Raw genomic sequence first — 70,627 nt, forward strand, 5'->3', positions numbered from 1 at the left:
CCCATGTACTCCTCTGCTCTGGGACACTCACAATCCAGTACCGATAGGTTATACCAGCCTGTCTTTATTTTAAAGGAATAAAGATTTCTGTATCAACGGGCTGTGGTGTTGGCTTGTGTTCTGCCATGGGGGGGAGGAACCTGGCTTTAGTGGAGGGGACAAGGTAGCGTCACCGGGGAGAACTTATATTGGTAAACTCTCTGTATGCCTCTCGCCTCCAAGGTGCTGGTTCGAATCCAGCCCGAGGAGAGCGTTAGCTAAGCTGCTCAACGGTAGCTCACCATTAGGGTGCCCTGCATAGAGTCCAATTCTTTGCATCCATGTGGTTGCAAACCCTCCCCCCTTCCCATGCTCCATGGGGCCAGGCACTGCTCTGTGGCTAAACACAGGCCTTTCTTCTCCATGGGCGGGAGGCTGGTTATCTTTCATGCGCTAAATTCATACCACTTGGAACACCTCAGCTAGATTCCCTGTGGCAGGCGCTCTCTGCACTTCAATGCAATTCCTTAGGCAGACTCTGTACTTTGCCGGTTGAGTTAAGGGGGTCGGCGTCCTTCTCCCTGATCCCTGGCACTGATCTACCAGGAAAACAAACCACCTGCAGCTATGCCAGTGTAATGCCCTAGGCACGTGTGATCCTGTCTCTCTAGGAGCATCCCGTGTAGGATAACAACCTACTCAGGTGCCCGTGCAAAAAACTCTGCCCTTGGTGCTGGAGCTCCTGGTTTCTCTCCCCTGCCGCCATTTCTTTTGGCAGCCCCGAAGCAGGGAGCGGGCAGCCTGCAGGACCCACAGCAGCTGAAAACATTCATCTGCTGCATGAGCAATGCTCACGTGGGAGTGCTAAGAGGGGAAACACCCCTTCATACCTACCTGTGTGTGAGATCGAGGGCCCCCCCCCATGCTGCCCCTAGATCATCACCATTTATACGCTCTGCCTTTGCTTGCCTCATGTCCTTTATTGAGGAAGGCAGCCAGGGTGCTGTCAAAGCCCTACCTAGCAGAGCAGTTTGAAAAAGGGAGTGGGGGAGTCGCTTACTCCACGCTCCTCTACCCTTGGCATGCAGGTGGGTCCTGAGAGCAGCGGGGCCTGTCGAGGTGTTAGGTGCATATGAGATGGGGGGCTGTGCCCTAGACAGGGGGAGAGCTTTATGCATATGAGATGGGGGGAGAGGGGAGTGGTTTGAGCATTGGCCTGCTAAACCTAGGGTTGTGAGTTCTTGAGGGGGCCATTTAGGGATCTGGGGCAAAAAAATTGGATGGTTTCGTTGGGGATTGGTCCTGCTTTGAGCAGGGGGTGGGACTAGATGACCTCCTGAGGTCCCTTCCAACCCTGAGATTCTATGTTCCCAAGCAGCGCTGAGGTCTGTCTTGTGATGAGCTGCTTAAATCCCCTAAGAACAGGCTGTGGCGTGTGTAACAGAGGCTGGCTGCCACTAGAGGTCGCTGCTCTCCCTTTCTTAAAGACAAGGCCCCAGGCTTTGCCTCCTGGCAGCTGCTCTGGTTTTCTCTTACCCTGGTACCTGCCTGCCCTGGTGCTGGGGGGAGACTTGAGGCTGCCTAGCTTGGCCTCACCTGCTGCAAGGGGGGAGGGCTGCGTCCTGGGGTCCTTCCCTGAGGGCTGCAGTAGTGTGGGTGGGTGGGATGAGGGGGGTAATATCCTGCCTTGAAGGAGGTGGGAGCCAGGTGTGACTCATTACCGTTGCCCTGCCCTTTCGGGGAGGGATAGCTCAGTGGTTTGAGCATTGGCCTGCTAAACCCAGGGTCGTGAGTTCAATCCTTGAGGGGGCTACTTAGGGATCTGGGGCAAAATCAGTACTTGGTCCTGCTAGTGAAGGCAGGGGGCTGGACCCGATGACCTTTCAAGGCCCCTTCCAGTTCTAGGAGATAGGATATCTCCATTAATTAATAAAAATTAAATTAAAAGCCTCTCGCTTCCCTATCGCAGCACCTCTTCCTGCTTCTCAGCCCTTGCTAACTGGCCAGCCCCTCCAGCTGAGGGACCGGCAGGTTCCCTCCCTGGTTGGGATGTGCAGGCGGCCTGGTGCTGGTGCCCAGTGCCCCAGACTCAAGCCCCTCCTTTTGTTTGCCCGCTGCCGGAATCCCACGAAATGTTTCCAAGCAGACCGCATTTTCCAGCGGAAAAATAGTTCCCCCAAAGTTTTCCACCTGCCTGACTGACCCTCTGAATCCAGCAACCAAGGCCCTGGCTGTTCGTTGCGGGCTGGGTTTCCCCTGGTGTTTTTCCCCATCCCGGTCTCCTGCAGCAATTACAGGGCCCCGGAAAGGATGCAAATGTCAAAGGGACAAATCATCTGCGGCCGCAACTGGCCCAGCGATGTGGAAAGGGGTGGGGGAAAGATTTGGGGGGTCCACACCTCCTGCTTGCCACAGAGCTATGCCATGAGGGCTCCGTGCAGGCCACTGAGTGCAAAGGGAGGTGGGTACGGGCCTGGACGGCCCCGTGACGGGGCGCTGTATGTGCTGCAGCCAGTACAACAACCCCGAGACTTTTCAACAGCCTGTGGGGGGAGGAGTCCATTGCTCCCAGCCTGGCACTGAGACTTGGGGTAGGCTCTGCCCCATGGGATGCTTTAAAAAGGCACATGGTGATTTAGGCTGCTCCATCTCTGAGGGCTCCCAGGCTTGGTCCAAATCCTGCTGCCTCCACGTCTGTTTCTTGCGACAATCCATGACCAAGCGGGCCAGAAAAATGCGTGTTGGTTGGTTCATTTCAAAGGAAAACAAATATGGAATCGTGGATGTTTTGTGTCTAAAATCTCAGGGGTAGGTGCCCAAACCCCCAGGGATTCCCCTAGAGAGGCACCAGGGCTTGTGCCCGCTGGTCCCTTGCCAAAATAACGTTAGGCGCCAGGGCTCTTGTTTTCCTTTCCAGGACCGGGCAAGTGCACAGCGTCTCCAGTTGTGGAACGCTGACCGATGCATCTCGTGGGCGAACGCGTGCGCTGTATCACGCCTGTGGGGTGGCCAGCAAAGGCTGAACGTGGGACCGCCGGTTTTTAAAGCGTATCCTCTAGTACTGCCGGAGCTAAAAGAGCCACCTCTGTTATCAACCTCAGTATGTGACCCAGCCGCCATCAGAGGGGATCTGAGCACCACCCTGAGGGGGGGTGGGGTTTACAGGTGCTGATTTACGCTGCCTTTGCCTTGAGAATTTGGCCCCACATCCGCAAAGGAGTTTGGTTTGGGGGACCCTGTTAGAGCCAATTTTCTGATTCTGCTGTGTAGGACAGTGGTGTGAATCAGAAGTAACTCCGTGGAAGGGACACTGGGGTCAAACCAGCATAAGCAGCTGGAGAATCAGGTTGGGTGAGTCTAATCCAGAATTAACCTGTGACTGTTAGAACGTCCAGCTAGTGAATTCCAGCTGCATGCTTCATTCCGCAGGCCCCCGTGCTGTTCAGTGGGGCCAGGATTTAGCTCGGCACGAGGCTCGAAGGCTGTTTGCATTCTCTGTCTCTTCCCTTTTATCCTGCAGGCCGGCAGGTCGTTCGGGGCTGGAATCTAGTAGCAGGTGTTTTGTTGCTACGGGGCAGGTTCACCAAGGGTCCCTTTGGCATAAGGCAGCCGCACAGCAGCTGAGCGGTTCAGCAAGTTCTACTCTCTCCGAACTGCCTGCCTGCCAGGTGACCTTTGGAAATAGCCGGAGAAAGACCAGCTGAAAGACTTTTGACTTTGGCCCTTTCAGAACTCAGCCACGAGGTGGCAGTGCAGAAATCGGCAAGGATTTCAGCATCTCATAATTATCCGCTGCAATTTTCCTTGTGCGCTACCATTTTTTTAATTCACGTTTTATTTGTTTTTTGACTGGGAGATGCAATGCCCAGCCCGGCTCGAACTAAACTGGTTGGAGGTACTTATAACTACCAAGGCATCTGCACCAACACCCTGATCTATCTATGATCCTTACACAGCCCTTCTAGTGTGAGAGCTGCTCAGATACTAATCTTTAGTGTATTTATCCCCATCGCCCCCCTGTGGGGTAGGGCAGTGCCCCATTGTACAGAGGGGAACTGGGGCACAGAGACCCCAAGATTTTCTTGTGATGGCTAAGACTATAACAGGGTTCAAAAAAGAACTAGATAAGTTCATGGAGGACAGGTCCATCAATGGCTATTAGCCAGGATGGGCAGGGGTGGTGTTCCTAGCCTCTGTTTGCCAGAAGCTGGGAATGGGTGACAGGGGATGGATCACTTGATGATCACCTGTTCTGTTCATTCCCTCTGAAGCACCTGGCATTGGCCACTGTCGGAAGACAGGACACTGGGCTGGATGGACCATTGGTCTGACCCATGACGGCCGTTCTTATGTTCTTGTGTCTACACTGCAATCAAGACAAGTGATTGCAGCATGTAGCCCAAAGCTAGTTTGAGTAACGGCAGCAGTGAGGCCACAGGCGAGGCTGCTGGCGTATGGAACCAGGGTCCTGAACAGACAGGGCTAACCTGGGCGGCTGCAGCATCACTGCGGTTGTTACTCCAGCTCGCTTTGATCTAGCTAGATCGGGGGTGTTCACACGTGCTGTGCTCACATCTAATTGTAGAGTAGCCGTACCCCAGAAGTCTTTGGCAGAGCAGGGAAATTAACCCAGATCTCCCAAATTCAAAGTTAGCATACTAACCCCTGGACCATTGTGTGTGTGTGTGTGTGTGTGTGTCATGAGCAAAAACGTCTGGATCCTCCTGTGGGTCGAGTGGATTTTATAAATTGCCCAGTTGTTTTCTCTTTGATCATGGGTCTCCCCCTCTCACTAAATGTTTGCCCTTGGATGGATGCTAGTTTCATCTCCCCAGTGTTTAAAATAAAAGACAAACCCCTGTTTCCATGGAGAGGGAAAACACAGAAACGTTACTATTCGTTCTTGGTTTTAAAACCACAGGGCATGATTTGCATTCAGAGCCACATGGGTCGAGTCCCATGGGGGCTGCCCTGGTGCTGGGCTCTGCCCCGGTAGGTCCAATTGCCGGAATGGGAACTTATTTTTCTTTTACAAAATCTAAATTTGGGATTTAAATTGGATAATTCTAAAGACTCCCCCACTTAAAGCGTTCCTGAAGATTGCAGATGTTTGCAGCTGCCCCTCCAAAATGATGATTTATGTCTCTGTAGCACTTGGAGGGCCCAGCTGAGATTGGGGCTCCTTATGCGAGGCGCTGTATAGACCTTCCCTGCCCCAACGAGCTTCCAATCGAAATACCCACAGGGTGGGAGTGGAAACAGAGGAACAACGGGGGCAAGTGACCAGCCTATGGTCACAGACCAGGTTGGTGGCAGAGCCAGGAAGAGAATCCAGGGACGCTGATTCTCAGTACAATGCCTGGTACGCTTCTAGGCCACGCTGCCTAAAGATTTCAGAGTGAGATCTGGTGCTCGTGCAAGGAGCCGTCCCATGCCGGCTCTGTTGTGGGATCCTGAGGCAGCTGGGTCAGGAGGGCTGAGGGAGGCTGAGTCATTGTGGCCCACGGTAGGTTGGGGAAGGTGATCCTCCCCTCTTGGGTGCTGACCTTTCAGCCCTTGTGAGATGTTGCCCAGGTCCTGACAATCCCAGCTGGGGAAGCTGTCTCTTCTGCGGGGGGGAAGGAGCGTCTGACTCCTCTCCATCTGCATAAATCAGCTCTTTGTCCGGGCCAGGCAGACTGAGCCATTCCCTGTCTTTGCCTTGCCTGGAAACCTCAAAGGACGTTGCCCTTCCCTCAAGCCAGGCCCAGCACATGCAAGAAACCCACTCACCCACCAGCTGAACAAATCAAATCCTGCCCCTTTGGCTGCCTTGTCTGTCTGCTCCCCCCTGGAGCCTGCCTTCGCTTTCACGCCACACGCTGCTCCGCTCAATAGCTGGGGTAGGGCTCAGAGGCTCAACCTGATCATCAACCAGCTGGCAGTGAGTGCCCGGCTTAGATCTCCCGAGTGAATTCTGGCCCAGGTTGGCCACCCCTGGGCTAGTTGATCCTATTTAGTAACACAGCAGTGGGCAGAGTCCCGTTTAACATGGGTTATACCATGCTGGCGTTTCCCATTCTGGTTCAGTTTGGGTTGCCACCTTTCTAATTGCTGGTAACTGGAGCCCTGAAGCCCCGCCCCTGCTCCGCCTCTTCCCCTGAGGCCCCGCCCCTGCTCCACCTGTACCCCTGAGGCCCCACCTCTGCTCCGCCTCTTCCCTTGAGGCCCCACCCCCATTGCTTGCTCCTCTCCGCCCCTCCCTCCGTCACTCGCTGGGTCATCTCCTGCAGATAGGAGGCAGCCCTGGCTGAGCTGGGGCTGGCGCGGGTTAATGACCCGACGCCTCCCCCCGCCCTGCGGTAACTGGACTTTTGGTTCGGTTGCCATTTAGGGCTGCCAGGTCCCTGACAACCAGGCACTCGGCAACCCTAAATGGCACCCGAACACAGAAGCCAAAACCCGGACTGTCCGGGTAAAAACCGGCCGGGCGGTAACCCTAGGTTCAATCCCCGGAACGCCGGGCCCCCAACAAAAGGACGGGCCTGGAGCCGGTGTGCTCTCGGCACGCAGGTGGGAGCACCGGGAGTCGGTGCTGTTTGTCCCTGTCAGCCACGTGGCTCAGCGTGACAGGAGGGCAACGAGCCAGTGATTCGATACTGGTCCAGGAGCTGGTAGGGTCAGAACAATAAGCCCTGACGGTGCCTGGATCCCCAGTCACTTGTGTCTGTCAGCACGCGGGCAGCTGCCCTGCCTCTGTTTCTTTCTCTCCTCCTGCTACTTTGTTCCTTCACTAGACGGTGCTGGCGTCTGATGTGAGCATGACTGGGGTGATAAAAGGCGACATGCCCCAAATAACTCACCCGGCGAGGGGTTTGCATAGCAGAGATTCTCCTGAATGCTGGCCAGGACGAGGGCGTGACTTACTGCCCGGGCTGGGCCGGAGCGGTGCAGTTCAGAGCAGGATCCAAAGTCGCATGTGGGGGGGTGTCCTGAACCCGCATTCTTGTTCGGGCCCGTAGCTAGTTCAAATATACAAACCTGGCCCCCCTCTTGGTAACCCCATTGCCCTTGTGGGAGGCAGAATCCCATCGGCCGTTTCACTAGCTGGGATCAAATTACCAATATTGCCATGCTTCAGGGCATGGAGTTGTCAGGGGCTGCGGGTCAGGAAGACATTTCCTCCCGGCGGTGACAGCAATCGTTGCAACTAGAAATCGGCAGTTCTCAGCCCGCGGCCGGCACGCCACCTGCAGCCCAATTAGCACACAGATGTGGTGGGCCAGCTCAGCTGTGTGCTGAAGGCTGCGGGCTCCCGGCTCCCTGCCACGCAGCGGCTTGTGGGCTCTGGGCAACCGGCTGCCGCCTGACCCCACCCAGTGGGGCAGTTGGCTGCCACCCGATGGGTCTCAGGGTCCAGGCAGCCAGCCGCTGCCCAGCCCCACATGGCGGGGTCCCGGTGGGGTTGGGGTCCTGGCTGCCCCAAGGCCTCATGTAGTGGGGTCTGGGGGCCCAGCGGGGTCTGGGGTTGGGGTCCTGGCTGCCCCTCGGCCCCCCACGGCAGGGTCTGTGGTTCTGGCTGTCCCCCATGGTGGGGTCTGAGAAGCTTAAGAAACCTGCAACCTGCTGGATGTTCCTGAGTGGGGCGCAGGAGGGCGGTTACTCCCCCATAACCCATTCTAGATGGGAAGCTCAGGTCAGTCTGCCATTCACGAACCACTGCCCCATGCTGCACCACCAAAATAGTCTTGTATGGGGGAGAGGACACCCTAGCAGATCAATTCACAGGCAGCAGCACCTGGGCTGAAATTCTGAGCCCCCTTCGAATAGACGGTGGGCGCAGCCACCTACTAATAACGCCTAGCTCTGATATAGCACTTTTCACCCCTAAATCGCTCAGTGCTTTTCAAAGGAGGCCAGTATCATTTTTTGCAGGAGGGGAAACTGAGGCACAGAGCAGGGAAAGTGACTTCTCCCAGGTCACCCAACAGGCAAATAGCAGGGCTCGGATTAGAGCCCTGGTCTCCTAAATTCCAGTCTAGTGCATTACCCACTAGGCCACCCTGCCTCCTTGAACCCCAGAAGAAGCCAAACTTTCGGTGCCCTTGCAAAGCAGACTCTGGCAGGGGAAGGGCTGGATTTGATGGACCCTGCTCCTTGCTGGGGAGGGGAGGCGGCAGTTCTGGCGGCTTTGTCACCCAGTGCTTGGCTCTCAGCCGGTGGCGTCGGTGATTGGGGCTGGTGGAAAGAACCCCCGTGAGTGAGTCGCGCTGAGCCCAGGTGAGTCAGGCCCCGTTCCCAGCTGAGTGTGCTGATGGAGGGGAAGGCCGGCTGCCAATCCCCCTCCCAAGGCAGCCAGACAGTCCCAGCTTGACTGCCAGACACCGGATCTCTTGCTTACGCGAACAGGGGGTGTCGCTTTCATCCTGACACACGGAGCACGCAGGCCTGGGGATAATTATAGCCTCCCAGGCCAGCCCCCCCCAGCTCCAGCTGCGTCTCTGAGAACCAGCCCGCCCCCAGTGCTGTGGCAACTACTGCAGCCTTGTGCATAGGTGGGCTGCCAGGAGCACCCAAGGGTGACCCCTCTGTCCTGAAGCGTGAGATTTAAAAGCCCTGGCTCTAGGGCCGCATCTTACACACAGGGTTCCCTCAGCCTGCGCCTCCTGTTGCAAACAGCCCTCACGCCCGGCTGCAGCACGTTCAACACCCGGTGCGGAATTTACAGCACGCCACACACGTGCTTGTTCCCCACGGGTGGGAGAGCTTCGCCCGCTGACGTAGCGCTGTCCACACCAGCGCGTTTGTCAGTGTAACTCACGTGGGTCGGGGGTGTGTGTTTTTTTCACACTCCCGAGCGACATACGTTTTACCGACAAAAGTGCTAGTGTTGACGTAGCCTGACTGTCCTCAGCTGAAGAGCGGAATCACCTCGTTAATGGGTTAATCGCCTGGTGCTTCATCAATTGTCTTGTCAATTTAGCACATGTGGGGACGCTGACTGTTCCCGCTCTGTCACAAGGCCCCAGCCCAGATCAGGGCCCCGCTGTGCTGGGCGCTGCACAAACCCAGGTGGGAGGCAGTCCCTGCCCCACAGAGCTGACAATGTAATTAGACAAGGAAGGGTTCTTCGCCTCAGCCCCACATCGGTAAAAGAGGGTGAGAGAAGTCACGTGACTTGCCCAAGGTCCTACAGGGAGACTGTGGCAGAGGCAGAAATTGACGCTAGTTCGCCCACAGCCCTGTCCAGCGCTTTAACCATAAGCCCCTCCTTCCTCTTTTCTCAGTGGAGCCATGTGTGTTTGACACTTGGGTGGAATCTGGCTTATTCCCTCTCAGCTCACTACGTATTTCTTTGAAGGCCTCGGGTGGCTAACCTGGGTTAACTTCCAGATGGTGGCAGCAGTGGGCTAGTGGCTAGGTGACGCAACTGGCCTCATTCTCCCAAGGGCTGGAAATGGAGATTGATGGAAATTAAAAGTGGGAAAGGCTCATGGGATCGCTTGGTCACACCTCAGAGCTGACACAATACAGAGCCCTGCAGCATATTCTCACGGGCTTCATCCAGTTTAGTTGCAGATGGCGTCTTTTAAGATGGCCTTCTGTCAACGCCCAGGAGCGCCTGCTGAGGCTGTTTTCCCCCCTTTGAGGAGCACGGCATTTAACAAAACACCGAATGCAGAGACGGTGTCAACAGGGGCAGATTGGTCGACTTCCCCGCCGTTGCACCAGGGCTGAATTTGTCTCATTCCCTCGGGCTGTAGAGCCAGCGCGTCTGCGTGGCTATTTGTCACCACAGCCAGCACAGGAGTGGATGCCTGGAAATCCTCCCGCAACGGTTGTCTCGGGCTCTGCAAGACTCACATGGTGCTAAAGCTGGCGGAATGGTTCTCTTGCCCACGGTTCTTATTCTGGGCCCTTGAGGGAAACAGGTTCTTGGAAGTTACCCGTTGATTTACTGTGTCTCCGGAGTAGTTCTTTCAGGGGGTGACCTGTTGTATTAATTTGGATGGAGTATATGGGCTAACGGTGTTAGCATAACATCCAACATTAGACAGTGTTGGACAAGGTCCAGGATTGGTCTACAGCAGAGGTCCCTAAACTGTGGGGTGCATGTGGAGGAATGTCCAGAGGGCGTGGTGGCCAGCCCCCTAGGGAGGGGTGGGAAAGGGGCCACCCAGCTCGTCCCCGCCCCCAGCTCTGCTCTGGTCCAGCCCACAGACATGTCCCCGGCCCCCACCTCGCCCCAGCCCCAGCCTCGGTGTGGCTCTGCACCTGGCCGGGTGCCCAGCGGCTGGCCCCCACCACAGCCCGGCGGTGGCTCTGCTCCTGGTCCTCCGCCAGCCCTAGGGTGACCAGATAGCAAGGGTGAAAAATCAGGACAGGGGGTGAGGGGTAATAGGCACCTATATAAGAAAAAGCTTCAAATATCGGGACTGTCCCTATAAAATCGGGACATCTGGTCACCCTAGCCAGCCCCCAGCCTTGGCCGCTGGCCGCAGCTCCATTCCTGGCCCGGAGTCGAGGCTGGGGGCAAGGCTGGGAGTGGAGCCTCATCCGGGCTGCGGGCCCGGCTTCTGGCCCCCACCGCAGCTCGGCTGCAGCTCTGGCTCCGCCCCTGCCCCCAGCCTTGGCCCCGGGCTGTGGCCCTGCTCCCAGACCCAGACCCACCCCCAGCTGTGGTCCCAGCCTCAGCCTCCTTAGCCCTGTCCACATCCCCCTCCAAAGCCGTGGCCCTGTTCCCAGACCCAGCTCCAGGGAGAGGCAGGGGCCACGGACAGGCGTAAGGGGGGGTGCAACCCTCAAAAGTTTGCGGACCACTGCTCTACAGAGACCCCAGCCTGCTTAGTACCATGGCAAACACCCCATTAAAAATCCTTTACACCTTTTATTAACCATACAGAAAAGAAGACAAAACAGGGAAAGCCTTTGAAATGTAAAGTGTTAAGTCAGGCTGTCATTCTAACAACATTCCTTGTTCTTGTCCCATTAGCCGGCGAGAGTTTTAGAAGGAAGAACCCTCCTTGTGTGACAGTCTCTTCCATGGTATCAGAGACAGTAATTGTCCTATTGGGGGAAAAGAAGTCAGTTGAGATGAGCTGGAGCTGCTACTGTTAAAGTCCTTTCACCCCGGATGGTAGCTGGGATTCAGCTGGAGCAGATAGAGCAGGATCCAGAGGATGTTGTCACCCCTCTGGCCCGCGCGGGTCAGGACATCCCTCAGCATTAGAACGAAGACGGTCCCAGGAGACAGTGGGGGTGGTAGCCATGCTGGTGAAGCTCCTCCAGTAGCCTCCGTTGTCCCTGAGGGTTCTTCCTTTTTGTCCCCCCACCCCCAAATCTTTCTTTTAAGGACCCAGAAAGGGAGGGATGGGTGGAATAGCCCATCCTCTCATTGTTTTGCCCACCAGTTAGGCCTAATATCCAACCCATCAAGTTTGGTTTATTAACTTTCGCCTCCACATCATCTGTGGGCTTGGCTACACTTGTGAGTTACAGCGCATTAAAGCAGCCCCGGGCGCCCTAGCTCACTCCCCGTCCACACTGGCAAGGCACGTAGAGCGCTTTGACTCCGCAACTACAGCGCTCCTGGTACCCCACCTCGGCGAGTGGAATAACATTTGCTGCGCCTTGGCTACAACGCACGGGCGTCAGTGTGAATGAGGTGTTGCGTTACTGTGCTCTGATCGGTCTCCGGAAATGTCCCATAATCCCCTTAAGTCAAGTGGCCACTCTTGTCATTGCTTTTGAATCACTGCAGGAAGGCGGATATGCCCTTTCAAAGCTCCGTTTCTGACAGCCGGCATGCTTATCTGCTCCGAGACAAAGCAACCATTACTGTGAAATGCTGTGTGTGTGTGGGGGGGGGGGGGGGGGGGGTGGAAGAAGATCTTCTGCTGTCTGAACTTACAAGACAGCACGCTGACATGCTCTCAGCCCCCCCCCAAACCCACTCTCTCTCCCCCCACATAAACACAACGCACTCCCTGTCACACTCCACCCCCACCCCCCCATTTGAAAAGCACGTTGCAGTCACTTGAACGCTGGGATAGCTGCCCATAATGCACCGCTCCCAATGCCCGCTGCAAGTGCCACAAACGTGGCCACAGAAGCATAATTCCTCCTATGCCTCTCTAAAGGCCCAGGCTATGCCAGTTGGAGTTATTCTCCATGTCAAGCTCTATTTCTACATTTCAGCCTCCAGGCTTAGGGTTTGCACAACTATTGTACCTTTCTACTGCCTCGCCATGACTTCACGCTGATTGTGAAAAAAATCCTGTTTCATCTTTGATTTTCCTCAAAAAGGCAAATAGAATAAAAGGAAACAAGATATAAGAACATAAGAATGGCCACACTGGGTCAGACCAAAGGTCCATCTAGCCCAGTATCCTGTCTGCCAACAGTGGCCAATGCCAGGTGCCCCAGAGGGAGTGAACCTAACAGGTAATGATCAAGTGATCTCTCTCCTGCCATCCATCTCCACCCTCTGACAAACAGAGGCTAGGGACACCATTCCTTACCCATCCTGGCTAATAGCCATTGATGGACTTAACCTCCATGAATTTATCCAGTTCTCTTTTAAACCCTGTTATAGTCCTAGCCTTCACAACCTCCTCAGGCAAGGAGTTCCACAGGTTGACTCCAGTTTTGCTGCTATTTATGGCTTGGCTTAAAAAAAAAAAGCCACAGGTGACTTGCCGTGTTCTTACAGTAAATTTTGCATTTGCGTCAGTCTTGCCAGATGAATAACTGGAAAAAAGCAAAACTCCTCGTGACATTTACAGCTCGTGAAATTGCGACTGGGGTATTCTACTCCATTTGCTAGGAAGCTTTTGCCAAGTGCACAATTTATGATGCGGGTAAAAGAGCCCCTCCAGGACACGTTAGTTTGATCACACTTCCAGCTGCTTGATTCTGAAATGGTATTGACGAGGGTTTTGTCCAGTGTATGACTGATTAGCACAGCACTTGAGCATGTCCTTAACTTTGAGCATGAGGATAGGCCTGCTGAATTCAATCAAACTGCTCACGTGCTTGAAGTAGATGTTTAAACATTTGCAGGATCAGGATCTATATTAGAACTTGAAGATGTTTCAGGACAAATACCTGAAAAACCTTTTCAGGAGTGGTTCAATTTCCCAGTTCAGATCAGTCTTGGTTTAATATCAAAGTCTGGGCCGATTCTACCCTCACTCACATCTGTGCAATCTCAGCGAAGTCACGGGCAGTGCCAAAGTGCAACGGTGGTCCCGATTCCGCCCACTGACTTTTGCACTCCATAACATGGCCGTTTCTGCTGTTGACTCAGTCCTAGTAACTGGGGAATTCAAGACTGAATCACTTTCATGCTCAGATTACAAGATGAAGAGGAGACATGAGCGGCCACTTAAAATTCTTTATCTTACAAAAGGCAGTTGACTATAGAGGGTGAAACAGACCATTGTGCCCGTGTGCTGAGAGCCAGCAGCTGACCCGGCGTTCCCGTCACTTACTAGTTCCCCCAGAGAAACCCTGATTGAGGGGAGGAAGACTTAATTATCTACTCAGACTGGAGGCTGATGAGCTAAGGGGTTAATTATCCCATCAGCTGAGATGGCAGTTCAAAAGCACAGGCCCTAGGTACAAAGGGGAGGCTAGCAGAATCCAGGGGAAGATAGGTTTCTGGCTGGCGAGAGGCCCCTTGCTTCTGCTGCTTCTTGGAGACAGGGCTGAGGATTGAAGGACGCTATAGGTAGATCTACTGCATGGAGATTGTGGTGGTAACATCAATAATCTCACAGAGGTGTTGATAATTAAGAGGCATCTGACTGTGGAGAACTCCAGGGTGGGAGAGAAACTAGCTTTGTGAAAGCCACAATATTTTAGGGTAAGTGCAAATTTGGTTCAAGCATAAAATAATATGTCGAGGTTTGGCTGACACACAGCTAACTTCCTTCCGATCAGCATGTTTTAAAAAACGTGAACTTAAAAGTGGTATCACAAGTAATAAAACAAAGGTTTAACATCGGCTCAAAAATACAGGCAGACCAGATGGTGGTTTTCTGACTGTTTCGTGTTTCGTTATAAAAATGCATCTTAAACCATTACATATTTAAACCAGCGGAATATAAAAAACTGCCTGTGGCTGAGTTGTAAATAACTTCTCCGTTTTTTTCCCCAATTATATACATAAGAGCGTTTCCAAAGGACAGTATGTGACTGGTTTACACAGAATTCTGTAGGGTTTATCTATCTTCTAATGTCTAAAGTACTATTTACATCAAATCTGGATCTTTAGCTCTCCTCAGACCCTGAAACGCAAGAAGAAAATAATACCCGAGTATGGAAGGAGTGTGCTGTTTCAGTGGGGGCAACCAATACACAGAGAAGCAGATGTATAGTTCCCTATGAACAATTGAAAAGCATGTTCTGAATCTCTTCGAAGACCTGATGGCACAGGTCATCTCTGGACTTCAATCCATCCAGATAAACTGAAAAGGGGAAAAACAATCACTGATCAGTTGCAGTCAGAATGGCATTTGTGAAGGTCAAATTTCAAAAGGCACTTGAACCATGTCATGCAGGTGGCCAGCACAAAATAACCCCCAGCCCCAAAACACCTGCATTGTCAACCAAAATAAATCTCATTCCACGGAGTCTCTCAGGTTGGTTTAGACTTCCGGGAATAACCTGTTCCTCAGGCTGCATGGTTATAAATAACACTTTGCCTTTGAATGGTGTTTTCTAATCAAAGCTGTTAGCTAATGTTAATGAGGCTGCAACCAGGCCAGTGTTCCTGGCTTCATCACAAGCAAAATAGCAGGGAATAACCTCCTGGAATGAAGTCTTGCCTGCCTTAAATCAGCAGCACCGTTTGCAGTGAGAGTAACTTACCAGCATCAACCTCCTGGGTCTCCATTTCCTTCCTGTATTTTAAATACATGGGCCACACGTGTCCATCGAAAAGACCAGGTGGGTCGGGTATAGGATAATGGCGTGTACTGTGGGTGTTAAAAGGGAAAGGAAGCTGTTAGATTACTATGTTTCATTGTGTCTGGCACCATAGGCGCCGACTCCGTGGGTGCAGCGGGGCTGGAGCACCCATGGGGAAAAATTACCGGGTGCTCCGCACCCACTGGAAGCCAAGCTCCCCCCACTCCCGCCTTGCCTCCTACCGCCCTCCCTCCCAGCGCTTCCCGTCCGCCACCTAACAGCTGTTTGGCAGCACTTAAGACTTTACGGGAGGGAGGGGGAGGAGCGGGGACGCGGTGCACTCGGGGGAGGAGGTGGAGAAGAGGTGGGGCGGGGACTTGGGGGAAGGAGGCGGAATGGGGACATAGAGGGGGCGGGGACTTTGGGGAAGGGGGTGGAATTGGAGTGGAGCGAGGGTGGTCCAGGGATGGGGCTGTGGAACGGGGGCTCGAGCACCCACGGGGCAGAGGGGAAGTCGGCGCCTATGTCTGGCACAATGCTAAAGACCAAAGGCAGGTATCTAATGGTCCTTCAATAGTATATGTGTAATGAGATTCCTTCCTAGGTGGTGTGCTGGGGAGTGGGTTAGCACTGGAGCCGTTTTATTTTTTTAATGGCGATTCTTCAGGCTGATGCCAAGACTATTTGGTGAGGGGGCCGCGTGTTGCCCGTTGAAATTTTGTTGGTTGCTTTCAGGTTTACAGAGATATCAAAGACACAACACTTCAACTCTGCCCTTAAAAATAGAAGCCCTCACATCATAACCAATTCAATCCCAGGCCTTCTCCTTCACTCTCCACCCCGCTTTGCAAAAATGGTGAAGTCTGAGGTTTCCTAAGGGAGTTAAGTGCCCAGAGACAATAAGAGTTGGACATTTCAGGAAGTAAAGCTGTCTTTGGAAATGCCCCATTAGCTGGCCTCGTCCTCTGACTGACTTGAAAGTTTGGAATTGGAACTTCAGTTGGAAAGTGATGTCAATACATATAGTATTGAATCACAACAGTCACGTGACTAATACGCGGTCTTGCCTACGTGCGCAGAACCTAGAGCAAAGCCAAATATTATTAAACGTAGCTCAAGCGACTAGCTTACCTCCTCCTCCTCTTGCATTCGTCATAGGGAACTGTCAGATAGTAGCGTTTGTTGAACAAGTCGGTCAGTGGTCTGGGGAAGCAGGGGAAAAAAGGCAACACTAGATCACTACTAGATCACTTATCTCCTCAGACGGAGAGACAAATGCTAGTGGCCACGCTGCGACAAATAGAAGCTTTCTACATTTCCTCTATGGCTTGGCGTGCCATTGCTTCAAATTCTGCAGCAGACAATGTTTCAGTCAGCCTGAAATTTCCAAATACTTGTGCGTACTACACAGAAGTAAGGTGTCTAAAGGGGCCCAAACAGCCAGATTTGGCACAAGAAAGCTAGTCAGCCCATGATCCTAGGGGGAAAAACAATGCAGGCTGTTAATTCTTTCACATTTGACTTGAATTATGTTCCTACTAGGCTGAAAAAACACTCACTGGAGAGGTCAGATCAGACCAGAGGATCACTGCAAGACCAATCAGATTTGTACAGCAGGGTTGAGCAAAGTTTGACTGACAGAATTCTGATACCTCCCATGAAGGCTCCCAGAATGCAGCATTCCATCTTGGCCTACAGATAGGCTGTTCACTTCAAGATGGAGCCTTTCATAATGGGACCCAAAGTCTCATTTGGGCAACACTGCTCCACTTCATTCAGGCACTGTACAGGCCTTGGGGGCCCTAGGCAAGTTACCGATGTAGTCTTCAAAGAGGCTCTCCTAATATGTAGTCTGTGGAGACAACCCTTTTACATTTGACGTTCAGCTTCAGAAAGCAGATTGCCTGTACCTGTGAAGCTTGATAGACTCAGCGTTTAAACATCGAGCAGGTGTCATCGTACATGCTGTCCCCGCAAAACCAGCCACCGAGGGTAAGGCCAGAAGGGACCGTTGTGATCATCTCGTCTGATCTCCTGTCTAACACAGGCCAGAGAACTTCCCCGAAATAATTCCTTGCGCAGATCTTTTAGAAGGACTTCCAAACTTGATTTAAAAATTGCCAGTGAGGGAGAACCCACGATAACTTTCAGTTAATTACTCTCACTGTTAAACATTTATGCCTTATTTCCAGTCTGAATTTGTCTAACTTCCAGCCATTGGACCGTGTTATGCCTTCTCTGCTAGACTGAAGAGCCCATTATTCAATATTTGTTCCCCATGAGGGTACTGTTAGATGGAAATCAAGTCGCCTCTTATCCAGTTGAGAGCTAAGATTCTGATGCAAGGCAACTGTAACGCTTCTTGGAAGTCTCATAGTTGTCGACTGTATTTCACTAAAGTTACATTAAGGTTATATGTGTGGACATATAAGTCATGGAGACTTCCATGTCCCTCCTTCTCCAGCCTAGTCCACTACTCCCCACCTCCAAAACTAATTTTTCACTGCAAGAAGAGTGCAGAAAAATGTTGTTTTTCTCAATGTGAAATTAATTGCTGAGTTCAGTCCAGTTCCTAATTGAGATTTACCTCACAGGAGGCTATTAGATGGCTTTCCCTTCACCCTGTCCCTGGGTTCTTGTCACGCAGACAGAAAGCAGAAGACCAGAAGTCCAAAGTGCAGGCAATGTGATGTTTATTGGGGTTAGTTTCCAGCAAGCATGTGACGCTGCCGAGCCTTGTTTCCTAGTGTCCCCTCTCCCCCTGCTCAGCAGGTAATGCACGCCCACAGTCCCACCCCTTACAATTTAAGGGTCATGTTCTGTTTTGGGCCTGGGGTCTTCATCCCACCTCTTGTACCCCTTGGGAGGGGTAAGGAGTGAGGTTGTGCTACAGTCAGGGACAGGCATTTCTTTGGTCTTTTATACCTCCACCCCCCATCCCTCTTTGCCCCGCCCGACTGGTTGCTTGACCTTGCCTTGAGATAGGGGTTGAGGCAATCTTAAAGTGTGCTCTCCAGTAACACGTTAACTGCTCTTAGCTGTTCCCATTGTACTTACAAACCCATCTGGAAGCACCATACACAGTGTCTTTTGTCCTTTGTTAGGACATATTAGTAGAAGATATAAGAGGATCAAAAAGTCAAACCCAAAATTCTATCCCAGGCTAACAAACAAACCTATGTACTAACAGAGGCCAAGGACTGAATGGGCTTGGAGAATAAAGTATCTTCTTGATCCCATCAGTGATCATTGCCGGTCTAGGCTGAGACACGCTGGCAGGAGAACATAGGAGGGAAGTTTTAATGACCACTGCAGGATCAGTGGGTAAGGAGCTCTGGTCTAAGCAGAAGTCTGGGTGCCTGTCACTCCCAAATTCAAATTCTCGCTCTTGATTAAAAACTTGCCTTGAGCAAGTCAATCTCTATGGGCTGGTCTACACTGGGGGGGAGGGGGGTGTGTGTCGACGTAAGATACGCAAACTTCAGCTACGTGAATAGCGTAGCTGAAGTCAAAGTATCCTATTCGACTTACCCCGCTGTGAGGACGGTGACAAATCGACCGCCACGGCTCCCCCATCGACGCCGCTTACTCCTCCTGACGAGGTGGAGTATGCGCGTCGATTCGGGGATCGATTTAGCGCGTCTAGATGAGACGCGATAAATCGATCCCCGAGAGATCGATTTCTACCCGCCGATCCAGGCGGGTAGTGAAGACGTGCCCTATGTGTCTGTTTCCCCATCAGTAACGTGGGGAAAATTCTTCCCTACGGCACCTCACAGCAGCACTGCAAGGATCAGTTAACTAATTGCAAGGAGGCTTCGGTGCCCAGAGCTCTAAATCTAGCCTTTTCATTGCCACACCTTTGTCTGTAAATAAAAAGACATTTTACTTGTAATTGTAAAGCAGGAAGCCTTCAATGACCAGGATGTGGATCTCCTCTGGGACGGGTTCTTTAGAGTTAGGCCTAACGTTCACCCCATGGGAGCGGGCAAACTTCCTTGGCTCCTCAATCCACGCCTGCACCGTGCTCACCATTGCATCCATATCCAACGATTCCAGCGCTAGTGAGAAGAAAGTAAGGTGGGGAAGTCAAAAGCCACAAACCACAGAGGCATGAAAGTGTGTAAATATAAACTTGTCATATAGAATTATGGAAATTTACCATTAAATCTTAATATTAGAGTGAAAAAGAAATACTTAGGAAAAATATACATTACTGCTTCCTACAGCGATCACCGCTCTTACCATCCCATTGTTTAAAGCCGTCTTCCCCGACTTCTATCTGATCTTGTGGCTGAAATATAGTGAGCAATAAAACAGGGCTGCAAAGGCAGGGTGATCAGTTAGCTAAGACAAGATCACAACCTGGGCACTGCTGCACTACACAACGGAGCAAGTGTTCATTTAACAAACCGGCTGCCGCCTCCTTCTGGGGGGGAAATTTGACGGGGCCTTTTGACAGTCCCCGCAGCCTGAGAGCTTCAGAAAGTTCGTTTGCTCTCTTGTCCCCGGGGGCTGCTTCTGACAAAGGATTCTAAGTTTAACATAGTCTAATAATGCCAGATCTGATTAGATATAGGACCATGGTTTTTACACAAAGAAATAGAATCTTCGGATGTAAAAAACACAGGTAGTACTAAGTGACAATTGCTAGATCACATGTTCAGCATAGTAGGAATGAGTGTAACGAACACGTCCAATAAAAGCTGTATGTCAGCATAGTAAATCTTGCTTCATCTTAGCTGTGCTTTCAAGAACCATTTATAAATTAGCCATGCCAGAGTGAAATTATATATTTTACAGAAAAAATTAGCAAGAACTCCACCCCCTTTACCCTAAACTCCTATTAGCATTCATCTAGCTGCATTTTGTGGATTAGGGTGAAGAAATGCTCCCAATTTAGCAATAGATACAATCTATTTAGTTCTATTCAGTAGGGTGTATATGCTTATGAAGGTCGGACAAACTGCTTATAGGTTTGTCAGCACAGGAAAATCTACGAGGCTGGGGGTATCGTGTTATTAAAATAGGATTGCTCCAACTGTATCATCATAACATGGCTTGGTCTTGCCTAGATCAGTGGGATCCAACTATGGTATAACCCTGGGGTAGGCAACCTATGGCACGGGTGCCAAAGGCGGCATACGAGCTGATTTTCAGTGGCACTCCCACTGCCCGGGTCCTGGCCACCGGTCCGGGGGGCTCTGCATTTTAATCTAATTTTAAATAAAGCTTCTTAAACATTTTAAAAACCTTATTTACTTTACATACAACAATAGTTAAGTTATATATTATAGACTTATAGAAAGAGACCTTCTAAAAACGTTAAAATGTATGACTGGCACGCGAAACCTTAAATCAGAGTGAATAAATGAAGACTCGGCACACCGCTTCTGAAAGGTTGCCGACCCCTGGTATAACCATTATGAAAATTGTTAGTGTGAAACACAATTCAAGAACATGTTCTAACGTGGCTTGGTCTTTGACATCATCTGGGCTTGATCCAACACACCCACTACCTCCAATGGGATCTTTTCCCACTGACTTCCATTGGCTTTGGCTCAGGGTCCTACAGAGGTAAAACAGAGCTAATGGTGTTAGACAGTCCCCTGACATAATACTCTTCCTGGCCCAGCTCCTGAAAGATATTTTGACTCCTAACTTCCATTGAAATCAGTGACAGTTAGGAGCCTGAATACTTTTGAGGATGTGCCTAAAGGACGATAGATTGGTTTGGCTTTGTTTTAAATTATAAATGCCGACCCGCTTGCAGCTTTGTCATAAAAGATCATTGGAAAGCACCGGAAAGAGAATGATAGCAAGAAAGGGTCAAGACAAACTAGGAAAATAATTTGAAATAAAAGCAAAAAAAAAAAAAAGTTCCTTTAAAACCGTGGGCTGATCTAAGGTTAGATGCGCTTGCTTTGAAATTAAAACTCAAGGAGATCGGCTGTGGAAATGATCATTTCCACAGCCTATGTTCCAACCTTGTTGGCCCAACACGCTGGGTTCCACATACTGTGTTGAAACTAACACACTAGCATTTAGTAAAAGGCAATGGTATTTCAGTCTGTCCAAAACAATTCCAAAGTGAAATATGTTCTTCCTAAACAACTTAACCTCACAAACGCACACCGAACGTCCCTATGGTACATACTTGACATTGTACTAAAGAGAGAAATACATTAAATATATAACTATTTCTAAATCCATTAAATAGGGAGAGTAGTTATACTTACCTTGTAAAAATCATCCTGATGGACAACACAACAGTTTGGAAGTGCTTTGATAAGCCGGTTGGTCAAAGTGGTTTTGCCACCGTTGGTCACGCTAAATAGAAAATTTGAAGCAGCATTGGGGAAGATGCATTAGTTCAATGGGCAATGACTGCCGACTAACAGCACTTCTTCAGAGGGTATTTCCATTACAACCAGGTCTATTTGCTTCTGCATTATACGAATGAAAAAGAATCTTTAATCAAGCATTCTGATCTGTGGCACGTGTTGATGGCCAGCAGGCTCCACACTGTTTGCCCTGATGGAAGGAAGGGATGTTTCTTACATTAATTCCATCACTTCCGCTTCAATATTTCTTGCCCCCGCAGGATCTGGCAAAAGAGGCTAGGGACAGCATCCCTGCCTGTCCTAATAGCCATTGATGGACCTGTCCTCCATGAATTTATCTAGTTCTGTTATAGGCTTGGCCTTCACAACATCTCCAGGGTCCTCCTCTCAAGAACCAGAGCCAAAGGGGGGGACCCCTCCAGTCAGAGGGAAAGTCCCCCGTCCTTCAGATTGTTCCCCTCAGTCTCAAATGGGGGGTGTTCTATGAAACCTCTAGTTAAATTGCTCCCCTTTTGGGGGCCCAGGATCTCTGCCATGTGTGTTTCAATGAGAGCCCTGACATCTCTCTGAGACCCATGTGGCTTCAGCCCTGAAGGGGCAAAGTTGCTCACTTAAAATATCGCCCCGTCTTTAAATCCTGGGACTCTGAACAACGAACATGAGCAGACGTCTCCCAGGGATTCGCTCGATGGGGACTGGCCCAGGCAGGCACCCTTTTGATGAACAAGCCATTTTAAAAATAGATTCCAAATGTCTTCTTCTTGGCACTGCTTTAGCCCCGTTACCCTGCTATCTGTGGGACTTAGGATACATCAGTTGATACAGCCAAGATCCTTGAGACTTTAAAAAAAATCTGCCGCAAGAGGGAAACGCTTTAAACAGCTGCCTTAAAAATAACCCCAACGCAGGGAGTCTACCTTTGCTGTCCTGTGAATGAGTCTTGGGGCAGATCTGGATTCAAACTCCCATGTTCCCCCCACAACTGCATCCCCAAGCGGCGGGATTTTCCTCCCCAGAGGAGGGCGGGAGCCATCAGGGCTGAATGTGCCAACTTCGAACATTTCATTCCAAAGCTTTCACCCTCGCATGCTTTTTCATACCCTATACATCAGATCCTCCACAGGTGTCCGTTGAATGGCCCGTGACAACCGGCCCCTGCAGAGGATCTGTCCCCTGCAGTCACCCAATTCGGGAGGTTCATGCAGATCTACTTCCCAGTCTCATTCATTTGGAGGGGGAAGGAAAAAAAGACCCTTCTTTTTGGATCCATTTTAGGAAGCTTTTCCATCAACTTCCCCGGGGTTTTGCAATGGAACACTTAAAACCTCACTCTGCCTTGAAAGGCTCTTTCGTTTTCTTAGCGGTTTAAACCTACTTAGAAATCACGGATAAAGATAAAGCTTTTCTGGCTTCAGCTCCCTCCCTTTATTACTATATAAATCCCAACCTGCGGAGCTCTCCGCGTGCAATAGAACAAGCATGATCTAGTGTTAGGAGACATTAGTGCTAGATTTTTGCCTTATTTAAATCCCCGCCTTATTACCACATAAAAGTACATATCATCTTCACGCCCCAGGGCGTGCCGCGCGCAACAACAATAAAAAGCAGGAAATAAATGCAGTGACGTACCCCCCTATACCTATGATGTATTTCATCTTCCGGGAGTTGCGTCCTCAGCGGCAATGGGGAGGGAAGAAACTTGGATTCACGAGCAGAAAGGATGCAGAGCTAATGCTTGATCCTTTCTCTCTCTAAACGAGTGCTTGTCTCCAGCCTCTCGCTCTCAGCTCTGCTTGCAAGTTGCTTGACTATTTCATTGAGGAAAAAAGACGTGGGCGCCTTTAATTTATACCCTGCTTCTGCAATGACCTCCCCCCTCCCTCAGCCTTTCCGTGCCCCACGGGGTGATGGAAAAGCACTATGACTATCATGAGATGCAATACTTTAGAAGCTGGCCTTAGCCAGTCCTGATCTCAGCAGCTGGGTCATGCGCAGAGCAGCGGCACCTGTTTTCCACTCCTCCCAGACCCCTTACTACCCCTTGCTAGCTGGGTTATAAATACCTTCTTGGCAAACCTTTCCTTTGCCTAAATTAGGAATGGGCAAGCTGAGACTGTCCCCCCTTTTTACATTTCCACGGGGACTTCTGGGGTAGGGGAGGGAGGTTGGTAATGGCACAATGAAAAGCGTTGCCTTTTCCTTGAAGTGACACACACAACTTCTTTGCCTTCCCTTCCCTTTCTCCTGTGTTTCTAAGTGCCTCACAGCGAAAGCATGAGAACTCAGGATTCCGACTAGGATTTTTAGAGGAACATTTCAAAGAAGAATGCAGGGGGAGGCGGTGAAATTATGCTGGGCTACCACCCCTTGAGGCTTTTTGGGGACGGGCACGTTGGCTTAACCGCCCACTATTTGGGCTTATTTCTTCCACGTAGACACAAACGCATGAAAAATTACATGGGCTGCCTTCCTAAGCGTCTGCTTCTGCAGAATTGACTCCTATGGAGTAGCACTGACTCATGGGAGTTGACTTGAGTTGGACTACACACTTGAATACATACTACTCAGTGTGAGCAGAGATTGGAGAACCTGCCCCCAAACCTTTATTCTTTCCCAAGGCCCTGCTTTTTGTCCTACTCAAATGCTTTTGCAGGTATAAGGAACTGGGAACCTTTTGAAGTGAAGGCTAAAAAAAAGCTGGTGTTAACCTGGAGATAATTTTTAATGATCTTTTTTTTCAGATCAATATGATGCTAACAGTGCATAAAATACACTTAAACCTCCTCTGTTTTGAACAGAGATGAAGCTTCTGGGTTTGAATTCCCCAACCAGAGTGTATCTTTTCTGTTGTGCGTTTGATAGAATCAGTGGATAGACAAAAGCTTACCGGAAGATTCCTTACTTTGCAAGCCTTTGTATGCACCATTGTAAACCTTTGTGCTGTTGATTTGTATTTAAACGACACTGTGGACAAGTCCTGTCCCTTTCTTCTTCACTCTTTTGCAGTCCCAGAGAGCCAAATTTTGCACTGTGCTCTTGGGGTTACTGTACATGTGGGTAGTGCTGAGGTGGGGGCTTAGCCAGTGGATTGTCGGGCTGAAAGCCAAGCTGAAGGAGAATGCAGGGGGTTCAGACACTCCTACAGCACTGAGGTTGCATTAATGGCCATGGAAAGGGTTCCCAGGTGCCCTGCTGTAAGGATTTTTAGGGACCCTATCTGACCAGAAGACTTCGGGGAGCCTTACAGTATACCTCCCGCTGGGTCCCCACTTAAGCCCCTCTATCTGAGCTGGAATAAAAGAAACCACCACATGGAGATGAACTCACAACACTCTATTTACTAAAGGAGAAGGAAGGAAGGGGAGGGGCATGGATTAAGGACACTAGAGATTTGGAATATAAGCAAACACACGCACTCGATAAAGCGAAGATGTTTTTCTACCTCCTTCAGGTACTGCCGGTGGTGAGGTTGCAGAATCCGGACTGGTGAGATCAGTGATGGACACCAACGGTGGATCACAGGGGGCCAAGATAGGTAAGTAACCCTATCTCAGACCCACCCTGTCCCTCTTTGCATCGTCTGTGGGTGAGTGTCAGATCTAACTAACCGGATCTAGTCCGAGAGCGCACGTCTGCTTCCCAAAAGCAAATAATTAATAAACCCCAAGATGACAACTTCGTTCAGAGAGTGGCTACTGCAGGCCAGTAACCCATGTGGGAGCTGTACCACCCCACAGAGAGAGTGAGCTTTTAGACACCCGAGCCCCAAAGATTAGACAAGAGCCCCTGGCCCCTCCCTTCGTTTGTTTATATAGAAACCGGTTACTTAGCAACAACTGATTCCCGCTCTTTTCACTTTCCCGCCTTTTGCATGGAGGTCACCTTGTTCTTATCCAGACCAAGATGGCCACCTAATAAACAGTGCCCTAAAATCCAACTGGGTGCGTGCCTTCCCCAAGAATTTGGCAGGGTTGTAATTAACACTGCATCTTGGAGAAGAGGGAAGAGAAGGATTCTTGCTGAGCTTTTACACGGCACTAATCATTGTAGCATCTGATTGCGTAGTATTTTCTGTACTGCATCTTCCAGAGAATCACCGGGCAATACAAACACCCTCAGAATTTGACCCATTAAGAATAGGAAATCTGCCCATCCCAATGATAAACGTCTATGGACGGTCGCAAAAAAAAAAGCACGGTTTGAGTGGTTTGCACATGTCACCCATAGGCCTAGATCGGTGTTTCCCAACGTATTCCCATCAGTTTAAGCACAGCACAATATTTGCAGTGGGGAGTCAAGGGGGCAGATCCTCAGCTCAATTGAATCTTCATAGCTCCATTTCAGTGGCGTCGGAGCTAGGACCCGCTGAGGATCTGGCCCAAGATTGGATCTAGGGTCATTTAGCTTTTCCCACCCTCACTGCACCTGTCCTCTGCCCTGCACGCCTGGGCTGGGAAGCTCTGCCAGAGATCAAAATACCAATGTATTGCATTAGTTTGGCCAGGTGTAATCTGGTGTTTGCATAGTCGTATTTCAAACATAACACATACAATTTTAATGAAAACATCACTAACAACATTTCTCAATGTATCATTATTGTTGGATCAACTGAAACTTCCTTTTTCTTCCCTGTGTGTAAATAGTGTCTTTACTGACACTTTATTCGTACAAATACCTCCCACCAACCCTCCTCAAACAGATTCGGAATATGTTACCTCTCTTTATATTTCTTGCGTATTAAGAATGTTTACAAATAGTTAAAAGGGTTAAAATTTTGATAGTTAAAATTTTGGAGCTGGTTTGAATTGTATGTGAAAGCAGATAATTTTACATAGAACTTAATGCTTTTTTCCAAGGACTAAAGTAGGACTAAAAGTCAAATGAACAAAATGTCTCAAATACCCCAAGAAGCTAACGATCGCACCCCAAAGTTCCTGTATGTGAAGCACCAAAAATAAACATAAAATGTTCTGTTGAAGACTTTCCCTCTCTCCATTTGCTTTGTCACTTCATTAATCTCCCCTAGTGTTGAAATTTTCTTTACTCATGGTATTAACGATGCATAATTGTAAGATTTCTGGGGCAGGGATCTTGCCTTGTTTTCAGCCTAACGCCCCATGCACATCTATCGTGACATATATCTGATAATAATGTACATCGGGGTAGGCAACCTATGGCACGTGTGCCGAAGGTGGCACACGAGCTGATTTTCAGTGGCACTCTCACTGGCTGGTCCTGGCCACCGGTCCGGGGAGCTCTGCATTTTAATTTAATTTTAAACGAAGCTTCTTAAACATTTTAAAAACCTTATTTACTTTACATACAACAATAGTTTAGTTATATATTATAGACTTATAGAAAGAGACCTTCTAAAAATGTTAAAATGTATTCCTGGCACGCGAAACCTTAAATTAGAGTGAATAAATGAAGACCCGGCACACCACTTCTGAAAGGTTGCTGACCCCTGATGTACATCATCAAACATGTTGCTTCATTCATAGGCTACCTTAATTTTAAAATAACAATATTGGCATAAAACAGGGGTGTGGGGAAGGTGAATTTTCAGTGGTGGTGGTTGGGGTGGAACTTTGCTCTTTTGTTGTGGGAATTTGGGAAGAAAGGGTTTCAAAACTCCTGGACGATTATGGGAAATGTTGAAGTGTCACTTTAAGGCTTGAGAATTGAAATGATTTCTATAGTAGTTGATTATAAGTTTTGGGGGGCAAAGCTTTGTTTTTATCATACTTCATGAATTTTCGGATGGTCTGGTGGGGTATTTTTCTTGCTTAAAGTCTGTGGACTTGCTTGCCTTTTAATGAAACTAAACTGAGCAAGATTTGCCACACAGAGTAATTTTGGGTTAAAGTGGCAGATTTGGATTTGAGCTATAACAGGATGTGCCATTCTTGTACATGTCTCATTATTGCCTCCACCAGAGAAGCCCGCTTTATATGTCCAACTAGATGCTCTCTAAACAGGCAGAAAGCAAAACCACAATAAGTGACTTTTGATTGAGAAGGAGAGGAGGGACTCAAACCTTTCATCTACCCCATGTGGTCCGGTTCATAGACTTTAGCGATAGACACAATCTTTTAGGTAAGATTGGCAGAATTTGATTTTTATTTTGTTGTAATTTTGATGGATAATATGTTTATTTTTAAGCATTTTTTTCCATTTTTATCAATTTAAATTTTCATGGTTGCATGAAATTGGGGGTAAGGGGGAGTCAACGTCACATGTCAAAATATACTAAGTAAATATCCTTAGCATTTTTCTTATCTTGCCTGTCTCTACAGTTCAGTCATCATCAATGGAAATATTTTTCATTGGTTTGTGTGTATATGGTGAAATGGACGTTTTCCGACATTTACCCATAAAAATCTAATCCATCTAAGATTACTTTTAAATCATTTAGTCTATCCCAGAGCCTGGCAGGATTGTTTCCTACAGTGCTTTGCCAAGTGCTGATTATGGCAGAGCTTAGTAGTATAAGGGGCTTACCATCAATCAAATGTTGGCCCCGTCAGGTCCCACCCACCTGTCACCCTAAGACAGCCCCTCCCCGCCCCCCCGGTGGGATATTACTTCCAGGGTCAAGATGGACACATGACCGGAAGGAGCTTAATGACTTGGACTTAATTTCCATTAGTGGCCTTCTCATTAAGATTTGGTCTTTTACTGTAACTGAGGCCACGTCTATGTTACGGGCACTACAATGACAGCGCTGAAGTTATGCTGCTGTAGTGCCATAGCATAGATGCTTCATACAGCAATGGACCGGGTTTTTCTGTTGATGCAGGTCATCCATCTTCCCAAATGATGGTAGCTAGGTTGATGGCCTAGCCATGTCTATACCGTGGGTTAGGTCAGACTAACTACGGCACTCAAGGGTATGAATTTTTCACACCTCGGAGTGCCATAGCTATGTCGACCTATGTGTAGACCCAGCCGGTGTGTGTTATCTTTTCATGTAGGAAGGGAGTGTTGTGCACCTAAGGAAAATATTAGCAAAGTCATCTGTTTCACAATCCCTTTATCTACAGAATACACATAGAGGATTTCCCAGGTTAAGTGAAATGAGCAACCTAATTGCCCCCTAAACCCCAGTACAATTCAGTATCCCCCCAGGGTTTCTAAGCTTTCCAGTGAATCTCCTCTTCTGTGTGCCAGTTTTCAGACTACGCTTTTTGTCCCAGAGATGGTTGTCTTTTTAGTTCTGGTGCAGAACTAAGCATTAAGTCAGTGCTTAATAAATACTAAATAAGAATATAAACTTGATAAAGCAGTCTGCTGCATAGAAGAAATCAGTGTCATTTATGGAAAAATACAGCAAAGACTGCGCAAACAGTGTGTGTTTTTCCGAGAAAGGACATTTTGCCTTCTGATTACAACACTTTGTTTCTTCAGTAGAGTAGCAGTCAATCCTATTTCAGTTGCACGGCGTAGTCATAATGTGGGGAGCTTTCAAACTTTATCTGTTGCGCTGGTCACATTCCTAGCTGTCAGGATGTGTGATTAGCATACCTTAGCCAGGATTCCCGGCCTCCTTTTTTGTCACCACTGACTCAAATTCTTCTGATGGCAAAGCAGTGAGGTTAATAACAATCTGGTGAAGGGCCACTTGAAATATTTTAGAAGTAATTCAGATCCTAGTAATATGTGCCCCTGCCACTGAGGCAGTGTTTTTATCTCAGACAGCATGTTACACAGCATTACTTCCATCAGCATACTGTTGGTAAGTCTCTGGAAATAGACCAAACGAGAAGTTCATACACTATTACTTCCATCTCCATCTTGCCTTAAGCTTTAAAATACCACTCTCTAAGCACAGTATTTCATCTGCTCATAACAGTTCTTTTGAGAGAAATATAATTTAAAATCAGAGATGGGATCAGACAAATTATCAGAAGAACGTTAGTTGTTATATATAGCGGTTATAGTGATAGATGCTCTGTAAATCAATATTAAAAAAATAATGGATCCAATTCTGCTCAAATTCTGCTCTCAGTTTCTGCTCTCGTGTAACCCAAATGTAACCCTAATAGTTTATACGCATATTAAATATTATGGATTTCACGGTAAATTTTTCACAACATACATCCAACAATGTTTGGTTTACGAGGATATTAATTTATATTTTATGTTCACGCAAATATCTAATTTAAAAATGTTTTTAGCATTCAAGTTAGGATCCTGACATCTTAGCTATATGTTGGTTTATAACAGAATCTCTTGTGATTGAATGGTGAAGCACGTATGTCAATTAGACTGCAAATGAATATACAAAGAAGAGGTCTTCTCAAATTTCAGTTTTCGTGGCAGAGTACGGTTCTGCACAGAGTGGGAGACACAAAGCTAATAGGACAGTTTTTCCATGAGTCTCTTCTGAAGCAAAATGTAGAGAGACACTTGTAAAAATCATATTGATATAGTAAAGGAAAGTTGCTATATTTTTAGTAAGTATCAGAGGGGTAGCCGTGTTAGTCTGGATCTGTAAAAACCGACAAAGAGTCATGTGGCACCTTATAGACTAACAGACGTATTGGAGCATAAGCTTTCATGGGTGAATACCCACTTCATCAGACGCATGTAAGAGCATTTTTAGTAAGAGCATTTTGAGAGATTCACCTTGCAGCCTCAGCATTAGAAATCTGGCACTTTGTGACTTGTTTTCTAGGAGGAAATGGTCCTTAATCCAAAGAAACTGAGATTTTCCTCCTGGTTTTTACATTTAAGGCCACTTTGCAAACAAAATATGTAACAGTGAAATTAGATGCACACAAACTGTAGGAGAGACATTTTCCTTTAAGGGTCATTCTGATTTTAATTAAATATCCAGAGATTTGTATGGCATAATACAAAGCAAAAAATAATAATAATACATAGTTAACAATCATCTAGGTCTTCTAGCATAAACCACCTAAATACAAACACTTTAGAAAAATGACAGTTCACACATTTTTACATGTAGGTATGTTTTGGAGGGCCCACTGCAAAAGAAGAAAACTGAGATTGATTATAATCCCCCTCATATGGTGGCTTCAAAATTCACTTTAACAGTAGCATGCTCTATTTTTGATTGCCAGTAAGTATGGAAATACAAAAGAAAAAGTGTCTGCATTTTTAAAGCAATCTTGCCTGTATATTTCTCCCGCTATCAAGCCAATATCGGCTTAAAGCAACCATTCTTGCATTAACTCTTCTTTTTTCCTAGCCAGGAAGGTGAAATAGAGGAGTGTTGCTTTTTAGAACGTTTAACACTTAGGAATATTGTTTTTCTCTACCAACATGTAGACACATCTGTAAGCAAAGAGTCTTTGGAAAAAGCAGATGGAAAAAATTGCCATGAGGTATGCTCTAAACGGACACTCAGATTTACACAGGACTGTAGAGAAGAAATTGAATTCATTTTCTAACTTGATTAGATCACAGACTCTGTCCATTTCGTTTCCTGTGTCTTGTGGGACCGAAACAAAAACTATTGGACAGTCCTGAATTTGGACACATTCTAACAATGCCAGCACACAGTAGTTTGATGGCATAACCCTGTTGACTGCTGCTTAACCCTGGAAAAAATATCTGCAGTTCAGAAGGATTGATCCTGTCTAGCTCAGTCTACTGATTTGGTTGGGTTGTCAGTAAAATACAGCGGAACAACAAGTAGATTGGAGAGAAATCACTGAAGCTCTTAAACGAACATACAAAAAAGTTTCCTTCACTATGGCCCATATCCAAAGTTTACTGAAGTCAAAGGGAACATTCCCATTGACTTTAATGGACTTTGGAGCAGGCCTTTAGGAAGTATGCATGAATACATTCAAAATTGAATTAGGATGTTTTAAACTCTGCCCTTTAACTATCTTGATATAAAGACCAGAATCTGATTTTTTTTTTAGTTTCTGGTTTTCTATGACCTGGATGGTAGAATTCAACCACTAGTAGCTGTGAGTGGAATACTTTGTTGTTATTCTGGGTACGTCTACACTTACATCCGGGTCCGGATGTAAGCAATCGATGTTCTGAGTTCGATTTATCGCGTCTGGTTAAGACACGATAAATCGATCCCGGATCGATCCCGGAAGTGCCCCCGATCGATCCCGGAAGTGCTCGCTGTCGACGCTGGTACTCCAGCTCGGCGAGCGGAGTACGCAGCATCGACGGGGGAGCCTTCCTGCCGCGTCTGGACTGCGGTAAGTTCGGACTAAGGTACTTCGAATTCAGCTACGTTAATAACGTAGCTGAATTTGCGTACCTTAGTCCGAAGTGGGGGGGTTAGTGTAGACCAGGCCCTTGGAGCTGGTGTCACAGATGTAAGATAAACTTTCCCTCTGTCAAAAATGTTGCTCTGGATGGACTCAATATTTGAACTAAATCACATAAGTGGTGGAGTCCAGGAGTTGCCTCACCCAGGAAAATGTTTGATAACACCTGTTATTTGATATCATACAGAGCATTCATAAGTCAAAATAACTACTCTTCAGAGGAATAAGGCAGGAATAAGACCAGGTCTACACTAGAAACTTTTCTGTTATAGTAATTGTGATATTTTTACATTTTTATACCAGCAAAAGCCCTAAAGAAGACCCAGTTATACCGCCAATTGCTGCTTCTGCTGGTCTAGCTGATTTTTGTTTGGGGAACTGATTAAAACCTGCAGCAACACTAGAGTTTTTTGCTAGTAAAACGATATCAACTTAGCTATCCCATTAAACTCTTTCTAGTATAGACAAGGCATTAAAGTCATCACTGTCAGACCTCTTTAAGTCAATGGCAAGGACATCTCGTGCCCTACCTCCAATACTCTTTCCAGTTGGTATTCTGTACAGCAGCATCACATCCAGGCGTAACCTTTTTGAACGGCAGATCCATTTTGCCTTGGAAAGTAATATTGTTATTAACATCGATGTATTGCTCCAGCATAGAGTAATAGTGGAGCTTCAGTGAGATGCGTGGAAATAAACCCACCAAAGGCTTCTAATGACATCATTAACATCAACAGTGGAGCTTGAGTGATGTCACCAGATTTCTGACATGGCATTATGTGGTACCATGTGACAATTTGTGCATTTCTAGCAGATCCCTGCACATCTTAGTTCTGCTGTGAGGCTCAGGTATGTTAAATGCCTTCAACTACCTAACAAGTAGAGCTGTCCAGTACGACGGCACTTCGTGAAGTGTTATTACTGTCATAAAGCGTATTTTGTTGTAGTTTTTAAACAACTGGTTGAGGACTCCAGGCCTATGCGGTTATACCAGATCCCTGTGCTCTCTGAAACTTTGTCCGCCATTCTGATTCTCTCTTTTGGCAGGCCAAATTCAACCCTCTTTGAAATTCACTGAGTCTTTCTATTGTCTTCATTGAGAGAATCCAGCTCATAATGCTCTTTTTAAAATGAATGCAGCCATTTTGTGTTGAGTATTTTTACAGTCTAGGGCTCTTCTATTATATTCATGTATAAAAACATTTTAAAATCGCACAAGGCAGTCAATACCAGTCTTAGATATGTGGCTGCATATCTTGTTAAAGGGATACTGCCAACTTGAATGGCACATTTCCATCTCAAACTTTTGTAGCTACTATGGTTACAAGTAATACCTAAAATCACCACAACTGAAAGAAGTGATTGATACTTTTTTGTCTCTTTTTAAAATTTACGTTGTGCATTTGACAGTACTGTGTGTATCGTCTGTTTCACTTTTTCTCCTGTATAGTCAGGTTTTTTCATATTGAAAAGATCCTTATAAAGACATCAGCTGGGAAGCAGAAAATCTCTCAACACATTTAAAAAAAAAATCTAGGATATCCTGTTTAAAGAGTGCTCTACCAGAAAGTGTAATTTTTAAAAAAATTAGCTCATTTTACGAAATTCAAGTTGACGTTCTCCATTTCAATGAATTACCTTCCCTGTATGTGCAAATGAAATAGATGATGTACATTTTAATATCCTGAAACCTCAACCCCAATTGTGAAGGACCTACCTACTAATACTTCACTCTCCAGGTCCATCCTTTCTGTGGTTTCTCTGCTAACGCTGCAAATGATGGTGTTTAAAAAAGTTCACCTATTGTGGTTACTATTCACAATCAATGTTTTAGTTCTCAAGGTCCCAAGATTGAAGATAAATCTTTTTTTTTTTTTTTTTAACCCCAGCAGCATGTGTGCCAGAACAGTGTTAGTCCACTGACTGGGATGTTGTGAACATTTTTGCTGAAGTGTTGAGTTACTACAGATGTGGTAGAGGTTTCTGGGGTTGGATTTCTTTAATGTTCTACCAAACTGCCCATGATATGACTTTACAACTCCCTTCCACCCTTCAATATCATACAGTTTATTGCATTCTTGACTTCCATTGAAATGCAGGCAAGTGTTCTCAGAATGAAAGCGAAAGTCTAGGCCCGTGAATTTCTGATGGCAATGAGGAATTCACATGTTCTGTACTACAGTAAGAGCTGTAACAATTTATTCTGAGTGTGTTCCAAAGTTCTTTGATGTCAGGGGGAGTTTTTCTATGCACTCCAATGGGTTTTGGATCAGTCTGTTTGTGGACCAGATTAACCCTCACATATTCTGACTACTGCTTCTTGCCTTGAAACTAAGTGACTGCCGAGTTTTTGGAATGTTTAGTGCAAAATGTTCTTTTTTTTGTCTTATTTAGTGTAAAACTCAAACTCCAAAAAAATTGAAGTGCTGCTTTCTTTTGCTTGTAGCACAGAAATCCTACCTCTACAGCCAGCAATTGGCTAAGAGTGAAATTTCCAGGTGGCTTCATGAATGCTTGGCAAATGAACGGTTACTTCTTTTTAACATGCCTGCAAGAGAAAGCATCAAGTTCTTCTGCTTCTGTGGTTCATGATATCACTGCAGTTCTCCTCTCCTTCCATGCATATGTCTGCTCAGTAAATAAATCCATGATTGAAGAGTCATGCATCCCACTGAAAACCTTCTGCTCACAATATAGGAGAAACGTGCAGAACATGAGAAGATAAGAACATTGGCAAGTATATGGTTAGCTAGCATACTCTCTGCTCCTCTGCCATTGTTAATGATCGGAAAGAATAAAAAGCAACGCTCTGCATTTTACAGAAAGCTGATTCCTCTGTTCAGAAAATCTTGCTTTGCCAGTATTGCCCTCCTGTGGGGTTTTACAGCAGAGTGAAGTGGTATTAATTTCAAATGGTAATGAATAGCTGGATTGTTGGGGCTCTGTACACAAGATCCACCAGGGACACCAGTTATAAAATGTCTCTTGACCACTGAGATTCTCAGATAATTCTTCAGCTGCAGAACTCATCCATAAGGGGTTTTACCTTGTGCATGTGTAAGATTGTTTGCATAGGCTGACCCTGGGCTAAGACAGGGGTTTACAAATCACGTTGCCCGATTTCTGCTTGTTCAAATTCTTCTCTCCTCTGCTGAAAAATCCTCATGAGCCCCCAAGCCACGTGTTAAAGTCCTGATACCATGTCTGCATCGCTTCAGAGCTGAGCACCTGCATGTCCATACAATTCCCCGTCTTCATATTTGCAAGATTCCCAACCTGGGTTTGTGCTGGTCACACTGCAATCCGCCCTTCACTCAGACAAGACTCTCACCACCCAGGAAGAGAATGTAGGAACATTTAGCAGCTTGTTTTTGCAATAGGAGGTATAAAGAGTGGATGATTGTCCAGTGTCATCATCTCTATAAAGAAGAGGTGTGAAAAACTTCCCAGTCCATAAGGTTCCTTCATAAGAATAGGTCTTCCTTTGTGCCATGCTGTGAGAAAATGCTTATAGAAGGATTCTGGCTAAGGTGGCATCCGAGATAGAGGATCCTTCTTTCAGAGTATAGTCTTTTATCTGTGAGAGCCTTATGAAGAGGGACAGAACAAATTAAACATCATCGCACTCACTCATAGATAAGTTTCACCATGAGCTAGCTAGCAAGCTGAACCAGCAAGGATGTAGGAGGTGCGGGAGCCAGGGATGGGGGAAATGTGTTGGCCAAAGGCTTGGTGGACACTCAACATCTACTGGAAGAAACATACACCGTCTCTGTAAGGGAGGAAAACTCGCTCTTCCCAGTTCCTGCGTTAGTTAACGTAGGGCCATCGGAATCGCTATGTGGAGGAAACTGATGTGCAATTGAAAGCAAAATTGCACGGTGCTGGCCAGCAGCAAGTTGGGGAAGGGGTTTATACATTAAAAAAAATAGACCTCTTCTTCTGGGCTGGTGGCTGTGATGGACCTTGGGGTGATGTTTACGTGCTAAGAGGAAATATCGTATACGTTTGCACTATTTATCTCTTGCCACAAGCCATCGTAGAAACAGGAGCCTGTCCTAGAAAGTGCTATTATTGGATTATTCTTTCCTTAAATAAAATGTTTCCAGAAGCTTTAAAGGACTTTGCATCTCTGAGACGGGGGAGGCAGGTTCCTTGATCTTACAGGAGTTGGAATGAGAAGATGTCTAGATCTTGTACCAGGAAGAGCATTTACAGTGGGTGGCTGCCGGGCTGCATCATTCTCCGGTTCCATTCATTCCTCGTTATTTCTATTCATGACATGCTAGGAGGGGAGAGAAAGACAGGGACATTTTTAGAGGGCAAATTGTAAGAAATCTTATGCCTTGAAAGCCAAATAGCTAAGCATCCCAAAGAATATGGATAAGTGGGAGTTTAATCCTCCATAAAATTCTGCAAGCCAAATACATGTCAGGCCACCTCATGAAGGCATTCCTTTTCCAAAACTCCTATCAGGGCCGGCTCCAGGCACCAGCCAACCAAGCACGTGCTTGGGGCGGCACCTGGTAAGGGGCGGCCAATGCTGGGGTGGCGGTTCAGCAGTGCGGCGCTTCGTGGGGGGCGGGGGTGTTCGGCAGCGCGGCGCTCGGGGATGTTCGGCGGCGCGGTGCTTGGCAGGGGTTTTGGTGGCGCGGCGCTCGGCGGGGGTGTTCGGGAGCGCGGCGCTCAGCGGGGGGTGTTCGGCGGCGCACCGTGCAGGGGGGTTCAGCAGCATGGCGCTCGGCGGGGAGCGGGGGCTGTTCGGCGGCGCGGCGCTCGGCGGGGGGGTTTCGGCGGCGCGGCAATCGGTGGGGGGGTGTTTCGGTGGGGCGGGGCTGGGGGGGGTGTTACGGCGGGGCGGCGCTATGGGCATTTTGCGGGGTCCAAAACTGCAAAGTTTTATTTGCCCAAAGTAGTGCTTATTCCTGTATGTAGCCCATTGATGTCTATGGTCTACTCACATGAGTAAGAGTGGCAGGGTCACGTTTAATGTGGCCCTTAAGAACGCTAGGTATTTCCTACGCTGTGATCTATACATTCCCTTATGTGCTGTAAATTACAGCTGTTCCACTTTTTAAACATTATGCGTGTTGTCCAGTAGACTTTTAGGGGTTGATGTTTGTTTCCTTCCACCAGTTGTATGATCCTTGATGTTAATGAGCATTTCTAACTGGTGACAGTAACTTCTGATGGCCAGGACTTAAACATAATCAATGCAGGCCACTACTTGGGGCCCGCTGACTGGCCCAGCCTCGCTCTCTGGTAGCAGGGCAGGAGACGATAAAAAGTTCCCTGGCTCATCGCTTTTTGCATCTCATAATACATACTTTCCTGCAGCGAGAGATCATTCGAAGCCCAGTGTCTCCATCCAGCAGCTCAAGGACTCGCTAACGCTAAACCCAGCCCAACCCTTCCTAATGGGCCACACGTTTCTCTGCTATTAAACTCCATCAGCGAGATGCTTGTGTCTCCAGCAGGTGTTTGTGTGCTTGAGGATAGTGGGGGCATTAAGGAATGCCAGTCAGGGCGCGTCTACACTGTAGCACTTCAGTGTAAACGCTTGTTACAGCGATGGGAGGGGTTCTCCCACCGCCGTCATGAATCCACCTGCCCCCGAGGGCGTTGCTAGGCTGACAGAAGAACTCTCCTGGTGACCTAGCAGTGTCTACACTGGGGGTTAGGTCAGCTTAACTACATCGCTCAGGGGCGTGGACTTCTCACATCCCTGGGCGACATAGCTGGGTCTACTTTTGAGTGTAGACCTGGCCCTAGTAATGCTTGATGAACCTCAGCTTAATCCCAAGAGGACAACTCTGCTAATTCCGCTAGACCCAGAGCACAGCCAAGATCTTTGTATGCCAACTAATGGCATAATTAAGGGCAACAAAAATGTTGAAAGGGATTTTAAACCTTGTCCTTCAGGGATTAAGCCAATCTCTAACCATTACAGCTCCGGGTGATTCGCCCACAGTGTCTACAGCAGGGTTCTTGCACCTTCCTGGAAAGCATTTGGCACCGGCTACTGTCAGAGACAGGCCCCTGGGCTAGATGGACCTTGGATCAGATCCAATCTGGCAATTCCTATGTCCCTATAAGTAATATCGTTGCAGCATTTGCTGGTAGGCATGTAAAGAAGTGTCATTGCATGGCAGAAAGAACGAAAACAAATTTTAAATTCTGAATTAGAAATACGTTTCATTCCAACCTGGTTTCCTGATCCTCCCTCGGCAGCACAGGCCTGCTTGGGAGACAAACATTGCAGTGAATACGCAAATCTGCACTACACACCGCTCATCCTCAACTAACAGTCCTAGAGTCTTATGTGGTTCTTTGGAGTTGACACGGGCAGCTCCAGTGGAGTCTCCCAGGTTTGATCTTACCCTGGGGAGGGAATAGCAGGAAGACCCACCTTCCCCTTCAGGAGTAGAAAGGAAAGACTCTGTGTTAAATAGAGTCGGAGCCAAAGCCGTCAAATAATCATGGCGTGAGGTCTTGACACTGCAGTCTGACATTTGTCATTGCTTTGTGATGATGCGGGAGGGTCATATTCTGCTTCTAGCTGCACCCAGGAGTTGCCCAGCTTTACCTGGCAGCAGAATTTGGCCCTTTCCTTTGCAGTGACGCAACATCAGAGACAAACATTGCTACGCAGTGTCAGGAGACCACTCCGTGTGACGTTGTGGGTCTCTGGCTCCATTCCCTGACCACAGCGTGTTTCCAGCTCTATGAAGTTGAAGAGCACTGCCAGGAGTCCATTCAGACAGATGAAAACCAATAACGGAGCAAGATCAAGCTGATCCATGTATTCTTTATACAGTCACAGTACAGAAAATATTTCAATCTCTAGAACAGGAGGTGGGCTCATCAGAGGTGGGACCCGGGGGAGGTGCTAGGCTTAGAGAATTCGCTAACTTGGACAATTCCCAAATGCCTGGGAATCACACAGCTGTGTTTTAAGATCATTCCCCAAAGGGCTGTCTGATAGTTTCAGGGGGTGGCACTTCAGAGAGCTACCCGTCAGCTGCACCCCTCTGCAAATTTCTGTTTCCAGAAGATTGTTGCCACGTTTATGTCTATAAAGATGTTGACAAACACATGTGGGTGGGGTTTTTCCTGGTGTAAATGAGAGGGAGAAACTGGCAAAGGCAAAGTCCCAGGCTGACGTAAGGAATTAAATCTTACCCCAAATGGGGGCTGAACGGCTGTGATGCAATAAAGGTTTGTAAAGTCCTCCCTTTACTCATTGCCTTTGGGCTAAGAGCAAGGTAGAATCAATTTCCCTGCAGGGACAGCATGGATTCCAAAAGTCTCTCGTTTCCTTTCTCACTAAATCTTCTTAGGATTGCCAGGTGTCCGGGTTTCAACCGGACGGTCCAATTGCAGTATCCGGTCAGATGTACTGACCAGACACCAAAAGTCTGGTTACCGCTTGGGGAGGGGGGAGGCACCAGGTCATTAACCCATGCTAGTCCCTGCTCAGCCAGGACCGCCTCCTACCTGCATCTTGTGGGCAGGCAGGATCTGTGTCAGGCGCTGCAGCTCCTGACCCAGCCCCAGAGCAGAGGGAGGCCAGCTGGTGGGGGGAGGGAGGTGGAGAGGATCGAGTGACGAGGAAGCGGGAGAGCAGTGAGAGACAGGGGAGGGGTGGAGAGGAGCGAGCAGGGGCGGGGCCTCGTGGGAAGAGGCGGAGCAGGGGGTGGGGCCTCCGGGGGATACGCGAGGCAGGGGGTGGTGGGGGAGGGGAGAGGTTCCGGCGCTCCTGCTTTAGGGTCCGGTTTTCAGAAATTAGAAAGTTGGCAACCCTAAATCTTCTCTTGGTTCCCGAGAACAACTCTCTCTGCCCCTGGTTTCACATCCCTTGATACGCGAGTCCCCGGATTATCTAGGCCAGAGCTCCCTGGCTTCAGTGACTCAGGAGGGATTTGCACTGTAACATGCTGTCTTTCCACTGTGGTCCATGAACACCCAGTTGAGCAATCCCCTGCATTGGGGTGTGGGGTTTGATGGCAGCAATTGACTTTGTGAGCTGCTACACAATAGGATTGTTGGTTATCCTAAGAGCACACTGGTCTTTAGTAGGGTTAGAATCTTCTCGAAGCATGCACCAGCCAAGTTCCATGGCCAAGGGTGTTCCCTTCCTTTTCTTTCTGGAGAGCTCGCTGATTTGCTAGCTAGATTTTCCCCGGTAGCTTTTATCACAATATTTTCAACCACTATTAGCACCATGGAACAGAACTGATAACCATGAACAAGGCAGGAGCTGAGGTGCAGAGTCATTGCATTCGGCTTGCCGCCAAGTGCAGGGTATTTACCTGTCTTTCTCTGCCATGTCTTGTTTCTCCTCTGCCCTGTAACGATAAAACGTATTTGAAATCTACCGAGTGGGAGCAGCCAACGTGAAAGGGATGCACTGGATTCTCCAGCACATGCAGCTTCTAAATCAAGACTGGACATCTTTCTGAACGAGAGGCTGTGTCTCCACCTAACATGATTTGGCCTGATGCAGAAGTTTTCCTAGAGTAAATGAATCACAGAATATCAGGGTTGGAAGGGACCTCAGGAGGTCATCTAGTCCAACCCCGTGCTCAAAGCAGGACCAATCCCCAGCCAGATTTTTACCCCAGTTCCCTAAATGGCCCCCTCAAGGATTGAGCTCACAACCCTGGGTTTAGCAGGTCAATGCTCCAACCACTAAGCTATCCCTCAATAGGAGAGGCTCTTCAACCAGTGTTACGCAGGAGGTCAAGCTAGATGATCATAATGGTTCCTTCTGGCCTTAAATCTATGATTCTATTAAAATATCGAGATCCAGACCTTTCCATTTTCTCTCGCTTATTACAGATCAATTTCGCCTTTATGGTAGGGTATAGTGTTCTGAAGATGTAAAGCGCTATGTACCTATATTGCTCATTACAGTCCTGATGTTGCAGCCATTACTCGAGTGAGTCTCCCAGGACTAGCCCTTTGAGACTGCTGGCTGCTCTAATTTTATGTTCGTGGCGGTTTTTGAGCTTTAGAGAATCTTGCAGTTTTTTTGTTTGATCAGCTCAAGCATTTTAAAGTAACTGATTACTTCTTCTTTTGACCCTCTGACCGCACTCCTGTCCCTGTTATTTCTTTAGTTGTCCCCCGAAATCAGTTGGGTTTCAGGTCCTGTTGATCCTCCCCTTAGGCTGGGGGGGGGATCCTTTAGCAGTGGGCGGGCTTCTGCCCGCCCACTTCCCGGACCCCAGTAGGTACTTCTAATAACTTGGGGCTAGAGTCTGGCAACCTTATTTCTGTGGAGTAGCCTCTTACTCATGGGTGAAACTGTGACCCCAATGGGAGTTTTGCCATTGACTTCAGTGGAGCCAGGAATCAATGCAGAGAAATGCAGGCCTGGCAGAATCTGACCTTTAGGCTTGGGTTACACACAGGTTTTGCACTGATATAACTCTTTCGATTAGGGGGTGATTATTTTTTAATCAAAATAGTTACATTTGTAGTGTGGACGCAGTTATACTGGTTATAAAGGTGCCCTGTACCTTCCTGTAGAAGCTAGACTGGTATAAGCCCCTTTCATACCTGTCTAACTGTATCCACACTAGAGGGGGGTTGTACTGATTTGAACTCTAACAGTACAGGGAAAGTGATACGATTTTGGGGGGGAGAGGCAAGTCCCGAGAGAGGTAAATAGGATTTTATTTAAGCATGTAGTCCAGTGGTCCTCAACCTTTTTAGTATGGCGGGTGCCAGACGACGAGCCACCGAGGACCATGGCCGGCGGACGAGCATCCGCCAAAATGCCACGAGAAGCGGCAACGTCAATAGGCGTCGCCGCCGAAATGCCGCCGACAAGCAGCGTCATCCAGAGGTGTCGCCACCGAAAATCGGCAGCATTTCGGCAGCAATGCCTCTGGATGACGCTGCTTGTCAGCAGCATTTTGGCAGATGCTTGTCCGCCGGCCAGTACGCGGGCGCACATAGATGCCCCGGCGGGCGCCATAGTGCCCACGGGCACCGCATTGGGGACCACTGATGTAGTCACATGCATTTTCAAATATTGGTCAGTTTTTCAATAGCTCCTTAACTGTGAAGGGTCCATGGAACTGGGTGGCTTTAACGGGTTGGAGGACTGTGAGTGGCCCCTCTTAAAAGTGTGTGTGGGGGCCCCCGGCGCCTGAACCATGGTCCTGCCCCTTGGGCCATCCCTTCTCCCCGAGCAGCAGGGTGTGGCCAACAGGGAGAGGAAGCCAGGGTTCGAGCACCAGCCAATGTATCAAGATCATTTTGAATTCTAATCCTGTCCTCCAAAGTGCTTGCAACCCCTCCCTGTTTGGTATCATCCCAAAGTTTATAAGTGTCCTCTCTGTGCGATAATCCAGATCATTTGTGAAGACATTGAATAGAACTGGACCCAGTACAGATCCGTGTGGGACCCCACTCAATATGCCCTTCCAGCTAGACTGTGAACCATTCATAACTTCTCTCTGAGTACAGGTTTCCAATCAGTTGTGCATCAACCCTATAGTAGGTTTGTCTAGGTTATATTTCTCTCGTTTGTTTATGAGAGGGTCACGTCGCAGGGCCGTCCCTAGCTATTCTGGGGCCCTACGCAGCCCCCCCGCGGGGTGTGTGTGGGGCCCCAGGCCTCCGCGGGGGGAGGGACGGGCCCCAGGCCTCCGCGGGGGAGGAGCGGGGGGGCGGGCCCCAGACCTCCACGGGGAGGGGGCTGGCTTGGGGGGCAGGGGGGAACCATCCCCCAGCACTCACCGGCGGCGCAGCTGGGGCCGGGTCCGCACTTCCCGCCGCCGCTGAGTGCAGGCCCGGCCATGCTGCAGAGGTCAGCGGAGTGGGGAAGGGGCAGGGGCAGGGGTGGAGCTGGGCAGGGGCTTAGGGGAAGGGGTGGAGTGGGGGCGGGGCTGGGGCAGAGCAGGGGCGGGGGCCCTGGGGAAGAGGCGGAGCAGGGGCTGGAGCAGCACACAGCTGTGCAAGGCACCAGGAAATGTGGTGCCCCAAACTTCCTAGTGCCCTATGCAGCTGCGTACTTTGCGTATGGATAAAGGACGGCTCCGCTCACGTGGATAAAGTTACTTGTGCGCACCAAATGGGCGTATTTGCCTGCCAAAGTTTTCTCGTGTGTAAGCGTTTGCAAGTCGGGGGCATAATTCTTACTTGGGTTGTTGTGCTTTTGATCCGGAATGGTCACCATGACCAGCGTTCCTCCTCCCAGGTTGTTAACATTTGATTGGTTCTGTCTATGGTAGGGAGTCCCAGGCATGATGAGGCATTTTGTTGTACTAAACCTCACTGGACGCATGCTAACTCGGCTAGCTTTGCTTCCTTCCCTTATCTCCCTCTGCCTTTAGTATAGGGACTGTCAAGATAATGGATGCTATTGTCACTAGTTGCGGCAATATATCCTAATTCCGTATGATTGTTTTTATCGGCTGGGATGGCTTAAGACATGGAAATAAAACAAACTAGGATACAATGGGCCCAATTCTCATTTATAGTAAGGTCCCTTTACACCTCTCTGGCCTTAATGAGAGCATAAATTACATTTCCTGCCACGTTACACCACCGTGGTGAGGTAAAACAGCCTTAAAGAGGTTTTAGGGCTTGTGTGGACAGGAAGTGGTTCCTGATTAACTCCATGTGTGGTATTCCAGAATAAGAGCGTCCACACACGAAATTAGTCAGGGACAGTTAAGCAGGAATAACTTCTTGTGTAGACCAGCCCTTTGCCTAACTGAGAACTGGGCTCCGTAGTTCCACTGCAGGTTTATTCTGGGGGCCTGTTTTTGTGCAGCGTTGAAGTATTAGTGGGGGGACAGGTTCTTCCTAGGAATGGAAGGTGAGGGTTGAAATTACCACAGGGGGCATCTTCACTAGGAAAAACGGTACATTGTTAACTCAAGTTCGCTAACCAGAGGTAAAGTCCTAGTGGGGACAAGGCAGTTGGCAGGTTTCACCCAAGTTAGCAGGTTGAGTTCAAACCTATGGGGAAGCCTGGGGTTTGCAGCGTGGGTCTGTTCTGAATGAATATCTGGAAAAGTCAAATACAGACCAAACAGGTTGCCTGGGTTATGAGGAACACAGAATTTACTGGCTGTAACTCCCATAGGAGAAATCTTTAGGACAATAGGAGCCCCATTCCCCCAAAAGCTGATTTTTACCTTTCTTTCCTGGCTTTGGTTCTCTCTTCTTCGTACCTGCAACGAACAAGAGAGATTTCCTTAAATGTCCCCGCAGCATTCACTCTAAAGGCGGAAGAGCCTGGGGCAAGCAATGGCTCCAGAATACAAAGAGTTAATGTCTTCTCTCTCTTGCATTTCCTGCCTGTAGGAATGGGGAAGCTTGAGGCACAGAGAGGGTAGGACTTGCCCAAGGCCAAGCAATGTCGTCTAATCCCAAACTGGGATTAGATGACAGCCAGGCCTCCTGAATGCCAAGCCTTGATCACAGGTCCATCCTTCCTCTCTGAAGCACGGGGAAAAGCCGGTGCACATGGTGAGGAACTAATGGACGGTGGCCCCCAGAGTTGCCAAGTTTTCAAGTAAGAGGTCCCTGTGATACTTACTGTAGGAGGCAGTCAGGAATCTGGACGTGCTCCATGGGGATAGTCTGCTCCAGTTCTTCCAGACTGTGAACGTACTGGATCTTATTGATAAACTTCACACTGACCGAGGAAGAGAACATGCACCCTTTAAGAGCTTATTCTGACTTTCCCCCTTCATAGAACGGTGGCTAGGTGGGACATACATCCAGATCCGATTGAAGTCTATGGGCGTTTTGCTGTTGATTTCAATGCAACTGGGATGTGACCCAAAACGAAGGCTTCTCTTTAGCCAGAGGCTGCAAACAGTTCAGACAGCTAGAGCGGGGTTCTCCTGCTCCCAACTTTATTCCACCCTTTTGATGGTAACTTTTGCTGGGAGAGGATGGCTGGGGGGGTGAGCTGTGAGTGCCTCTCCTAGGAGTTTTTACACCAGTCTCTATAGTGACCCCTGCTGGGAGAGGCTGGAGCTAAGGCATCTGGGACTTCTCAAAGAACCAGAGCTCTTGCACCGGGTCTTACACTAACTCCTGGGGGGAGAGAATTTGGCCTAGAGTCCTCCATGCTAGAGCACCCACCCGGCCCACGTCAGGAGCTGGCCCAGCCGTTCCTTTAGTTGTTATAAGAACTTGATAAAAACAAAAACAAAAACAAAAAAACCCCTCCAGCAGCATCTGGACACCTTTCCCCTCTCCCAGTGAGCAAATTTCCTGCCACAAAAATCCAGCCTCCCTTTCTGGCTGCCTCAGTAGGGTAACAGGAACACAGAGCGAAGGTCCATCAAGCTCAGTATCCTCTCTCTGACTGTGACCAGTGCCAGATGCTTCAGAGGAAGGGGGGAGAACCCTGCACTAGACCCAGGTGGGATAATCTGCCCCTTTGTATAGCCCTCACCCTGCTCTCTAACATGTAGAGATTGGCACAAGGTTTAATTGCCTTTCCAAAACCCACTGGGATGCGGGAGAGTTCTTTGTTCACCTGATGAAGGGCCTGGATATTGCCAGCACTGTCCGGATGAACCACGAAGGATGCACGATTATCAAAGCTTTCAGGTTTTTCCGTAGCCTGCGGAAAGGCCAGAGGCGAGAGGTTAGACGCAGAACTCCTGGAGGCCCCCCGTGGGACTCCGTGGATTTCACGGGTTTACTCTGGTGCCGGGGCAGAATTGGGCCCACAGGATCACATACGTTAGAGAAGGAGAAGACCTGCTAGGGCAGAGTCCTGCCGCCTTTAGCTGTTGTAGGAATGTTCCTACAGTATAGTCTTCAGCACCTCACCCAGGCCACTCTGATGATAATAGGGCCTCCACCACGTCCGTTGGAAGAGGAAAGAGAAAATCTGTTCCAGTCCTAAAGCAGCAACGGGCTAGTCACACAAAGGGTCTTAGGCTGGTCCTCTAACGTTTAGGTGCCTAGAGAATCGCTGGGATTCACAGGGCCTGAATTCGGGGCCTGGGCTTGCTATACAATGAATGGGGCGAGACAGGCGCCTCAGACCGGGAATCACAAAAGCCAGCGCTCTAGGAGGCTCCTTGCCCAAGCTAGCTAGAGGGAGTGTCCTGCCCCACCCCTTTCATGGAGATAGGTTCCTCCTTCTGCCTGGGATTTACCAACCTTCTAGTGAAAAAGTTTTTCCTAATATCCAACCTAAACCTCCCCCACTGCAACTTGAGACCATTACTCCTTGTTCTGTCATCTGGTACCACTGAGAACAGTCTAGATCCATCCTCTCTGGAACCCCCTTTCAGGTAGTTGAAAGCAGCTATCAAATCCCCCCTCACTCTTCTCTTCTGCAGACTAAATAATCCCAATCCCAATCCCAAATACATGCTTGTATTTAATACTCCTGTGAAATATAACCAATAGAAGGGACGACACAGCATCAAAGTCTAATGTGAAAACGACCCTGTGTTTTCTTGTTTATGGACCCCCTGGTCTGTATATGCTGCATCTTTGTCTTCATATACACCTCTACCTCGATATAACGCTGTCCTCGGGAGCCAAAAAATCTTACCGCGTTATAGGTGAAACCGCGTTATATTGAACTTGCTTTGATCCGCCGGAGTGCGCAGCCCCCCCCCCCCGGAGCAGTGCTTTACCGCGTTATATCCGAATTCATGTTATATCGGGTCGCGTTATATGGGGGTAGAGGTATATAACAACGTGGGGCAGGTTGCGAAGTGTGAACACGGTAATCAGGAATGAATGACCAGTGAGTGGAAGGAGGAAGCAGGCCCAACAGTTCCTCCTGCTGGGGCCCATTCAGCGCTGCGGGCTGGCTTTCCCAGTGCATCACTTCGAAAGAGTCCCGGTGCCTCCTGGGAGATGTGGAATGATACCAGGTGAGAAACAATTGACTGTCCCCTTTTTGCCGGGAGGGATGGATCCGTGCCCACGGGACTTGCCGTGCTCAGCAGTTCATCTGCTGCTGCTTTATCTGCACTTTAAATCCCACCCCCTAGAGGTGGGGTCCCAGTCCTCTGTATGCATCCAGTCCTAACATACCTTACGTGGGTGCATAAGAGCCAAAATCAGCGTTACAGCTTTGGGGCTGAGTCTCATTTCCACTAAGGCTCCTTTGCATTGTTTTGGTAGTGCCTTAAGCTGGGTGTATCGTGCAGTGGACAATCATGGAAATAACCTGCCCACAGAGGGCGTTCCTCACCTTCTGTCTATCATCTGGTAGCATTTCTTCAGCCAGCCCAGGCCCGGCATCCTCCGACGTGGTGTGGCTCCATTCAGGTACACGATCATGTAGTCCTCTGCCACCAGCAGCTCCAAGCTACTGATCACGTACCTATCGGGTGGAAATCCAAAGCGGCCATGGAGTGGGATTGCTTCAATACATACAGCGGGGTTTCTGTGTTTGTTTGTATATACCCTCTCTCCCAGCCCCACCAGGCTGATTCTTCTCCAATCTATTCTGACTCTGTATTGCGACCCAGGTCGCTGTCTTTGGCCACAAGAAGGTTCAAAGGAACATTGTAACTGAAAAACTGACCCGTCTGTCTTTGTGGGTTTTGAGACTTGGAGAAGATGTTTCAAATCCACCGTGAGGCACCTTTGCAGGAGCCATGGAGGGGTGTGTTTAAGTGGGGCCTAGAGATCAGGAACGGTGGTCCATACGTTTATGTCCATAAGTTCCTTTGCACAGCAGTAGCCGCAGATGGATAATTTCTACTCTGGGCATGCATTTATTGCTGGCCAGCATACGGCCGCACCTTAATGCTATATGTGAAGCTGCTGTGAGGTATCTGTGTTGGGTCAGAATTTGGACCATTGGGCATGTAGGAGGACACTGTGGACATCAGGTTATCCTGTAGTATTCAGCCAGATACACAGCAGCACCCTGTACAACTGGCATGGATTCCACCTTGCCTAGTTTCCCAGTTGAGGTGCTCCATGTAAAGTCCCAGTGAGTGGCACAGATACTGAGGTTACCCGGGGACCTGGGACACTTCTTGCCTCCCCTCCATCATGCAACTTGGCGTAGTCACTTACAAGAAGAGGTTCTCCATGATGTAATGGTAATCAGCTAGATTGCTGTCTGGGAGATAGCAGGCAGCAAAGACAATGATAGCATTGAGACCTTCTCCGTAGTACCCTAATAGAGAAAGAGATGGACAGCATGGCCACTTGAGTGAGAAAGAGGCAGGCGGTCAAAACGGAAAACAACAAAGCGCTTCTGCAGCCAGGCCTGTGCTTATGCTGTGTTGTGGGACACCACCCCATCCACAGAGAAGTGTCCTGACCCTGCGCTGAATTCCCATTGACCTCCATGCAGGAGCAACTATGGAGGATCATGGCCTGGGAGAGATGCAACGAAACGTTTGCTTTGTTGTATTAGTTTATAAAGCTCCTGTTGCTGTAGCAGCTCAGGGCTTATTTGTAAATAACTATGGCTTGCAGAGTGCCCCAAAGCTGTGGGGATGAGGATTTTGGCAAATCCCCAAGGAAATTGGATTCCAGAGGTAGAGGCCATCGACTGAGAGCGCCCAGTTTATGAGCCAGTTTTTACCCAGGGGATGAACAACAACGGCCCCCCAGTTGATCTTAACTTACTCCGTCAGGCCCCATATTCAGAATGGTCAGTCTTTGGACATAGACCAGTCTTTGTATAAGGGGGATATATGGTCTATGTCAAAGCACAGGACAAGGAGCGCTATTCCTGGCTGTACCATTGACTCATTGTTAGCCAGGAATTTTCAAAAGTGGCCATGACATCTGGTGCCTTAGTATTTGGCTATCCAACCTGAGACACCAGGGTCTGGTTTTCAGAGCTGCTTAGATCCTGCAGCTGCAGTTGACTTCAGTATAAATTGAAGGTGTCCTGCCCCTCTGAGAAGGACCAGACCCTAGATCTATTGCTGCCGTCAGTTCCTGTATGCTTTCTATTATGTAACTAGGTTTTTTTGGGTGACATACAGAGCTGGGTGGAAAATGGTTTTCCCATCCCTGGAAGATTTTTGATATTTTATCCTGTCCCAGGATGAAAAATCAAAATCTTGAAAATTTTTGCAAATGAAAAAATTAACAAGACCTCCAGGTCAGGTCAAACATTTGGTTTCGACCTTTTTAAAATTTGTTTTACATTGAACTATGAATTAACTTAAATTTTGAAACAAAAAGTCATTTTGGACCGAACGAGGGAAACTTTGAAAAGGTCAAAACCAGCTTTAGTGATGTGAATGGTGCCGGGCAGAGTGGGATAGCTACCTTGTACGATATGGGGAACCGGCTCTCTTTACTGATGGCCAAGACAACCAGTTGCTCATGGGCGGTGGGTATCAAAGGCCGGGGGAGGCTGAGCCTCCCCAACCAGCCTTGTGTGGTCCTGCCCACGCTCTGTCCCCAGGCTCCCCCCTGCTTCCCAGCGCTCTGCAGCTCTTCCCCCGTGGCCTGGGCCCCGGCTGGGGCTAATGGGGGCTGGCCTGTGGCCAGGGACTCCGGGCGGCTGGAGCCGGTGCACATGCTTGCCCACCCGCCCAGCGCTCCGGGGTTGGGGTCGCTGGGGGCTGCGCCGCCTGCCCAGTGCTGGGGGGCTTTGTGCTCCGGCAGGGGAAGGGGGAGAGGAGGGATGGGGCCTCGGGCACAAGGGGCGGGCCGGAGCTAGCCTCCCTGAACCTGTGGTTCACTCGCCGCCCATGCAGTTGCTACATCTCTTCCAGCCCTACCATCCCAAGAAGCAACATTTTATAAGAAAGGCCAACAGGCCAGTGCATTTCTGAGGCACCATGGTCTTCCTAAACCTCACCTCCATGTGTCACCACTTTCATGTAGGGTTTGATCATCTGCAGATCAATGCGGTGTTCCTGCTCCCCAATGATAACCGTCCTCCACAGTCTCCCATTGGTAGCGCTGCCATCTTCCACCACCCCATCCCCAAAGAGGTCTGCGCTGTTCCCGGGCATGTTCTTGGCTGTGGCCACAGGTGTATCATCTGGAAGAGGGAAAGTGAAAACGCTGGTGAGCTTCTCCTGGAGACTGGGCAGAGGTCTAAGGTGCTTATCTAGGCAGCGCTGTAACGAAGGGCTGGTCTACACTGAAAACTTACATCGGCATAGCTATGTCTCTCCGGGTGTGAAAAATCCCCCCCTCCCCACAATGAGAGACTGTGACAATCACAAACGGAGAGCCTGTCACCTCAGGATGGGATGCAGAGATAAAAATTTCTAGACACCATTAATGACGGCCAACTGAAGCAGCTAAGCCTGGAACCCACAACGGGAGAGGCAATTCTTGCTTTAGTCCTAAGTGATGCACAGGATCTGCTCCAAGAGGTGACCATAGCTGAACCGCTCAGTAATAGCGACGATGATGTAATTAAATTTAACATCCTGGTAGCTCCATTGACTTCACCGGAGCGCTGACAATTGACTACAGCTGAGGCGGTGCCATACCGTCAGCCCTGAACGTACTGAGGGCAAACGGTATACAATGGAGCTACATGTCACAGCCAGGGCCACCGAGAGCGGGTTCGGGCCCTGGTGAAAATTTTTTTCGGGCCCCCCAGCAAGGGTGGACGGGCTAAACAGGGCTGACGAGACGGGGGGGGGGGGGAAGCCGGGGAAACCGGGCCCCCTTCCGGAATTTTTTCAGGCCCCCCAGCAAGGGCGGACCGGCTGAACAGGGCCGACGAGACGGGGGGGAAGCCAGGCCCCGGTAATTTGTACCAGCTTCCCCCCCACCCATCGGCCCTGGTCACAGCTGGAGAACAGCAGAGTCAAAAGAAAGAGGGTTGAAGTTAATCCAAGACAAGCCCCAAGTCCTAGCGAAATCCACCCCACGTTGGCCTTTTACCTTCCCATTCCAGTTCATTCCCATTGCCCAGGAACTCCAGGGAGTCCGTCTCATCCGGGGTTTCGATGTCATCCACGTTGATGTCCAGGTCGTCGGGCGTGTCCAGGAAGTCATCGGACAGGATGGAACCCTCACTTTGGTCCAGGGAAATGTTGATTTCAGGGGCTATGAGCGTCTTGCGCTTCCGATGAGCCCCGTTAAAGTTCAAAGTGTTAGGGGGAGCTGCAAGGAAAGAGGAAAGTAAGCGTCAGCTTGTCCTGATCATCCACCTTGCAGCAAGACTTTGCTTTGCCAGATCCTTGCATCAGCGCGGCAGCCTTACACGCCTGTGCAGTGAGTCGTTTTATCCCCATTTTAAAGGGGGGTTAAACTGAGGCACAGAAAGGTTAAGCACGTGTCCAAGCCACGAGAGTGAGTCAGTGGCAAGAGTCAGGAGTAGAAGGCAGGTGTCCTGACTCACAGCTCTCTGTTCTAATGAGGTCCCGGCACACTACAAAATACAGCCCTACTTTTGAAGTGCTCACAAAGTCATTCCTCGCCGAGCTGGGCAGGTTACTGAGACTGAACTTTCTCTGGGTCCAGAGTCTTTGTTCAGTTAATAACACTTAGCATTAACATAGTGCTAACTAATTGATCTTCACGAGCCCCCACGAGACAGGTCAGAATCATTATTGCCATTTTACAGATGGGGAAACCGAGGCACAGAGGCCCTAGCTATACCGAGCAGGAAACTGTGGCTGAAAACTCGATTAAAATATAAATAACCATAAGAATAGACCAATTTGGGGCCCAATGATGCTAGCACCCGTATTTGAGCCTAGTTAAAAGCCTGATAATTGTTTGATCTCTGGAACCCTTGCTATGGCTGATTGGTGATGGTGGTTTGCTGACATCACGGAGGAGGCAGCATGGGACAGTGAATTAAATATATGGCTGTGAGGAAGAAATTCCTGAGTGCTCATTCTGGCTCTGTCACTGACTTCCAGGTAGGGCCTTAGCCCAGTCACTTGTGCTCTCAAGTCCTGTCTATGATGCTAAACACGCTCTTATCTTTGGGAAAGTCTACTCTCAATAGCCAATCTCAACGAACGCTGCAGAGCTCAAAGCATGGGGGTGAACAGAACAACTTTTCCTTAAAGGATAAACTAACCAGATAAAATGAAGCGAGGGAACGAAGATGGTTGGGGCCACTAATGCAACCGTCTTTTTGTGCAGCGCCTAGCACAATGTATAGCACCCAGTCCTGGCGCTCCTAACTGCCACAGCAATGCAAAGAATAGATAGAATCACAGAAATCAGGGTTGGAAGGGACCTCAGGAGGTCATCTAGTCCAACCTGCTGCTCAAAGCAGGACTAATCCCCAGACAGATTTTTGCCTCAGATCCCTAAATGGCCCCCTCAAGGATTGAACTCATAACCCTAGGTTTAGCAGGCCAATGCTAAACCACTGAGCTATTAATAAGGATTGGTCCTTAGGGTTCTTATTCTCTCCCTATTAAGCAAGTGCTAAATAATATTCTGGCTCCGTTCGTGGAGCGTGTGGAGCCGTTGTCTCTGCTCTGTTCTGCCGGCGTCCAGGCGCACGGCAAAGCTCAATTCAATAATTGCAGTGAGTGTTCCGGGCTGAACTCTGGTCTGAGCCAAGTGAATTACAGCCGTAATTGCTCAGCTTCTCAATGAGCATCTGGCTTTTCAAACTCTTCCGGCTGCTTTGCAGCAACTCACTGAGGCTGCAGGTGCCAGCTGGATGGAGGCCACGGGGCATCGCACTCGAGGAAGCTGAGAGGGATGGGACATAATTTGGAGGGGCTGAACCCCCCACAATTCCAATAGGAGTCCATGGGAGTGCTCAGCACTGCGAAACTGCCTGTTTTCCCCCCTTGTGACTCTGCAACACACTCAAATGGTTCTTGGTTTTGTCCCCCAGGCAAGATTTTTTGCCGGGAATTTGTTCTCTCTCTTCTCTAACCACGGCCTGCTGCCCACTGGGCTCAGCCAAATACCCTCGACAAAGCCCAACGAGGCAAGGCTGATACTTACAGGATGTGTTCTCATCTGCGGGGCTGCCCAGGGAGTCCATTCCCGTCTCTTCTGGGAGGGGTCTGCAAACCAGCCAGAGCAGAGGGTCCAGGAGGCAAAGAGAGCACCATTAGCAGGAGATGCCACTATTAAAGTCCGTTCATCCCAGCTCCCTGGGCTTCATAACGACTATCTTTAAGTATATTAGGCCCATCGTATTTATCAAATTCAAGGTACAACATCATTTAAAAATCCATCAGGAAGAAGTCCCCCACCCTAATACCAAATAGGACAGGACCAGTTATCCTCAAGTCAATGCCTCCTCCCACCCAACTCCCTAGCAAAAGAGATCAATTCCCAATGGATGCAAAGGAGTAGAGGGGAAAACGGGTCAGAGGTGCAAAAAGCTCTGGAGCGAGCCACAAAATGGACAAGAAGAGACCAGCCAAAGAAGATAGGATCTGCCATGTATCCAGAATAAGTAGGCAGTGAAGAACCCCAGGGAAGAGAGTCTCTCAATGCAAAGAGCTCTGGATTGAGATAGATCTAGTCCGAGACTGGTTCAATGTGAATCTAGGGATGGAGGACAATAGATCTACCTTGGCCAACTCTAACTGCTGGGCAGGGGTGTAGGGTCAGAAGAGGCCTTCAGCTCGGAGTATGAGGAGCTTTAGAAGCTAATACTTGATACTGAGCTAGAAAGCTACTGATCAGTTGGCTTTGCATCCCTGACCTTATACGCATGGGCAGATGGGGCCACCCACAATGGAGTGAGAGATCGATAGCATTGTTGATGCACTGGAGAGCATTTCAACCAGACGCAATAGTTGAGTTGGGTCCATCCCATCTGGAATAGACTGGGCACAACCTAATCAACGGCCATTTATTTTTATAGCATTTTGCATCCCAAGGTGGAACTATCTATATGAACACACATACTTACACACACACACACTCACACGCATCACATCCCCACTGAAATGCAGCCACTTCTGGGGTGCGAGGCAGCAGCCAGACACACTGCCGCCACTCAGCAAGGAGAGTGGACATTTTAGCCAAGGGCAACAGAGCAAACTCTCTTTTACCCCCAAAAGTGCCAAAAGATGTCCTCGCTCTCCCTTATTAAACTGCATGAAACCCATGTTCGTGTCCTGTGAAGGATGAAGGCTTGTGTCAAACCTACAGGGATTTGAGTTTGTGGCACTAGGGAATCTATAGATTCCAAGTTTCAGAGTAGCAGCCGTGTTAGTCTGTATCCGCAAAAAGAACAGGAGTACTTGTGGCACCTTAGAGACTAACAAATTTATTTCAGCATAAGCTTTCGTGGGCTACAGCTCACTTCTTCGGATGCATAGAATGGAACACACAGACAGAAGATATTTATACATACAGAGAACATGAAAAGGTGGAAGTACCCATACCAACTGTAAGAGGCCAATCAATTGAGATGAGCTATCAGCAGCAGGAGAAAAAAAACCTTTGAAGTTTGATGTTTCAGCTACTAAATTACTGCCCCCAGCAGTGTGTGAATTAACCCTGAGATGCACATGAGGAACATACCTAGTCGGAAACCCTCATCCATCATCTCCAGTGTCCGTCCGTGTCACATCTATTAATGGAGGAGGCGCCTTCAGGAACTAAGGTCTGAGGAACGCTTAGCTTCTGCAGAAGGAGACTCTGACCTATTTGATGGCTGCTGTGTTAACCCTCCGCCTAAAGCTCCCCTTTGCCAACCTTAAAGATGGGATGTTGACGGACAGGTGAGTCTAGCAGAGCTGCTGAACCTGGACAACCTGTTCACTCCCCTGCTTGGTGGATTCTGGTAGGGAGGTATTGTTTAGCCATTCTCACTATGGCAAGGTGCCTTACACCCTTGTTTCCTTGCCCACCCAGATGAGGCTCCTCCCTGAATCGAATAATAATAATAAAGTATTCACATAGGAGACCCAGTCATGGGCCAGGGCCCCATTGTGCTCGGCAAACACAGAACAAAAAGATGGTCCATGCCCCAAGGAGCTTCCAATCAAAGTATAAGACAAGACACAGCAGATGGAGACAGTCCAATGGAGGAGCACAGGGAAACAGTGAGACCAGCGTGATAGGTTGTGGTCTTAGCACAGCAGCAGCCGGGCTGTTGTCAAGTTTTACGCATTCCAATGTGCATTGAAATGTTCTCCTGGGTTTTCATTTCAAGATTCTGGTTTGGATTTAACCCTTCCCCGGCTGTGTCTGCAGCCCAGACAGCACGGCCTTGTGGGGGTCCCTTGACAGCCGGAAGGGGAAACCGACTAAAGACAACGCCACGCAGGAGCCTTGGAGCTCAGCCACTCGACGGGCTGCACTCGCCCGTTGGCTGCTGCATTCACCCACCCTGGCCTTCCCTGGAGGAGCCCACAACCTTCCTGTGTCCTGCCAAGAAGGGAGCCTTGGAGGGTAAAGTGAACAGACTCTGGGCACGTCAGCACCCACCCTGGGCCGGTTAGCTGGGGCCTGACTTCATACTTCTGCCCAAGGAAGGTGGGGGGGAAATGTGGCCCGTGGCATAGGCGGCACTTTGCAATTTTTCTACCCACAACTCTGCAAGCTGCGCCCCAGCCCTATCTGCAACATACCCCCGCGACTGCCTTTTACTCGTTCTCTTCAAGGCACATGGGTGGTGGGTGGAGCCACCTTCGGGGAGGCTAGCCCTGGCTCCGCCCCCCCTTCCTGCCCCCCCCCCCCCGCAGCCAGAGCCCCATGCCCCGTACGCCCCCCGTGCTCGGAGGAGCCCTGAGTTCCACCCCCTCGGCTGCAGGAGCCCTGAGCCCCACCCCACCTGCCCAGAAGAATCCTGAGCCAGCTGCAGCCGCGCCGTGTCGCCCCTCCCCAGACCCCAAGCCGCCCGGGGAAAAGGGTCTGGAAGAAGCTTTGGCTAGGCCCCAGGCAGGTTCCGGGGCAGCTGAGCAGGCGGGACTTGCTACTCAATCCAGAGAGATTACTGAGGAACCCAGGAAGCTGAATAGCACATATCACCTCCTCAGCCGCCCCGGAACCTGCCTGGGGCATAATAAATCAAAAACTTCTCCCCAAAACCCCACAACCGGGGGTCTGGTGGCAGCGCCAGGGGGCGCACAGCCTCCCCTGGCCTATTCTACCCGCCGCCCTTGTCAAGGCACCTTGCAGATATTAACTAACGAACCCTTCCAGTATTATTGTGGCCTTTATATGGGTGGGGAAACCGATGCCAAGAGGTGAGGTGATTGGGGCAAAGGGAGTCCGTGGCCTTAAAACTCAGGAGAACTCGGCACCTCCATGCTAGGCTCTGGCTCAAGCCTCTCCCATTTCTATCCTGGCCCTCCCTTGTGCAGAAACTGATGATTCCCCACAAAAAAAGCTGCCCTGGTTTTGTAATACACACAACCAGGACCCAGGCACACTGTATCATTTCCCTACACAAGAATTTCCAGCCATGTCTCGGGGAGCAAAAGGCCAGGGCGCTCACTCACTGAGCAATACTGCAGCTCCGAGTCACAGCTCCAGAGGCAGCTTCTGACTTTCGGCCAGGCCGTAAACCTCCCTTTTCTGCAGGATGGTCGTTGCTAGCAGGAGGTTCAGCCATGCCAACGTAACAGAAAGCTTTGCTTTCAGATGCAAGGGCCAGGGCCAGATTCTGCACTCAGTCACACAGGTGCAAGTCCTGCGTCGTTTCAAGGAAGCCCGTGGATCTACCCGGGTGTCAATGAGATCAGAATCGGGCCCACACTTTGCATATGTTAAGCAACACGTCTCGCCACGTCCACTTGTAGTCTGCCCTGCTGAGCTACGTAGGCTCTCGCCGGCGCGTGAATGAGGTATGTTATTCTGACGTTCTGCACGCTGTGCAAAACGCCAGGCTGCGTTCCTTCTGCCTGGTGCCTAATAGCCCGAACTAGAACTTGCGATCCACTATCCAGGGCTTGCTAGGGGCTGCGGTGTGAAGATTTGCGAGTTCAGGGACGGCGCCCCACAGAACAGGCCAGTCTCAGAGCAACCCCGTGCTTGTTTTACCTGGTACATTCAAGCAAGGGGGATAGACTTCACGTGCCCTACAAAGCTAGAGAGACTGCCCTTTGCACTGACACGCCGCCACAACCATCAAATTAAACTGTATAACTATTCAGCTGAAGGGATGATCCCCTTGGAGCCAGGTTGTTGTATATTAATGAGTGCACGAGTTCTGATTAAAGGCACATTGGCCCTGCCTCTAAGATCCAGCCCAGTGCCCGGCAGACAGCAGTACCCTAAACCGGTAAGAAATAAGAATATTCCTAGATCAGTGCAAAAGATCCACCAGACGGACGGACACACACAGACATGTGCGTGGATGGGGACACACACACACACACACACACACACACACACACACACTGTCTGTCACACACACACACACACACATACACACACACACTGTCTGTCTCTTTCACACACACACACACACACACTGTCTGTCTGTCTCACACACACACACACACACACACACACACACACACACACTCACACACACACACACACTGTCTGTCTGTCTCACACACACACACACACACTGTCTGTCTCTCTTTCCCTGGTTGGTTCTGTGACTGTGGTCTGACCCTCTGATGCCTGACACAGTCGGGTGATGCACTGTCAAAAAAACAAGCCATCTGGCTTGGGTGTAACAAAATACTCGCTGCCGTGCGGCTCGGGGGTTTATGACGCTGACGCGGGATTTCAGATCCTTTTCATTTAGCAATAGAATCCGTCTAAAAGTCAGAGGGACGGGGTCTTCCTTACCTTTCCAAAGGACGCTTAGACTGCTGTCTCCCACTTCCTAGGGTAAGTCTGCCCTTGGATTTTCCTTCCCACACAGCTAGCTTAAGAATCTTTCCCTTTTCCAGAGTTTCCTGAACAAAGCAGCTTTTCTAAGGGTCATGGGCCACCATTTTGCTCCGTACTGATCATCTGATGGCCAGTTTCACCCTATAAGGCACCTGCTCTCAGGCGGCGAACAGCCTGCGCCTCTGCTGTGATTAGATGGATGCTAGAGTCCCAGTGAGCATGCTCCTGCATCCACCCTCTCGCATCGCTACAGCATCAGGGCAGGACCGGAGTCACACAAACAGCTGAGACATACTGGAGCCAGGAGATTAGACCTCCAGGGAGCTCTAGGGAAGAGGGGGAGGAGTCTCTTCTTGCTGGTGCCACTTAGCTCATTCTCAGCCTGGGTGACACCCCTTTGCTACCAGGGAACAGGAAATTCACCCCAAGAACCGGCTGGCTATGGGGAACGTTCACATTCTGCCCTTTGCCAGGTCACCCAGCGGGGATCTTTGTAGGGACAGCCTGCACCTTCGGAGCCAGAGGGGCTGATGGCAGCTAAGCAAATACAGCTGCTCAGCACATCATCCAGCCGAGAGATACGGGCTCAAAGGCAAGCCGGAAGGGACAGTCTTTGTGATTTGAGTGTGAAAATACCTTAAAATAAATTCTCCAACGCCAGCTAAATTCTGTAGGGGCTCATGTGTCATGTGACAGGCTTGGTTAGGTTGTATTTACATTAAAGGTTAACCTCTTTCCCTGTTTAATCCCTATGCAGTAGGCGGGAGTGTGGTCTAGCGGCTAGGCCAGGGGGCCTGGTATTCAAGACACCTGGGCTCGGTTCACAATGCCGCCACTGATTTGCTGCGTGGCCTTGGGTACGTCACCTCAGCTCTTTGTGCTTCCGTGTCCTAGTCTGCAAAATGGGAATAAAGGCTATCGACCCTCCTTGAGATCGAGGGGGGAAACCCACGAGAAGTGCTACGTTATTATGACAAGATCGCGAATTTGCTGCAACTGAAGAAAATGGGGCTTTGCGGCTCCTGCAGAGACATAGCAGTGTGACCTAGTGGCTAGTGCACTGGACCGGGACTCAGGAGACGCGGGCCTGTTGGCCACTGTGTTTGTACAGCACCAAGCACAATGGCGGGGGCGGTGTCTGAGCTCAGTTGGGATCCTAGTCCCTCTAGATGCTTCCGTCATAGAAATAACAAGAACGTTTGGGAGAGTCACGACTGCTGTCCAGGCTTGCGGCAGATCTCCGGCTCAGGGCTGGCTTGCTTTCTCATGAGCTCTTTGCCATTTTGGGGCCCCTGTCCCTCCCTGAAATAAGCGAGGGCTGTTCCCATCTTCTAGCAACACAAAGGCCTGGCTGAGTCTCATTCTTGTGCGTGGGGAGGCCGCCGAGTGAACAAAACCGAGCGGGGTACCGTGGGCTGCAGACAGAGGTGCTTGGATGAGCCCTGCAGCTGGGACTTGCATGAACAGGGCCAAGCGAATCATCCAACAACAAGGAGAACAGGAGACCTCTGACTACAGTGGTTGGCCTTGCCAGGGTACCGCACTTAACAGGCCGAATTACACAGCGGGCCCACTGTCCTATGAACACAGGGTGGCTGTAGCCCCGGCGGTAGCAATTCCGCTGCAGCTGGGAAGAGAGGATCGCTACTTGGAAGGCGTCCTCACAGCATTCAGGCAGCACTGCTCCACCCCATTCATCAGTGCCAGCTGCACGCTGTGTCCCGAGGGATACGCACGGGTGTAGCCAGGTGCTGGGGACAGGCTGAAGACTGGAGCTGGGAGAGATGGGTTCTGTGCTAGGGGCAAAAATTCAGATCGGGTGCGAGTGGGTGCAACTCCGTGTTTCTCTACATGGCTGGCTGACAGCCCGGTGGGGGAGCAGTCAGGACCTGATTCTGCAACTCAGAATGGGCGTCGTGTAGCAGTTATTCACCCAAGAAGTCCCATTGACTTCAATCGCCTCACTGGGGCTGCTCGCTTGAGTAAGTACTTGCAGAATTGCTACTCCCTGCATCTTAGACGAGAGAAGGAGGCATGTCCAGTTTGCTAACTATCACCTGACCACCAGGCCCCTCACCCTGGTATCTGAGTGCCCAAGGAGGTGTGAGTGTGATGCAAGATTATTGCCACGCAAACATTTAAAAAAGGGCGTGAGCCATCCTTGCAAATTCCCTGCTCTCAGTGACCGCTTGCCTGAGCACCTGCTTGTCAGACCCAGGTGTCCTATTGCTCTCTAGTACCATTTCCCCTGGCCTTTAGCTGCAGCTTTACCAGAACAGACCTGGGGAAGTCCTCGTCTTGCCACTCCTCCTTCACCTCCACATTCTCCATCCGCAGCGTGGCTTCGGTGGTGCCCATCGCGTTCGGGGGGAGATTCCGGCCGCACTGGGTTTCACCTGCCGAGGGGCTCGGTCTGGAACAGGAAACACAGCGGCATGCAAACTCAGGAGCGTGGGATTTTTGATTCTGGCCTATTCCAACATCAGAAGCCATTTGGAAAATTTAGCTCCAGATGTGGGTCGGGGGTAGGGGGAGTCTTCAGATCTGACGTGACTCTCTAGACTTTCTACATAAACCACAGTGGCTTTATAACAGCATGAGCCACTGAGCTCCTGGGCGTGGTGGTTTGGGGGCTATCAACCCCCCTGGATAAAAACAAGTCAGATGGTCCTGGAACACAGGCTCTGTATAAAATGCGACCGCAGCAAACGGCTTATCGCTCACCCTTTGAGAGGCTAGTTCTGAGCAGAGCCATCGCAGTGATCCGCAGGGACCCAGCACGCTCCGTTCTGTGGCGTGCAGGCTCACCTTTCGGATTTTATTCTGCCGTACGACTAATATTGACGTTAACCAACACGCTCGCCAATGGAAATTCAATACAGGTTTCAAGGATAACAATACAAGATCACTTTCAGGTTCTGTGGCACTGACACCTGTTTCTATTTTGCTGTCTCCTGTGGATGTGAATCTCGTCTGTCGCACAGAGAAATTTCGGGGCGATGTGCTGTATTGCTAAGCCCCCCCGCACTGAGAGAGGAAGAGAGGGGTCTATGAGGAAGGCCTTCTGTGAGGAAGACCCTGGCTCTCCTTCACTCAGGAGATACACGTGTTAGCCTTGTGACATTCATCACTTGTCCGGGGTCCCATTTTTATAAAAACATATGTCAAACCATATAGGGACATGTCTGCGTATGGGCCTTGGCTCTGCGCCCCGCTTCCATGTGGTTTATACTGACGTAACTCCAGTCACGTCAGGGCAGTCACTCCTGATCCACGCTAGTGCAAGGGAAGGCAGAATCAGGACCAACAGGGTCTAGTTCTCAATTACATTCCGGCCTCTGGCAGTGCTAAGGTGTCTCAGAGTGACAGTGACTGTAGCTGACTCTCGCTTTGTGACCTCTTTACGCTGCCGGTCAAGGAGAATCATGCCCATCATATCTAGGGCCTGCCCCTATATTCCTTGCACACCTAAAGCTCGAAATGAAGTCAGTAGGAATTTAGAGCGTGCAAGGATTCAGGATCAGGACTGCATGTTGTCAGATCCTTTAGCAAGGCCCCATATACTCCTCTGTTGACCGGATTCCCTTCCCATTGATCTCAATAGCAGCTGAATTTAAAGGGAGCAGGATGAGGCCCACTGTCAGAGCTGAATGACCGACATGACACACCTGCACATAAGCGCGGCCAGCATGAAAGGCACATGAATGTTCAGGCTGAATCCAATGTGCGTGAGCTGTCTGTGTATTTAGGGTCGGCCAAATAGTAACATATTCTTAATTCAACGGGCCAGATCCCAGTCTCAGTTACATCAGCGTCAAGCCACTAAAGCCAGTGTTGCTCCTCCGGCCCACTCGATGCTGTTCGTGAGAGCCAGTGCGGTTCTGAGGCCCTTTCTAAAGAGGGCCTCCATGATGATGGATAAGCAGGAGACGCAGTTCTGTCTGCCTGCTGCTTTAAGGTGGTAAAACTCTATGGATCACCAAGGAAATCCGGTGTTCGGATTTACTGTGGACATTCTCAGAGGTAGGAGCCAGCCCCGGAGGAGGCTGGCAGAGAGCTGTGTGGCGAAGGGTTACTGCGTTCTCCCCACCCTCCCTCTGTCTGTGGGGCGCTTCCTGCATTACATATTTGTCTTTATCCTGGTGCATTGCCGGCTGCGCTGCCCGGGAAAGGAGCGTATTGGTGCTGAGGGATGATTTCCTAGCATGTAGGAACCAGCCATGCCCCAGCGCCGATGCAGATCCGAAAGCTCTAATCCCCCTTCCACAATCCCTTCAAAGCACGACGGAGGAAAAAACACCCCAAGAGCCGGACCCAGTGTCTCCATCATCAACCCTTTCCCCAGCAGAACGGAAGCACGGACGGCCTCTTGTACTTACCCTCTGAGGGTCTCTTCTTGCTACTGAGGAACAAAGACGCTCTCCCCTGTATTCCAGCTGGGCATTCCTCCTTCTGTAGCAGGGGGCTCCTTAGGACGTCCAGGATTGGAATAAAAACACCGCTGGGCCAGGCTGCGGAAGAAGGAGCTGCATCAGTGCTGGCCTTCAGTGCGGGAGCTGGCCTTTTGCTTTGGAAATGGATGGCAGTTATTTGTATTCTCTGAACACGGGCCGGGCCCACGGCCGCTTGCTCTGCCTCAGAGGTATTTGGTTATTTGCAGCGCACAGCTGGCTAAGCCCCAGCTCCCTTAAGACAGCTAATTGCAGTGCTTTTGTGTGCGGGGAAGGACGGGAGGGAGGGGTGTGGGTGGGTGGAGAGCTAGCAGCATAAAGCACCCCCTTTTCAGTGCCGCGTCGCCTCTGATTGGATAGGGGAGAGCAAATGTTTCCACAGCCTCTCCCTTGGCATCTTGAGCATCCTCAGCCCCTGGCAGGATCCGGCCCAGGAAGAGAGGGGCGGGGGAAGAGCTGTTTAATATAGAGCATCATTGGCTAAGGAAAGGCAAAGGCGGAGTGGTCCAAGGCAGGTTCTCTGTCTCCAGTCTCTCTTCCCCCCCGAGCATCTCTCTGCACCTGGAACAGAGGGGCTCTCCCTGCTGCTGGGAGCTGGAGTGGGGGTGGCTAGGAGGGCCACTGGGGAAGTGCAGCCCCCCAGAGGGTTTGGGGGGAGCTGAAAAGAATCGGCTCTGAGGAAGGGGGAGGATGGAAGGCAGGTCTGTGCAGATGCAGCCCAGAGCAGATGGCAAGTGGAAATGGCACCAGCTGAAGATTTAGGCTGGGGGGGGGGGAGTTTACAAAGGGGTGGATCTAGGGTGTCCAAACCCCCACTGTCAATGGGAAGCAGGTGCCCGATTCCCTTAGGCGCCTATGAAAATCCCTGCTTCTGTTTCAGCCAGGTTTTTGGAAACTTTCCTCGGGCTTCCAGGAAAATGCTGTTTTGAATGCCAGGTGTTACTGCTGAGATGCAGGTGTCCGCTGGTGAATTATTATTATTATTGATGATTTGTATCACTGTAGGGCACGGACCAGGGCCCCTTGCGCGAGGGGCTGCAAAGGCACAGGACAAGAAGATGTTCCCTGCCCCACAGCTAACGGACTGGCTCCCAGCTACTGGCATCCAGCGCATCAAGTAAAGCTTTATAGTCTTTGAGATCATCCATTCTGCCCCTCCTTCCTTACTGAAATGCTTAATGTTGTGTAGCTCAGGGCTGGGCAAACTTTTTGGCCCGAGGGCCACATTGGGGTTGCAAATCTGTATGGAGGGCCGGGTAAGGAAGGCTGTGCCTCCCCAAACAGCTTGGCCCCTGCCCCCTATCTGCCCCCTCCCACTTCCCGCCTCCTGACTGCCCCTCTCAGAACCCCTGACCCATCCAATCCCCCCGCCCCTTGTCCCCTAACCGCCCCCTCCTGGAACCCCTGCCCCTAACTGCCCCTGGGATCCCACCCCCTATCCAACCCCCCTGCTCCCTGTCCCCTGACTGCCCCGACCCCTATCCACACCCCTGCCCCTTGACAGGCTCCCCGGGACCCCATGCCTATCCAACCCCCCCTGTTCCCCATCCCCTGCCCCCTATCCACACCCCTGCCCCCTGACAGGCCCCACAGGACTCCCACACTTATCCAGCACCCCGCCCAGCGTCCCCTGACCATCGCCCAGAACCTCCGCCTCATCCAACCGCCCCTGCTCCCTGTCTCCTGACTGCCCCCCAGGACCCTCTGCCCCTTATCCACCCCTCCAGCCCCGGCCCCTTTACCATGCCGCTCAGAACAGCATGTCCGGCAGCCGCGCCGCCAGACCGGAGCCAGACACGCTGCCGCTCTGCTCGGCAGGAGCACGCAACCCCGCTGCCCAGAGCGCTGCCCGCGGAGCGGCGTGGCTGCGGTGGGGAGGAGGGGGACAGGGGGACAGCGGGGGAGGGGCGGGGGGCTAGCCTCCCTGGTCAGGAGCTCAAGGGCTGGGCAGGATGGTCCTGCAGGCTGGATGTGGCCTGTGGGCCGTAGTTTGCCCACCTCTGCTCTAGCTAGATGATATAATACTCTGATGGAACAACTAAGCAAATCCAGTTCCCCAGCCCCATCCTTGCACATTAGGAGGGGTTGTTGGGGTGACATGCCAAAGATGGGTTGGGCAGGGCTCCCCATTTCTTAGCCACACCCATTCCCCTCCTTTTCTTTGCACTGGTTTGGTGCCAATCCTATCATGCACAGCCCCGGAATCCACGTTTGTTCTGCTGAATTGAGGGCTTCCAGCTGCCCTTCTGCTGATGGAGAGTTGCCAGGATGAGTCGGAGGCTTTGGGGCAGGAATCTTGCCAGCGATCACGATTGAAAGGCTTTGCAGGAGGAGCGGGTCTTGAAGAGCGAAGTGAGCGAGGAGCAGGAGGGAGTGGTTGGTCACTTGAGAAGCAGGAGTCCATCTGATGCGTCTTTGCTCTTTACAGAACATTAAGCATAAACCTTAACTACGGCCGAGCTGGGTTCCAACTACAAACACTAACTGCAGTATATACATACATACAAGCCCCAGTTACACCTACGCGCCCTTGCCCTGTTAGGTTTTGGTGGCTTCTGCAGGAGAAGACAAGGAAGCTCACACACTATTTAAAGGCATCATACCCAGTTCCTAGGCACTACACTTTCCCAAGACTAAACTGGGACAATGAGCGAAGGGTCACTTTAGAACATGACAGCTCAGATATTGCGGATCAAAGTGGGTGTGGGAATAACCAGCGGAGAGGAACATTTCGGTGTTTTCTTCTCTTTTGTTTTTGCACAAGAAACATTTCCCTCTTTTGCAGTTTTGTGGCAATCGAAGCCTCATGCAAAGCTTATGAATGCCACCTACTGGCTCTTGCTCCTTTAACTATTGTCTCCGTGTGCTTCTTGCTCAGGCTTCTTATCAGTCCGGTCATTTGCTAAAAATAATATATATGGAGATATACCTATCTCATAGAGCTGGAAGGAAAAGGTCACTGAGTCCAGCCCCCTGCCTTCACTAGAAGGACCAAATACTGATTTTTGCCCCAGATCCCTAAGTGGCCCCATCAAGGATTGGGCTCACAACCCTGGGTTTAGCAGGCCAATGCTCAAACCACGGAGCTATCCCTCCTCCCTGAATATATGTGATCCTGGATTTAATCACTCCCACCTTGTTTGCTGTGCCAAAATATTTTAAATCCCTTCTTTGGTGAGACGATGGATTCATTCTCTTTTCATGTTGTTGTGTGTGAAAAAAAAATTGAGCAATTTTCTTTTAAGCGGACAACAGCACCTCCTTTATCAGCCTCTTTGATGATAATGTCAGGGTGGTTTCTGAGGCTGTGGATGGCATTGCGTTCTGCACGACTTAGGTTATGAGGCAAGCGATGTTGTTTTTCCACAATTTCTGCCTGTGCACGTCGGCGGAAGCATTCTATGTATAGGTCCAGACTGTCATTTCGACCCTCAGGAGGAGTCCATAAGCGTTTTCATTTCACCTGGTCGTTATTTCAGGCCCTGATTCTGCAGATACTTATGCAAGTGTTTACTTTTACTCACATGACTAGCCCCATTGACCTTGATGAGATACTCCTGTGAGTAATGTTCCATACATGCACCTGTGTTTGCAGGATCAGGGCTTTCGTGTAGCTGAGAATTGGTGACCCAGGTTTTGTTAATTTTTGTCTCTCTGTCTCAGGTACTTATCTGGCCTCCATCACCATAGTACCTGAGCATCTCACAATCTTTAGTCTCACAACACCCCAGGAGGTAGGGCAGCGCTGTTCTTCTCATTGTACAGAAGCACTGATTTTATATTGATACAATGATGTCGATTAAGGCTGTGATTTTTTTCCTGATATACCACTACAACCACTAATGTGGATGCAGTTATACTGGTATAAAAGTGCCTTATACAGGTATAGCTTGTTCCGCTTTCTTTAGAAGAATAAGTTATACTGGTATGACAGCGTGAACTGTCACATGGGAGAGAAAAAAAACCACCCCAAGCAGCTGACTCCCATTAACCAATCTTCTCAGAGGCTGCTGGGAGTGGGAGGAGTCTGGGGTCTATATAAGCCAGACCCTGATCATTCCAGCTAGGGAGGAGATAGTGATATTAATAACCAAGAAGGCTGGAGGACAACAGCTCCAGAGAGGGGCAGGAGGCCAGGTGATCACCCGGGGGGAAGGTGGGCACAGGCTCTCTGGGAAGTTTTGGACTTGCCTGAGAAGTAAGAAAACTTATGTGGAAATGGGACTAAAGCAGGGGTCTGCAACCTTTCAGAAGTGGTGTGCCGAGTCTTCATTTATTCACTCTAATGTAAGGTTTTGCGTGCCAGTCATACATTTTAATGTTTTTAGAAGGTCTCTTTCTATAAGTCTATAATATAGAACTAAACTATTGTTGTATGTAAAGTAAATAAGGTTTTTAAAATGTTTAAGAAGCTTCATTTAAAATTAAATTAAAATGCAGAGCCCCCCCGGACCAGTGGCCAGGACCCGGGCAGTGTGAGTGCCACTGAAAATCAGCTTGCGTGCCGCCTTCGGCATGTGTGCCATAGGTTGCCTACCCCTGGACTAAAGGCTTTGGGTGTAGATGCTGATTGATTGTGGCCCTGCAAATGGCCCCCTGCCTTGATTTCCCTCTCCGGGGCACTTGCTGTTGTAGGAGCAGCAGTGATCTGTATGCTCTGTATAACTATGCTATGTATAACCTGTATGCTCAAAAGGTCTGTTATACTTCCCTCCCCGCTTTGTCTCCTCTCCCTCTTTGAATACCTGTGAAGTGGCTTTCCCCCACCCCTCCCTCCTGGAATGCTTGTGGGATGAATGGGCTGGTTGAACAGCTGGAAGATCAGAAGAGCTCCCAGGTAGACAAGATGTCTGGGACACTAATTAGGCAGCGCTCACCCACCTAATGCACGGACACTGTCCGAGGTGGAGTGTGACCAACCAGACGCAGCCAAATCATCGCTAGTCGCAGGCCATGAGGAGCAGGTCTTTAAAAGGGGAAGGGGCCATGTGCTCAGGACTGCACTCACAACCTTGTACCTCCCGTGGAGGCCCTTTGCCCGGACCGCCTGGCCAGTGGTTCACTGCGTTGCATTCCATCGTGCCTCGGGAAGACTTACCTTCATCGCCCCGTCCATCGCTGTGCTGTGGGACACTTACCTTGAATGATCCTGACATCTCCAGTGCCGTGCCTGTCCTGGGAGCGTGAGTGTGCGAGTGTGAGTGTGACACTCCCCTCCTCACTTCTTTTGAGCTTAGCTCTCAGTATAATAAACGTGCTGCTTTCTGCCAAACTCTGGTGGGTCATTAGTCCTCCCTAAGCTTACTAGCTGGTCCAATTTCGGGCCTCACTTGCCAGGGCTGATCACCTGCATGCCTTCTCTACCATGTGCCTACCTCAGTTTCCCCTCTTGTTCTGGAGTCCCCAGTACCTCCAGCAAGTTTCCAAGCATAACTAGCTCTTTGTGGGATTATCATACAAGTCCCCCCAACTGTAGTCCAGCTTTCCCAGCGCAGTCCAACCAGTACAGTCACTCTTTCAAGGCCTAACCCCAAGGAAGGCTCCAGCATCTCTCCCTACGCCTCTGGCTCTCCCGTATGGGTCTGGTGCCTTCCTCCTGCTCTTCCAGCTGGGGTACTTCTCTACCCTCTTTCCTTCCCAGGTGTGGCTCTAGCACTCACCCCTCCATCATTCCCCAGACTTCAGCCCTCTCTGGCATCAGCTATCTGGCCCAGAGAGCAAGCAGGTCGCTGCCTCTGCAGCTGCCAGCCTTCAGCCCTCTCTGGCCTGGGGCAGTCTGTAGGTGACCCTGTCCCCGACTGCCTGCTGCTTTCACCAGCCTGATGTGGCTCCACTACTCTGACCGCGTCCTCCTCTGAGGGCGTCCCCTCCCTGACGCTCTTAGCCCAGCTCTTCTGAGCTCTTTCTGCTCTACATCTCTGGTGGGATGTAGAGCTTAGCCACAGGGCCAAGATACCTAATTAGCGATCATCTGCTGAACTCCCTGGGGCTGGTGAGAATCCGCCAGTTCACAACGGCGTAAGCACCTTTATACCAGTATAACTGTGTTCACAGTGGGGGATTGTACTGCTTTAGCTGTACTAGTAGAGTTAAAGCAGTATAAGGCCTGGTCTACACTACAACTTTAATTCGGATTTAGCTGCGTTAATCCGAATTAACCCTTCACCCGTCCACACTACAGAGCCAGTTAATTCGAATTAAAGGGCACTTAAAATCGATTTCTGTACTCCACCTCGACGAGCGGAGTAGCGCCAAAATCGATTTTGTTAATTCGAATTAGGGTTAGTGTGGCCGCACACCACCGAATTAATGTGGTTAAATTAATGAGGTAGTGTGGCCGCACACCACCGAATTAATGTGGTTAAAAACCGAATTAATGTGCTTAGTGTGGCCGCGCACAATCGAATTTATACAACCTGTTTCCCAAATTCGAATTATCTAAATTCGGATTAATCCCGTAGTGTAGACATACCCTAACTCTTGTGTGTAGACAGGCCTACATGACGTGCCCAAGGTCACACAGTTATGCCAGGGCTTCCAGGCTCCCCGGCACTGAGCCTGAAAAATCTGGCGGTGCTGGCTATTAACTGGGGCTCCACTCCTGGCCCTGCAGAAGGGAGCCTCGAAGCCTTGAATGCTGGCTCAAAGTGGGGCTCTCCTGGCTTCCAAACCCCCTGCCATTCATAGATTCTAGGACTGGAAGGGACCTCGAGAGGTCATCGAGTCCAGTCCCCTGCCCTCATGGCAGGACCAAATACTGTCTAGACCATCTCGGATAGACATTTATCTAACCTACTCTTAAATATCTCCAGAGATGGAGATTCCACAACCTCCCTAGGCAATTTATTCCAGTGTTTAACCACCCTGACAGTTAAGAACTTTTTCCTAATGTCCAATCTAAACCTCCCTTGCTGCAGTTTAAGCCCATTGCTTCTTGTTCTCTCCTTGGAGGCTAAGGTGAACAAGTTTTCTCCCTCCTCCTTATGACACCCTTTTAGATACCTGAAAACTGCTATCATGTCCCCTCTCAGTCTTCTCTTTTCCAAACTAAACAAACCCAATTCTTTCAGCTTTCCTTCATAGGTCATGTTCTCAAGACCTTTAATCATTCTTGTTGCTCTTCTCTGGACCCTCTCCAATTTCTCCACATCTTTCTTGAAATGCGGTGCCCAGAACTGGACACAATACTCCAGTTGAGGCCTAACCAGCGCAGAGTAGAGCAGAAGAATGACTTCTTGTGTCTTGCTCACAACATACCTGTTAATGCATCTCAGAATCATGTTTGCTTTTTTTGCAACAGCATCACACTATTGACTCATATTTAGCTTGTGGTCCACTATAACCCCTAGATCCCTTTCTGCCGTACTCCTGCCTAGACAGTCGCTTCCCATTCTGTATGTGTGAAACTGATTGTTCCTTCCTCAGTGGAGCACTTTGCATTTGTCTTTCTTAAACTTCATCCTGTTTACCTCAGACCATTTCTCCAATTTGTCCAGATCATTTTGAATTATGACCCTATCCTCCAAAGCAGTTGCAATCCCTCCCAGTTTGGTATCATCTGCAAACTTAATAAGCGTACTTTCCATGCCAATATCTAAGTCGTTGATGAAGATCTTGAACAGAGCCGGCAGAACACTCAGCCTAGCTTGTTTTGGACACATCGCCGGTTCTGAAGCAAATTTTGGGGGGGATTTTCCGCTTTGCAGGAAACTTTGAAAGAGCAAAATTTCCCACAAAATACACACACACACACACACACACACACACACACACACACACACACAGAGGAAATCCTGCATTTCAGAGCTCTGCACACACCCCATTTTGGTCACCAAGCAAAAAGCCTGGTTCAGGTGCTAGCCTGGGACTTGGAAGACCATTCGCTAGGTACCATTCCCTGCTCTGCCACACACTTCCTGTATGATCCTGGGCAAGTCACTTAGCCTACTTGTGCCTTAGTAAAATGGAGCTTCCAAGTGCTTCCCTGCTTCCAAGGGATGTTGTGGAGCATGTTGCGAAATGCTGGTAAAAAACACTATATAGGATAACACTACTTCTAGGAATTATTATTATTTAGGAGCCTAAATAGCATCTTTCTGGGGACACACAGCTCACTGATCGCAGAGCAACTTGCTCACAGTGCTCCTATTATCAGGCAAGATCGCAGGTGAAGCAGGCAGAGGAAGAGAGAGAGACAGTTATATCGGAAATATGGTCAGATGGACTGGTCTCTAAAGGAGCATGGAAGTTTTACTACTCCGTCATGGCCGTGGAAGATGGTGATCAGCAACCTCTGCGTTGGACTTGTTACTGGAAGAAGCAAAACCTCTTTTTAAAAAAAAAAAAAAAAAAAATCTGGTCCCTAGTCTCTGTGCCTCAGTTTCCCCTCTGTGGCACTGCCCGTCTCACAGAGAGTTTGTGAAGGTAAGGGCCTTAAAGATTGTGAGGTGCTCAGATACGCTGGTAATGGAGTGTATTTTTTTTTTTTTTTGCCACAGACAACTAAAACTGATCTCTCTAACGAGTTCTCTCCATGTCCGATTAAGGGCTAGTTTATTTAGTCTCCTTCAATTGCTTTTGAGAGAGGTCAGAATTTCTGTTCTGTATGAGCGGTTGGTTATTCAGAGGAGCAATATTGAATACTCAGTATTCTCAATGACTCTTTTAGAGATGTTGCCTCTGTTCTGTCCTGGACAGAGATGCCACATTTTAGTCCTTATGGTGGAGATATAACTCATAGCTTTTATTGAATTTTTGCATGTTCTAAAGCAATTCCATTTGTCAGTGGCGGACTCACAATATGATTCTGAAATGCTGACGAATCCACAGAGTCTCGCAAGGTTTTGCACTGAGCCAACAGAGGTCAGTGTGCCCTAATTCAAAACCATTTTGGAAAAGGACCTTTTTTTTTTTTTTTTTTAAATCTCCTCTCTGCCAAAATTGCTTATCCGTGAATCTGCCTGAAGGGGTCACTCTGCACCAGGAGATCACAGCTGCCAACGTTGCAAAC

At 49.5% G+C, this 70,627-nt stretch overlaps 3 protein-coding genes across 3 annotated transcripts in view; 1 reads left to right on the top strand and 2 right to left on the bottom strand.

Annotated features, from left to right (window-relative positions):
- Nucleotides 1-96, top strand: part of DAPK3 (death associated protein kinase 3) — a 17,187-nt gene extending 17,091 nt beyond the window's left edge. Inside the window, exon 8 of the mRNA XM_024202856.2 lies at nucleotides 1-96. This exon is cut by the window's left edge and continues 5,546 nt beyond it. The gene's annotated coding sequence lies outside the window, so the exon portion shown is untranslated.
- A 13,897-nt stretch (nucleotides 97-13,993) lies between these two features.
- NMRK2 (nicotinamide riboside kinase 2) lies at nucleotides 13,994-23,128 on the bottom strand. Its single transcript, XM_024202855.3, has 7 exons — nucleotides 22,845-23,128; nucleotides 21,111-21,201; nucleotides 19,117-19,165; nucleotides 18,761-18,932; nucleotides 16,003-16,074; nucleotides 14,833-14,939; nucleotides 13,994-14,429 (listed from the first exon to the last, which is right to left on the bottom strand). Exons 1-7 carry the CDS (start codon nucleotides 22,868-22,870, stop codon nucleotides 14,344-14,346), a joined length of 603 nt encoding a protein of 200 aa, XP_024058623.1. The 5' UTR covers nucleotides 22,871-23,128; the 3' UTR covers nucleotides 13,994-14,343.
- Nucleotides 23,129-37,672: 14,544 nt separating this feature from the next.
- Nucleotides 37,673-59,524, bottom strand: ATCAY (ATCAY kinesin light chain interacting caytaxin). The gene is made up of 11 exons (XM_026655077.1): nucleotides 59,448-59,524; nucleotides 52,355-52,416; nucleotides 50,315-50,536; nucleotides 49,269-49,454; nucleotides 47,516-47,618; nucleotides 46,680-46,811; nucleotides 44,994-45,080; nucleotides 44,040-44,138; nucleotides 43,636-43,671; nucleotides 39,790-39,825; nucleotides 37,673-37,715 (listed from the first exon to the last, which is right to left on the bottom strand). Exons 1-11 carry the CDS (start codon nucleotides 59,522-59,524, stop codon nucleotides 37,673-37,675), a joined length of 1,083 nt encoding a protein of 360 aa, XP_026510862.1.
- Between the last annotated feature and the right edge of the window lie 11,103 nt (nucleotides 59,525-70,627).

The sequence above is a fragment of the Terrapene carolina genome, unplaced genomic scaffold (genome assembly GCF_002925995.2).
Source record: "Terrapene carolina triunguis isolate 2854851 unplaced genomic scaffold, T_m_triunguis-2.0 Scaffold194, whole genome shotgun sequence".
Classification (NCBI taxonomy): Eukaryota; Metazoa; Chordata; order Testudines; family Emydidae; genus Terrapene; species Terrapene triunguis.

Bases quoted from the DNA above. Each gene is read 5' to 3' on its own strand.
- ATCAY (XM_026655077.1), bottom strand. From the start codon at position 59,524: ATGGGCACCACCGAAGCCACGCTGCGGATGGAGAATGTGGAGGTGAAG. The intron at 43,672-44,039 runs GTAAGTATCACA...TGTTCGTTGCAG, and splicing joins ATTCCTGACTGCCTCCTACA to GTACGAAGAAGAGAGAACCA. The intron at 39,826-43,635 runs GTAAAAATCAGC...TTATCGTTACAG, and splicing joins ACCAAAGCCAGGAAAGAAAG to GGCAGAGGAGAAACAAGACA.
- NMRK2 (XM_024202855.3), bottom strand. From the start codon at position 22,870: ATGAAATACATCATAGGTATAGGGGG. The intron at 21,202-22,844 runs GTACGTCACTGC...TTTTCTATTTAG, and splicing joins TACATCATAGGTATAGGGGG to CGTGACCAACGGTGGCAAAA. The intron at 14,940-16,002 runs GTAAGCTAGTCG...TAACACCCACAG, and splicing joins GAATGCAAGAGGAGGAGGAG to TACACGCCATTATCCTATAC.